Genomic DNA, 72,089 nt, shown 5'->3' on the forward strand with positions numbered 1-72,089 from the left:
AGGATGCTGCTGGGCAACAAAAATTGAAAGCTCTGATTTTGGTCTCACCTAGTGACAACAAGCATTTTTGGAAGGGACTCACACAGCAGTGAGTTTTGCACTTAAATAATATCAACAGTCCTCAGTAGGGGCTTGAGAGGCAAATCTAATAAGTGCTTCTGGATTTGGCTAAGAATGAAAAGAGCGTTTTCTTTCCACCAGTTGCTGGCTAGTAAAAGCAAAGGGGTGGAATACATCCAACTTGCAAAACTTGAATACAGTTACTGCTATCTGCAAATGGGTGCCCCTCCCCGCTCATGTGAGCTACACAGGCAAAAGAGAATGACACATGTGCTGTTTCCTTTTCCAGTTGTAAAGGGGTCAGGAGCCAGGCAAGGAGAGCCTGAACAAGAGCCGCATTTTCCTGGGCTCTTCCAGCTGTTCTGTTCAATCCCGCCGTCGGTTCTGAGCAGGGAAGAGAGACTGTCAACACAAATAAGGCATTTTTCAAAGGCGTAAATTATGAGTTACCAAAACAATACGACATCTCAACCACGTGAGTACCCTTATCCCCCCTCCTTACAGTAAGAGTGGATTTACCAGTCTGCCGCTTAAGGAAAAGATTCTCAAATGCATTTCATATGAAAGGGGGAAAAAAATAAGAAAAAGAAAATGAATGCCAGAGACTTATTTGGAAAGAAAAAAAGAAAAAAAAAGTTGTGATGAAACTGTTTTCTAATTCTTTGTGTGTGTGTGCGTGCATGTGTGTGAAGAACTGAAACGGGCTCTGCAAACTCTGCCTTGTGATTAGGACAGAGCAAAGTCAATAACGTTTCCATCTAAACCCTGGCTTAGGAAGGTTTCATTTAAATAATTTTCCCTCCCCACCCCGCCTTCAGGAATGAAAATAGAGAGCGTTTCAAAAGCTTACTGACGCTTTTCTAAGATATTAATGGTGCTGCCCAACTTCTGTTTAGAGTCTCAAGCTGTCTGTGTGTAATATGAGACGCAAGCCACAAACTGACAGTCTATATTTAAAGTCACAATGCATTTCTGCTCCTGGAAATTTAGAAATGTGGGTTTAAGGACAAGCAAATTAGTTTCTCAGCAAGGGAGGGTACAGGAAGGCAAGTCCTCTTCTGGCGTAACTCTGCATATTTTAGTAAACTTGGAAAGAAATAGTTTGGCCTGAACAGTCAAGTGAGCACGGACGCTTAACTGCAGCGTGGTAGCATTCCTTTGGGGATAGTATAAAAAAGAAAGTGGAAGGGAAGGAGATGGATTCTGGTCTGATAAACAGAAAAGTCAATAGAAAAAACTCTAAGTTTTTGGTGCTGCAATAACAGGATGTGACTCTGTATCTTTTTCACGGTTTTGGTATAATCTTTCCTGTTTTAATTCAAGGCAGTACTTTTGTAATATTTTTAATAAACAAACTGCCAATATCAGAATTTTTCATCATACCACGGTATCAGCAATGAAAGCAGAAAGTACAGACAGGATTGCTGGGAGGTGCCAAGATTTGTTGTGAGAATATTTGGTCTGTATGGAGGTTAACAGCAACGATGCTTCCCAAGCTTTGAATGGGGCGGGCTGATCCAGCAGAAATGGCACAGTGAGCAACATCTCTGGAATCCCAGCTAGAAATTTCTATCTACCCATTAGTCCTTTTTGCAAGTTTCAACCAACCCGAAAGATGACATGCTAGCTTTATCTTATATTTTATTCTATTTTATTCAGCAGTTTAGGAGATTATAGCTTGTTAGCTATAGATTCTGTTTTAGATTGTTTTCTATTATTGACAGAAAAGTAATAAGATTAATTTAGGATTCTAAGAATTTGGGTTTGCAAAAGCTTGAGTAAACTACTGACACTTGGTGCTCTCAAAATGTGTGCAAGAAGGTGGTAGTGACTCACTGAGGTGCATTTTGCTCATTGTGTAATATCAACAAGGGTCCAGACCCAACCTTGCATCTCTAGTAACAGGCTTGGCCAGGTGGCAAGTCCAGGACCAGTTCTACAGTCCTGAATCCATATGTATCACTCCTCTGACAGATTCAGCTTGTCAGAGAACCACACAGAAGGCCATAAGGTGGATCTGGATGAGGTGTTAGTTCCTCTTTGGGGGGGTTCTATGCTTATAATGAAAAAAGGCTGATGCGTCAGGTTCTCTGATATTTTTCCAAAATCTAGGCAGGAATTCTCAGCTTGAACCGCTTTAAGAACATACAATTGCAACTAAAAAATAAGTGGTTTGCAGTGTAGCTAGAATAAGAATTCTGACTGAAATAAAGTGACTATCTATTCTTCATTTGTCCTCATAATTTCCCTTACTGATTCAGACAGGATGCTCCTGTGTTTTATTTCAGTCTGTGTCTCTTTGTTGCTGTTATTGTTTTTTTCTGTTTTGTTTTGTTTGTTCATTTGTTTTAATGATATGGATCAAATGCAGAGCTAAAGAACAAAATTAATTTACAAGGAAGTCAGTACCGTATTCCTGTATAATGCAAATCTGGTGCATTATTTTTATAATGGTTGAGGTTTTGGGGGGTCAGGTTTGGGGAAAAGGGTCTTATTTATTAAGTTAAATTCCAGTAATTTTTTGCAAGCTACAAGATATCAAAAATTGGTATACTGACAGACACTGCAGAGCATGGGCAACAGATGTTTGCCAAGAAGGGAGAATGTTCGGGAAAACAAATCTTCTTCATAAATATAGTGAAAATCTTCGAAATGGGTGTGAAAATGCATAAAGCATCAGCAACACCCTTTGACTATGCTGAACATATTAATTATTTCCTGTGTACTTGCAGGTGAGACCGCAGAGCAGCTGCCTACTGATGTAAACTGAACAGGGTTAAGTTACCTAATTGCTCATGTTCTTTGCTTATCTCCTTGTATACACTTGCAGCTGATAAGGGATTTTTATTCATTCTATAAATACAGTATTATCCTGGCAATCCAGGTGGGAGCAGACTGCTGTTTCAGATTTAAAATGTTCACCTCTGCAAAGACAGCAAACGTATTCTGCCTCGCTGTGGGGGTGCTGTACCACCTAATGTCAGGCAGTTCCCATGCCTGGCTCTGATATCCCATCCTGCTCTGTATACTCGGTAGAGAGGCTGGTGAGCCAGCAGTTCAGTCTGCTGATGTTAGACAGTGTGTAGTGTATTTATTCCATCATTCATGGTTAATGAACATTTGCGTGTGGCTGGAATAAAATGGAATACCTAAGGAAAGAAGTCTGCTAACAAAACCAAAAATGGAGTTGGGGTTTCAATTTCATTGGCTGGGATTCAATACAATATTGTGTTGTGAATATATCTTCAGTTTCTTTTTTCCTCTTTTTATTATTATTATTGTTATTATCATTATTAAAGGGACTTAGTTTCACTGCAGGGATGTGAACTTCCTGATTTTTAAATACATCTTTTTTTTTTTTTTCTGTTAATATATTTGCTTCTTCCTACCTCTGCTCAGATGCACAGGCAATAGCTACCTGACGTATTACAAAATAGGAGGAATTCCACAAGTTTGGGAATCTTAACTCAGACTGAAGCTTTTGCCCTCTTCCTATTTGACTGCAGTGACCCAGTCTCAAGGCAATGGGGCAGCTCAAATGAGGTGAGGAACTCATGCAAGTAAACGTCACCAGGTCGAAGGTTCAGTCTGAGGAGGCAGTGAGCTATGCAAAGCTATCTTTGGGGGTCAAAGGTGTTCATCCCCTCAGAGGAGGTGATCTGTACCTTTGAGGATTTAATCTGTTCCAGGCATGCTGGGAATGTTTTATCTGGGGCCTCCTATACTCCATATACCAGCTTTCAGAGGAATTAGGGATTATGAGGAGCAGATCATGGAGGTTGCTGCTCAGGGGGAGCAAACCCTGCATTGCCCTGTCCCGGGTGCAGGAGGTCTTGGTCCCACCATGTGCAGATTCTCCACTTGCCACAATGACAGCTAGAGCTTCTCCAAAAAGAGTCCAGTATGTGCGTGCTGTCCTCTCCAGAGAGGTTGAGAGTTTGGCAAAGGTGGCCCTCAACAAAGGTGAAGTAACTTAAAGCTGTGAATGGTGAGCCTGGTTCTGAGAGCAGTCTTGCCCCATAACTCATGATGCGGTACATCTAGGGGCTGTAAACTGGTCCTTTGATAATTCCCGGAGCAATACCAATACCTTCACACAGGGGCTGTGAAATGCCACAAATGATTCCTGTAGCCTTTTAACCATATTATTCACTGCCTTGAAAGTAGATTTGTTTTCATTGACCTTAATCAACAGAAGTGCTTGTCTGTGAGAGTAAATAATAAAAAAATAAATAAAAGGAGAGACTATTGATTATGAAAATGTTGGTCTTCACTGGTAAACTTGTGAGCATTTATAAATGAGGAAATCTGTAGATTATAATAACTTCTCATTTTTAGCACAGAAGGCTCAAAACATGTCCCACAAGCATTTATGTAAATTGAATACCTCTGCTTACATATTTGTCTCCCACCACTGTGCATATGAATTGGAAAATTTGGCTTTATACCCTAGGGCTTCTGCTTGACACTCTCACTGCCTGAGATGTGTGTGAAAGTTTGTAAATTGGAAGTCTCAGAATTCACCTGAAATTTCAGTAATTAACAGCAGAACTGCTGGCAAATTGCCAAGCTGGGGGCAGAGGACAGATGTCCATTGAAATAGGAACCGGCTTTTTTAAAATATGGATTTTTCAGCATTTCTGAGCACTGCTACTCCCTCCCACCCCCCTGCCCCCACCCCCACCCCCAAAAAAAAAGGAAAAAAAAAAAGAAAAAGAAAAGAGAGAGAGAGAGTGAAAGAAAAATAAAAAGAAAAAAGATTTACATAGTAGAAGGTGTTAAAGATTCGGTTATGCCAGCTTATGTGGTTAAGCCTATTAGTAACACAGAATTGCACAGTGTCTGCATCTCATTGCCGATACTGCTGCACCTTTCTTTCTAGGCTCTTGTGTAATATACCCCATATCTATCACTGTTCCAATGACTGAGTCCAATCAGCAAAGCCTTTTGTGAAACAGGCTTTTTGGACTGCATTCTCTAATGAAAGTCTGTTTGTGTGTCTGCTCTGCAGAGTGCCTGTCTCTATTGTTGGGAAGGGATTAGTATTCCTATAGCACAGAGAAATTCAAGAGGGATCTGATTGTTCTAGGTGCTGTACAAACACCCTTTCCTCAAAAGGCTGGCAGCCTACACGCAGCAGAAAGTTTATGGGTTGGAGAAAAATGACTGCTTTCCATTCCATGGGCAGCTTTTGGCTATGGAAAGTCACGTATAGCAGCCATGAGGTAGGAACAAGAATAGATTCCAGTAGATCCACTAGGGCAAGAGCTCTTTGATTCCTACTCTCTGTAATTCTATAATTTTTTAATACATGCAATGCATGCTTGGGAAAAAAAAAAAAAAAAAGACACCACCACTGTAGCTTGAAAGTAATTTATTAGCTGGCTTCCTTGTTTCTCACAGAAACATCAGAAAAACTTTTAAGCACAGTGTTTGCCACTATTAGAATCTTTGCTTTGTGGTGGTGTTTTTTTCTTCTGTGGTGTTTTGTTTTTTTTTCTTCACATCTGAGTTGTGATAAGAAATGCATTAAAAACTCAGAGAGAACTCAATGCTGTAGTGACAAGAATACTTGAACACCATAGCTGGGTAGGTATTTGGGCAGCACACAGACCATGTTTTACTTAATTCAGACTTAATTTTCTAAGTCAAATGAATTAGACAGTTACCACAGTTCATGAGAAATCCACCTGCTGCTAAGTATTCTAAAAAATACTTGGCAAATGGAGTGGCACTTGGAGAAATCAGGCTTGGTTTGCTAGCAGTTTATGGACACAAACAGAGAAAAGGACCGTCTGCTCTGGATAATTTATTTGTAACCCATAATTCAACTACATGAAGCAACAATCATGCAACATAATAATAGGCATGCAGCTCATAATTTGTAGCTGAAATAAAATCCATGTTCCTCAATTTCTCCAAAAGTTATCATGATCTAATTCACACCAGATTCCTCTCTCTCCAATGTTAGCATAGAAATCCAATGTGCTGTCTGTGCTCTGTTGCTCTCTTATTGCAGATGTACCTTGCACATGTAGTTTCACCAATGAGACATCTGGCTAAGTGATTTTCCTCTTAATTAATCTTCTCATCTGCAAAGGAGACCAGTTTCTCATATCTGCTTCTCTTCTGACATATGTTTCACCACAGGGTTCTTCCTGATGAAGCAGAAAACTTCACTGAAAATCTCAATGGGTTAAACTTGTTCTGCTGCATTTAAGTTTTAAAGTGATTTTTTTCCCTTCCCTTTCCCTCTCTTTTTCATCTTAGAAAGAAATTTCAGTTATTTCATGAGGGTCTACCTCTTTCTTCTTCAGATAAGCCCTGAAATGGAGTTAAGCTTTTTATCAGTAAGTTGCAGGGGGGCTTTTGAACACACCCTGTGACAGCTCCATGTTATTGTGAGTGATAAATGCCTATTTTACTGGGGACTGTGTGTTTAAAATGTCTAATTTGATGAGGTGGTCCACGTTACAAAAAGCATGTGACAAGGTTATAGCATAGCAGAACCAAATATTAAGTCTTTACATATGTGTAGTGTTTAGATTTGGAAAGAGACATTATTTTAGCAACAGCAAACCTGTGAAGTGGATTAGAATTCTTTATGTACACATAATATGCATTGTGCATGTATATTTATTATATAGTTTATATCTGTATGTATACTTACATACAGACACAGGTATGTATAGACACCTCTTTTCTGTATTTATACGCCTTTTCACTAGTCAGACTTCTGGTTATAGAGAGTTTTATTTCCCTGACTGCATCTCTGTTCACAGACCAACACCCATAAGCTCATCTTTCCTTTTTTATATGATAGATACCTTCAGAAGTAGCAGAAAAATGACCAGATTTTTGAAGGCTTAGCAGAGGCATAAACTCAACAACAAGAAAGAAAGCAAGAAAGAGATTTAGGCTATATATAAGAAGTTGGAAAATATTACAAAATATCCTTTTCATATGATATAGTAAAACATCAGTGAAGCATCCGTATTCAACCTTTCCTGCAGACACAAGATTCAGCTGTTTCTCTGCTGACTGTATATACAGCCACAACCAGTCAGCTCACAAAGGTACAGAAAATGGAATCACTCTGTATTTGGACTTAAAGCAGCACAGCATTTGCCTGAATCCATCTTGGATGCTATTGCAGGACCCATGTCTCCATAATCAAAGATTCAGGGGAAAGTGATGATAATGATTTAAGAAATGAGAAGGAAGATTCTTTGTGCTGGAAGAATTGCCTAGTTGCATCTCCAGGAAAATTTTCCAGGGGAAAAAAAAAAAAAAAAGGTTTTAGCATATTCAAGGTGAAATAAAACTAATTCTTTACAGAATTCCTCCTTTGGAAACAGAATCAAAAATCAATTCAATTGAATTCTGTAATTCTGTGGCAACCTCAAATTGTGAAAAATAAATTTATACTGGAATAGCTTTCACAGAATTGTTACTGCAGATTAACTTGATGCCTCTGCATAAGCAAGTTTCTCTCTATGCAAGAATAAGCTTATTTTCTGGAAAAAAAAAAATCGTGTTAACCTGTAAACAAGGTCCTTTTCATCTGTTGTTTGGATATTTCAAAAATTTCAGTCACTTAATAGGGGATGAAAAAGCAGCTGCTGATTACCAGCTTTAGCTAAACCAAATAATCCTTAGGTAATGCAAATAGTTCAGAAATCACTTAACCAGAGTGATTAAAAGGTTACATGTACATGAGCAGAGAGAAAAAAATATTTGTAGTGGATTGTGAAGTTAGCATAAAAATGTTGTCATCCAAGAATTCAGGAAACTTGTGCAACTTTTCCAAATTTCTGAAGTAACTAAAATGGTGCTCTGTATTTTTATATTTTATTTCTATCTTCTGAGATCTACATGAGTATATTGTTGAATTTGATTTTAAATGTTTTCTTCATACATATTAGGGCTAGAAATTTACCAGTTTATTATGAAATTGCATTTTCAGTAGATATTGTTATTTCTTGAGACTTTAAGGAAGCCCTTTAATAACCAGATCTCATGAGCTAGCACAGGTTGTTCTTCTAATTATATGATGGTTCATTCAAGTGTCATGAATGCAGTCCCTCTCCTGTCCAACACAGGCAGCAGAAAATTAAATTCTTGAAGTACCTTGATGTAAAGATGCTCTCAGAGAGCGGACTAGTTTCTGATTATTACCTTTCTCTTACACCTGCCCTCTCAGGTTGTCTAGTTCAGATATCCTCTGCACCTCCTAGTACTTCATGCCTATCCCTTTCTCAGCCCACTAGTAAGTGCTCATATCTCAGCAAAGGACAGTCATGGAGGTCTCAGTTGTTAAACACCATTTCCTCACTTCTGTCAAGGACATTCCACTGTCCTGGCAGTGGGAAGGAAGAATAGCACAGGCAAGGAAGACATAAATCTTTTCTTGTCAGTGGGCTGAGGCCTTGTTTCCTTTGGGAGTTGACCTGTCTTCCTTCTCCATCTCTCTTCTCCATTGCTTCTCATTGCTCTCTCTCTTCTCTTTGCTCTCATCTCCACAGCTTGCTATGAAACAACACCTCCCCCCTCCAGATCTTTCCTGTCATGACATAGGCATTTTCATTTACAACCTGGGGTATGTTTTTTACATCCTGGATCCCACGATTAGGAGAGTTTATTATTGTCTGTCTCCCCTGAATTTCCATAATTACGTCAGCGGACTTTGATTTTTTGAGTCTCTGATGCACACAAATCCATTTTTCCCCTTACTGAACTCATTTGGATCTATTTTTATTTTAAAGAAGCCTTTACAACCAGTTCCTAATGTCAATTAAGCCGTTGGTGGAAACAGGGGGATATACACAGGATTAGTCTGCATCTCTACAGAAAACCCTGGATGAGGCATTGAGCAGAGCAGACCAGGAAACAAAACTGCCGTTCACAGCCATGCTTCCATTCCAGCTTCCCCTTTGCTTTGGAAAAAGGAGAACCCATGGTTTTCTTGTTCTTTTTCAAAACCTTTTCAAAAGTTTCAAAAACTTTTTTGAAACTCATTATGCTCTGCATACCTGGCCACTTTTGCTCTTACTCATCCCATTCCTTTGCCAGTCATGGAAACAAGTGGCTTCTCTAAAGAGTAGCAAAATGGCTTATGCTAACACCTGCATGGCCAAGAAGAATAGCAGAAGGTCAACGAGAAAAAGGGTGCTTTGTTGACTCTTCCTGTGCAGGCTGTGACCACCTAATCGAAAGGGACAAATTCTCATGAAACCTTCTTGATTGCCTTTGATGCCTTTTTCCAGCTCCCAGTGAGAGGTGGCTTCTCCTCCATGCTTAGAGCTCAAGCAGTGGTTAGCGTCCGGGCCCTGGATTATTCCTAAAAAAAAGGAAAAATCACCTTCTATAACACATTTCCTAGAGCTGGATGGATCTAATGCCTTCAGACACCACTCCCATACCATTCACTTGCCCATCTAGGAGAATTTGAAGTAAGCTTAAGCCCAAGTCATTTCCAAAAGGCAGTCATACATGGTGATTTCATGTAGTGAGAGATGGGAAAGACAGATTTGTAAAGCCCTCAGAAAGAAGCTGGTTTGCTCATAGCCTGGGCTAGCCAAGTCTTTCCTTGTTTCCAGCTCTCCAATCAACGTCTCCTTCCTAGTCATGTTAACAGCAAGTTTTTACCATCTTTCCCTTCACATCCTTCCTACTCCTTGATAAAAACAATCTTCTCTCCTGCATAGCTCCCCTGCATAATCTCTTTTTATTTTGCTTTGTTTAGTCTGTAAATTCCTCAGAACTGAAATCACCTCTTCTTCCATTTCCTTTCTAAACAAAAATCACCATAAAATTGTTTGCCACTTTTGTGCTCACAATGAGGAGAGCTGAACACATCTGTCTTCCTAAGTTACCTCATCATGTATCTCCTTCTGGACAGAAATGCCAGGAGACCTCCTGAAACATAAAGATAAAACACAAAAAAACAACCTTAGGTATGACATCAACTTGCAAAGCATATCGAGTTGGAAGAACTCTAGGATTTTCTCCTTGAAAATAATTTTCCGCTAAATATATTCATTTATATTCTCTGAGATAGTCTCTAGACTGTGGAGATCAAAGCAAACTGGAAATCCTGCAGAGTTTTTAAGTGCGTTCAAGGTGGAGTGTTTCAAAGCCTTGTGCCTGAACATTCAAACACCGTGGTAGAAATGAAGTAGCAGGTGGTAACACATGTAAACATGATTGTTCTAATCTTCGTACTTTTCAACTTGTCAAAGCCTAAGTTTGCGACACATTATGTGACAAAGAGCAAAAATAAGGGATGATGCATGCACACACACACACATAGGGGAGCATAAAATCCAAGGACACCAGCCAGCTTTGGATTTTCTGTTTCAGCCACATTTGTGATCTTGTAAGTTATTTACAGCAATAAGGATATGGATCTACCAAACTTATGCAGAACCTTGCAAATCTTTGCACAGAGGGAGTGTTGCTTGGGAGACTGGAATACAACACTGTAGTTGTCTACTACCTTACTTTTTTTGAAAGTAAGTTTTGCCAAGTTAAAAAGTATTAAATGCCATCCATTACAGGCTAGTGGCAATTTGTAAATGTCTGTGTATTGTGAACAGAGATAACCAGTCTCTAATGTTCCTCACTTAGCAACTGAATCATTGTAGAAATATTTCGGGTGGTTTCAGAGAGTCAAAGTGAGGTAAAATGAGACTATTTTTCTTTTTATTACCCATAAAGAAATGTAAAAATAATAACAAGAGATGTCCACCAGATCTGTCCTCTCTCTTACCATAACTTGTGGTTTATGTTCTCTGATCAGTTCATGCTGCAAACACACAGCTTCATCACCTGAAGTCCTGGCATGTAAACAAATATTTGACAATTTCTGCTTCCTTCGGGTTTGTACAGATGTTCTCAGGAAACACCTTACTCACTGTAAGTCAGCATTGCTTTGCTGAAGTCAATGGCATTGAGATAATGGTGCCCTGGAATTTGAGATTGCTCATATTGATTTCGTTGGAGCTTGGATGAGAATTTACTGATTTAAGATCTTCACTTTTTAGTAGTACTATGCTTCAAATGTCTTAATTTAGTTCCGAGCAGCCTCATCTACAATCACCACAGATTTCAATGAAGGCAAAATGATTTATCAGTGGTAACTAGAGCTCTGTGTGAAGACAAGGAGTAGCAAATAGAGATAAACCTATTTTGTATGCTCCAAAAGAAGAATACTTCCTGCTGATTCAAGTTTCTTGCACATTAAGAAAATATGTATATGGCCCCTGAGTTCATTCTCCATGGGGATTAATGATCCAAAAGGGACTCCTTGTACCACAGAGGAGTAAATCACCCCTCCCACTTTTGGCTGGCAGGATGTGACCGGGGAGATAAATGCTTTTGCATTTCTCTGACCTTTGCTATTGCTTCTTGGTAAAAGATTTCCCTTTCTGGAATTCACTAAAATTTGTTAATCTAAGACAAAACTCTTCCTCCTCTCACATTCTGTGTGAGATGCTTAATTTCTTCATCCTGGGGACATAAATTTGAGCTGGAAATAGAGCATGAGCCAAGCCCTTCTCTTGGATTACCTCTGCTGATTGCTTTCACTTGGGATGAATGAAACCTTTCATTTCAATTGTATCTGACTCTTGTCAGAAGGTTCATGACTGACTAGAGCAACAATGGGGTGGCAGAGATGGATGAAACTGTTTTAAAAGTGTCATTCCTAAATAAGTTAAGATCAGCTTTAAACACTTGGGGAGAAAGCAAGAGGAGGTAGAACTGCATGACAGTTTTAAGATGAGATGCAGCCTATAACAGCCAGCTCTTCCCCCCTTCATGACTTGTACTTCCTTCAAGGAAAAGGTCATGGCTTCTCTCCCAGCTGCTGCGAGCCTTCCCCAGGCAGGAAGCATATCCTGTGTCCTGTTTTCTCCAGGGGCCAGCAGCGGAGCAGAGGGGACCATGGCTTCCACTGTTCTGTTCTTAAGTGACCTAAGTACCCAAGCACTGGGTAGATCTCCCTCCCTTTCCAATGCTGAGCAGCTCACCCCAGGACTTTTCATAGTCCAGCAGCTTCTGGAGGTGACCAGAAGGGGAAAAACAAGCTATTCCCTTTGGATGCCTGGCTGACTATTTTTGTCAGATATGAAATTGCAGCAGTCACTGGGGGGGGGGGGGGGGGGGGGGCGGGGAATAAATGTCTTGTGATTAAAAATTGCATCTGTGATTTCTTCCTGAGGAGAGGGGTGTATTTTCCTCACTGGATGAGAAACTGGAACATCTAGTACTGTGTGGCATATTAAGGTAGCAGCTTGCTATCTGTGGGCAAAAGCATCCATATCCCTAAAAGGATTTGTACTTCTTCTCCCCCATACTGGACATAATCCTGGGTGGGGGGAGATGTAGCAAGAAATGCAAAATAAAGTCCCTTGGTAGGTGCAAAGTCATGGCAAAACAGATGTGGCTGAGGGCCATATAATTTCTCCAGACTCCCAGGACACACATCTCTGTCTTTCCCATTCTTTCTGGGATATTTCCAGACCATCTTCTAGTTAGTGGGATTTGGTAACAATTCTTCCCATCCTTTGTTTCCCTGACATTGCACACTGAAACCATGTTGTGGCCACACCAGACCTGCCTATGTGTTTCCCTTGGCCTTCACCAGCTTGTGTGTCAGGTCACACCAGCAATAAGAAAAAGAGACTTCCTTTCCTGGGGATACTGACACCTCTTCCCATCTGGTACGGTATCCAGAAAAAAAAAATAGTGATTACTGAGATTGTTTTGATCCTGATGGCACTGAGCTTTCTCCCTAACCAGGACTTAAATGCTTGTTGAGCTCTGCCTATGGAAGTGCTGTAACAGCATAGCACTGATGGTCTTGTTTCACTATTAGAGCCAGCATCAGACAGCTAATGGAGAGTAAAAAGACAGGACAACCATCTGGGGGGCTGAAGAATAGGAAATTCTTGAGACAGAGTTAATATTGCACTGTTCAAAGCGGAGTCCTGTGTTATAAAAGCCTTTACATTTACCAGAGTTTCTCACTTGAATTACTTTAACCACCTGCTAAGCATTTGGCAGGATTGGGCCTTACCTCCCCCTCTTCCCTCTTCTTGAATGAGCTGTTTTACCTTGTAATTGAAGGAATTCAACCTTGGGAACTCAGCATTGCTGAAGGCACAGCTTGTGTCAGGGAGCAAGGCATCCCTCCACCTGGCTCCCCCAGGTCACCACAGTGCCTCCAGGAGCCACGTAGAAATGCATGTGGCCCTGACTTTATCCTCTCATCCCTCATAACAGCCAGCTGTGTAGCAGGAGCCAGCCCCAGAAATGCAAAAGGATATTGCCTGAAGCTATCCATGCAACTCAGCACAGCACAAGGGTTGCCATCATGCTTAGCCTCTGTTTGCAAGCATAAGAGGATGAGGGCAGGGAGTCTTTGCCACTTCTTCTTCCCTCATCATTCAGTAGAGCTCCTTCCTATCTGCCATGTGAAAATGTTCAGTGGAAAGCTTTAAGGAGCTAAAGCCAGACTGCTGTGTAAGTTCCTTATTTATACAGCATGTACAGCAGGGGTGGTACAAGGAAAGGCTACCAAGTATCCTGAGAGTAACTTAGTGGATTTAGAACATAGTCATTTAGGTCTTGGGTAGGAGGGAATTAAAATCAACAAGTCCTGTGATATTAGAGGCTGTTTTATCCACTTCTTTCAAATTTCTGTTCCATCTACGCAGAGGGAACCAAAAAATGCAAAAGGGATGTGGGCTCTTCTCTTCACTGATTCATAACAGATACACACTTGTGTCCAAGCCTTGCCCTGACATGGAGTACGGCGCAGCTCTCCCTGAAATAAACTGCAGCTCACACATATCTCAGGGTGGAACTTGGCTCTTAAACAAAGTTTAATGGGAGCCTGCTCTGGCTGAACTCTACTTATGACTTCATATTTTCCAGGGCTGTGCTGATGCTGTTTCTTTTTCTCTTTCTTTTTCTTTTTTTTTTTTTTCCCTCTTTATACTAATAGGTGTTTCAGTGGGATAACTTGACCTTCTGATACTATTCCAAAGCACACTTCTTTGCAGGCAAGGGTAAATAGTTTAGGGATGTTATGAAAGAGCTTTGATAAATTTTCAAGCTCTTTCATGATTGTTCGAGAAGGCAGATATTTTCAGCCTGTTAGAATCAACTGGTGAATAAATCTGGGAATTGATAAAACAGAGAGGATGGGCAGAGGCTGTATCCTTGGTTCAACCACGTTTCTAATATTCATAAAATTGATTTTTTAAAAGCTTTCACTACTGGCTCAACAGTGCAGTTGTAAAGTGTGAGAGATCTGCCACCAACTTCAAAGTGAGCAGACGCAGCTTAACAGAGAGTGCTTTTATGAATCCCACCTTGCATATGTACCACTTTGTATTTCACTTTGTGTGTTGGAACAATTCCCTGCTTTGCTACAAGTGTAAATGGGACAGTAATGACTGCTGCTGTGCAGCTGCAGAGTGAGGTTGCTGCTGATTAAGCTATGGCAAAGCAACATCCCTCCAGGAAGGCAGGGAGGGAGGGGCAGGGTCAGAGCTCTGCCTGAGGGTCCCTATTTTTACAGCTGAGAGGTCCCTTACTTCTTAGTACATTCCTATATATTCTTACACTGACAATACCATGCCCTCAACTTTTGCCAAGGCCTTCTACAGCCACTATATTTCAAAGGAATCACTTGGCTGTGAAAAAATTGAGTTTTCAGTTCTTTTAAGAGCAATCTAGCAAGGAATTATCTTGTTTTATCCAGCTCTTTTTTACCCTTGTGCTTCGCTTTTAGGGGAACCTGTTCATTCTGAGTGCAGATATATAATGTTCCTCACCTGCCTGAAAGAGCATTCCTGCCTTTTGCCCTTTCTGTCTGCACCTAGCACACCCCTCCTTGTTAACAGAGCAACCAATAGTCAGACCACATGGTGGTGACTTGGATCATTTTACCAATAAGTAAATAACCCCTGCCCCCTTATTTATTTATTTTTTTTTCCATTGGGACAGTTTTCTGTTGGATCAGCTTGAATGGAAAAGGGTTAGGAGCAAGAATGCCCTTTTCAGCTGGAATGTAAGCAGCCAGCTCAAATCACAACAATTCAGTCTCAGCTTTCCCGCATGTGTATTTCATACATTTAGGAAAGGAACAGCCCAAAGGCTTTGCAGTAAGCCAAAAACACGTTGATCAGAGAAGTGCCTTAGCAAGCATTTGTTGCTATTGAAAAGTACCAGACCATATTTCTTTGCTTAATGACACACATTAATCCTCCATTGAAATTGCCAGAATTATCCAAGCTTAATCTGGCTTTAGAAGTTTAAAATATAGTCCAAACTATATAAAAATGAAGCATTATGACCAAAAAAGGGGCTGGAAAAAAAAAATCTCAGTACCGTCCCTTTGGCTTTTCCTTTGTTGTTCAAACCACTAAAGACATTGCCTACATTCTTTGAATCATTTGAAAAAAAAAAAAAGTAATTTTTTTAAATTGGTGACCAAAATATGAATCTCATCCCATTACTTCCACCCACTGCCACTTCTGTTTTCAGTCCAGTTTCCTAATGAAATGAGTCTTATATGTTCCTGCTGTCTATCTGTCTGCTTAACCATCTGTTCATCCATCTGTCACTTCACATCAAGAACTTTTGGATCCACTAACCAGTTTCAACCAGATTTAAAAGAGAAGCAGAAGCCTCAGAGATGATTATGGTTCTCCAAGTTGTATGAAAGTCAACATTTGTCTACAGAGAGCCATTCAAGTGAGCAGTAACACAAAAATGGCTCCTTATTAGGAGAATAAACTAAAGAATGTTCTTCTCTATGTAGGAATATACTAGCAACACATTTTGGCAAGATCATAGAATGGCTCCGGTTGGAAGGGACCTTAAAGATCATATAACTCCAACCATCAGGATAAGGTTGCTTCTGAAAACATGACTGCACTTAGTAGGCCTAATGCAGACATGTAAGGCACTATTTAAGCACCTGTTGGAGAGATCTAGCACTGCTTATCAGTGCATGTCAAAGGCTCTGACTACCTTTTAGAAAGGCTAAGCCCTCAGCACAGGTTAGGAAAGGGATGGCTGAGCAATGCTAACAGTAATGGCTGGGATTTATTTTCCCTAATTATAGTCTCCAGAAACCTAGGCCTCTAATCTATGCTAGTCTTGTAAGTTGGCATCTTGGCTGATAGGAAGAGAAGTTCCCACTCCCTCTCCCAAAATTCATCACACTTCTGCAGGAGCTGAATGGATTTCCCTGCAAGAAGGGGTGTCCTCTCTGCAGCACCTGTGGATATAGTGTAGATTATGTAGGCTCTTTTCTAGTGGTCAAACATCTCATCAGGCTAGTTATTATCTCTCCACCTACATGGTACTGACTGTTCATTCTTCATTAGGAGAGAGGAACATTATTAATGAATTGCTAATGAATCTCAAAACAGTGTAAGTCCCTCACTGAAAAATATTCAGTATATGGTTTCAATGCAGGTTTGTTGTTTGTTTTTTGTTGTTGTTTTTTTAATGCTCAGCTCTGTTAATGTGTTCAATATGCTATTTGCCAAATAAAGCCAGACAACTGTCCAAAAACAATGGACAAGAGAGACTTTTTTATTTTTTTTCCCCCCAACAATTATTGCACAATCTGTCTAGAATTGCTCAGATGAATGACAGATGCTAAAGAATTTTTGCTAAAATTGCTCAACTCAATTCAGACAGCTTGGACTGACACATAAATGCTTTTCAGATAACAAAGCAGGCTTTGTCTTTTTTAATGCAGAAGATAAGCAAAAGAAATCTGCATGTTCGTTGCAGAATCCTTGGAAAATGAGAAGTGTTGTTGCCCTGAGCTATATTTGCCTTGCAAGTTTCTAAGGTGTCTTATTTTTTTTTTGTTTAATTTTTTCAATATTTAAAGCATTTCGAAGATTGTTTCCACTACAGATATCTCCGTTAATAATATTAATCTCATCAGTGTTCCAGGAAAGATCTCTGTGTCCCTAAAGAGCATATGCTAAACATCCCGACATTTCCACTTGCAATGCTTAGTAGACAAGCACCTTAGGCAAGCATTGGTGTGGGAGCTGGACGTAGCTGAATACAATTCATATGAAATAAGCAGGGGAACAGAGCACAGCCATCTCCTGTTTTCAAGAATTATCACCTGTAGAACTGCTTAGCTACAAAATATTGGTGGTGGGAATGAGACATAAAGTAAGAAACCTGACCATTTGGGGAAAATTATTATACTTTTCTAAGGATAGTAACTGGGCACTAAATCCTTTGAATTGTCAGGATAATATCTTTGTACATGACTGCAGGCTTTCACCAGCTTCCAGGTGATTTCTAGGTCACATCACCTGTAATTTAAGTACAAGGTCAAATCTTTTAATCTCAAAACTAGAAACAGACATTTAGCAGCTTTAATAAACTAATGGTCAAATTCCTTTCCTTTCATGTCCATGTGCATTAAAACAAGCTTTTTGCCAGCAGCAGAACCAGTGAGACACTCTTGCTTTTGGATTTATGTCCCCTAAATCCCACCACTGATATACACTGGCTCCCTTCCACAGTAGTTCTGCAGGGGAAGGGAAAGGACATTGCTGCAGCTCCTCTTTACCTACATGCATAACCACTGGAAAGCATGTGGTGACTAGACAAACAGTTGCTGCAAACCAAGCTTAAAGTTACTGAGTTTTTACTGCCTTTCCTTCACTGCTGGACTAATCTGGTCTCCCTTTTCTCTCTAACCTGCAGTTTCCAGGATAATTGAGGCAAAGTGCTTGTCTTTGCCTGCTCTTCCTTTAAAATCCATTTGAGCTGAATAGTGGAGTCAAAACTTCTAAAGGCTGTAAGGACAGATAGTCAGACATACAACGGGAACAGCTACATTTCACAGAGAAAATCAGCACAAAAAATGCTGCCAAATGTATTTGGTGGAAATATTTAAAATACAAAACAAACAGCTCAGTCTGTCTTAGTTAGAGGGACTAATTTTGACTAATGTTTGTTTTGAATCATAACACATCCAGAAAAAGGGTGTGTTTCAGATGTAAACTAAAACCTAATCCTACGGAGTCATTAAGGTTATAAAATCAAGCTCATCAACATTAAAAAATACATAGATCACCTTATCCTCTGATGACATCATCAAAAGTCCTCAGAGTCAAGATTGAGGCTGGTAGACCATGTAGGTACACATTAAAAGCACATCTTGGTAAATAATTAGAAGCACTTCAGAGGTTGAATTGTCTTACTACATCATATAATCATTTACACAAGTGAAGGAATTGTCAATACATCACTTCCTCCTAGAACTCTTAGCCTCTGACTTTCCACTGAAAAGTTCCAGCTGAAATTTTTATGCTTATGTTTCTAACATGTAAAGTTTAAGCCAGTGAGGTGTGCCTTTTCATGGGTTGTTTCTCAAGAATTAGAGGTTAAGTATCTGGTACAGGTTTTCAGATGGGTTTTCACCATATCCATCCTCAGCTGCTTTGATTACCTGTGATCATTTGCAAAATCTGCAATGGTTAATCAATTGCTTTGCTTTAATCAATTGTTAATTGTTAATCAATGGTTAATCAATTTGCATTGCTTTGATCTCAGTGCATGAGCAAATGACTGTTTTGTTCTCATTTTGAGTCAGCAAAAATGACTAGAGTTTGAAGTTGTTGACTTTGGAGGAAAGTCAGGCAGAAATTATTTGGCAGATTCTCTGGATATTTAGTGTTTCTTTCAAAAGCTTCCCTATTGGAAAAAAAAAAAAAAAAAAAAGTTGTATTCTGTTCCGATGTGGAGTGGGACGGTGGAAGAAGGAAGCATACATGCAGGAAGACTGCCTAATCATGAACTGTAGCTTCTGGTTTGATTCATATCTCATTTGTCACTGCTTCTTTAATGAAGCAATAACAGATCAATTTATCTTCCCCAGCAAAATGTACATTTGGAGTGTGAGCCAACTTTGTTATGGAGGAAAAATGTAAATTTAAATCTGCCCCTTCTAAAGGGGATACTGTCATTTAAATTCTCTTAGTGGATATACTGTGCTTAAATGACATCAGAATAAGTGGTTGATATTCAGGCACCCCAAGCAAATGAGAAAAAAATACTTCTAGTAAGCAAAAATAAAACTATATATGTATATATATATATATATATACACACACGCGTACATATATATATTTTGTTTAAACAGAAAGGAAATTTTCCTTTAAGTTCTCTTAGGGGGATAAATAGAAAAGTTTGATATAACTAAAAAAAGTCTGTGGTTCGTTTAGATAATGTAGCCCTTTCAACCATTTTCTTCTATTTCTTATATTTTAGTTGATTTTTTTCTTCAAAATATAGAGTATCTGTTCAGTTTTAAGAAAATACTTTTTTTTTCAACTAAATTTCCCAAATGTCATTAACACTTTCTCCTTTCTTCCTCTTATCATTAAGGGATATCATACCACTATTTTTTGACAAACTAACTTTTAGTGTATTTCTCCATCTCTGATTTTCTCCAAATATCAAATGCAATTCAGTTTAACAAAAGAAAGAGAAATGTGGGTGATGCCATTACTCCCTGAAACATTGGGAAAAAAATTGTTTTATTTATTTATTCTAGAAAGGTACAAAATAATTTGATGACACTGTATACCAAAATCAGATCTGAGCTACTAAAATTATGTGGCAATCCTAATCTAATTAAACTAATGTAATATGCCCTTTATGCTTACTGCATTATACAGTTTGAAAACTCTTGAACAGACCATGATTTTAATTGAAAGAGAATGGATTTTTTCTTCTCAGAATGAATGACAAAGTACTTACTATCCGGGATAGCAAGGAGATTGGGCCCAGTGCATTTTTATTTTGTAGATATTTTTAATCTGCATGATTTACTTTACACACGGAGCACAGTCCATTTACTTATGCAAAAGATCATGCGGCTGTTGTATCTTACCATTATTGTCATTATAATAATTTAGTATATAAATGGCAGCCAAATTATTCTGTCTCTTGTCCAGATTGACAGATGAGAATCTGTTCCTTAATTTTGAAAGAACAGCCTTGATGTGTTTCATTATCTAATGGGAGATGGTGATGGCTTTTTCAGCAGAACGTGTCAAATTGATGGGTTCAGGCTGATGACCCTTTTGGATAAGAGATGCCAGTTCTGCCTGGGCATTACACATTTAGTGCAAATATTAAAATATATAATGACTTTTTTTTTTTTTAAATCCAGAGAGGCCTCAGTGTTATGCATCTGATATCATAACACAGGCCAGAGAGCAACCTGAACAATTAACATATTTTTAACATTAAGTTTTCAGGAGTTTGTTCAACTCATTTTTACACATGCAGCTGTAGTGAACCAGTTCTAACTGTAGCTTGTAAATTAAATCAGTATGCTAAGGTTAATAGATTAATGATTTTCTCATGAATGCAATGTGTTGGCAAGGCACAAACATAAACCAAAGGGCAAGGAGGACACACCACAGTTGCATAAACAATGGAGAAGTTAGGACTTCATTAGTTCTTCAATGCTAAATGTGGGGTAAGAAAAGTCTTGCATCAGTGATGACAATAGAGACACATTAAGATCTGTTTTTACAGTTGAGAGGAGTGCTGACTGTACAAGAGCATACAACGAACAAAAAGAGCCCCTGAGAAGGGAGCAGTTAAAGGAAATAAAGTTTTATATTTATTTTATTTAAAAATAAAAACTGCAGAAATTATGTTAAAAGTTTTTAACAATAACATAAGCTTCCTAGTGGTCTCCATAGATTCAAAAGTTTACAACATTTTAATGAACCCAATCAGGCACCTTACTACCACCCACCTTCAGTGGAAGCAACTGGATCAGTGATGAATGTTTTTGAACCCCCCACTCAAAATCTTTACATGAAAAGGCAGTCAACCTTCAAAATTAAGATTTTTTAAAATAAAGCAAAAAGCATATGATATCTTGTATTATGTCAATTGATACAGGAAAAAAAAAAAAAAAAAGACAATTTACTAGACTCCTTGTAGGTATTGCTGAGTAAAGTGTCTTTCATTAGCCTCAAGTTACACTTAAAATTCACTTTCAAATGTATGATGTGTGAAAGATCAATCAATAAAGAGGGAAAATCCTTGTCTGAACTATGTTCGTATCTGGCTTGAATCACGAGCTGGATCTTAGACAGTTTGAACATACCCCTTGTTTACCAGAAGTCCATAGATGGATCATAATAATATTTAAGACAAAACAATTAAACAATTAATAGTTGAATTCTCAAGGCATATTTCAGCCTACAGGCTACTTACACATCTCTTGACCTGTAGTCAGTATCTGCAAAGCATATCCGTGGACACCAAACTCACGTTGGGTTGTTCCTCACTTGTAAAAGTCCTACCAGCAGGAGTTGGGGTTTTTTGTTTTTTTTTTTTTCATACAGAGGTTAGATGAGCCAATTAAAAAGGAAATCTTAAAGCATGTTTTCTAGTCTGCATACCTAAGAAGGAAAACACTGCACGATTCATCACTATGCATCATTTAAGTGGGTTGAATGAATTTAAAGTGTTTCTTATGCAACGAAGAGGCACATAGGAGAGCAAATGGGAAAAGCACTAAGAAAAGCACTTAGAGACCTACCTGAGTGTAATTTAGCAGCTAAGACTACGTCCAAGATTACAGCCACAAGCAGACAGCAATAGAGCATCATGATAAGGGTTGGCTTAGGTTTCTATGAATCAGAAGCACAAGCCTGTGGGCAGGAAAATCCGGAAAGGCAGGAGAAGTAGTGCTGCCTGACTGGTGTCAAGTGGCTTTGTAAATTGTAGTGCAAAAGCTGCTTATCACACATAGATATCTGTATACTTATTCTGCTTGACTCACCCACTCCAAAACTGCAGTATCTCTCACAGCTGCAAGGGATTCATGAAGATGAATCCCTGTAAGCTCACGCTTTTGTTTATGTATTCAGTGCTGTTTAGTAGTAAACACTTGTCCACCTTTAGTTTGGAGTTTTATCTTAGGAAATAAGAGAGACACTGAGAAGTTTGAGGTAAGGTATATGTCATCCCATCAGGTTGCCCTTCTGAATTGCACAGCAAAGATTTAGTACTTCATGCTAGTAGACTAGAGTTATCCTGTAGGATGATTCCCATGTTTTCCTTGTCAAATATTCCAAAAGGTGATCCCTTAGCAAATACAATTTTCTTTTCATGCCTTTTCCTTGTGCAAATCCATAATAAGCAAACAGGTAGGTATTTAAATTGCTAACTACAATGCTGACTGAAAAACCACTAAGGCTGCAAGCACTGGAAGCACTGGATTTTTTATTTTTTTTTTTCTGGAAGCTCCATTAGCAGGTGAAAACAATACCTGAAATATAAGGTGATATTAAATAAATATATAAAGTGTGTATATATATAATTATTATTATTTATAATATAATCATAAATATAATTATGTAGATTATATTATATATAATTATAATATCTTATTTATATATATACTTTATATATATATACTTTATATATATAAAGTAAATATAAAACATGATCTAAAATCTGTGCTTTCTATGCTGGGTGGGAGAGAATACCTACATATTTCAGGAACAAATACACCCCTTCCTCTCACCGTGTAAGCAAAATGTCCTGTTGAGTTTGTATCTCTTCACATGGTTTTACTTCTAAAGTAGCTTACTGATAAGTCTTGCATCTTTATGAATACCTGAAGGGAGGGGGCAAAGAAGATAGAACCAGGCTCTTTTCAGTTGTGCCCAGTGCCAGGACAAGAGGCAATGGGCACAAACTGGCACACAGGAGTTTCTGTCTGAACACCAGGAAGCACTTCTGTGCTGTGCAGGTGATGGAGCACTGGCACAGGCTGCCCAGAGAGGTGGTGGAGTCTCCTTCTTGAAGCCTTCTAGATGTGGTCCTGGCCAGCCAGCTCTGGGTGGCCCTGCTTGAGCAGGGGGTCTGACCAGATGGCCTCTAGAGATCCTTTTCAAATGTAATTATTCGGTGATTCTGTGATATATCTGGGTTGTCCTAATACCCTGTGTTTCCTTTAAAGTCTTGTTTCCTGATGTCACAAAATTATGCCAAAACTTCACTTTTCATCCACAGAGTGTATTTGGTCTTTAGAACTGTGGAAAAGAGCTAGAAAGTAAGACTTGAATGCATCTCAAGCATGAAAGAAAGGGAGAAAAAAATGTATTATTTTAAGGGGATGATCATAATTTTGAGCAGGGAGTGACTTATAGCTTTTAGTGACTCAGATTTGGAATTTAAAGAACAAAGGAAACTGTCACAACTGCCAGGAGAAATGTATAGCAAAATAAGGAGAGAGCTGAACCTCAAACATTCTCACTGTTGGACCTGCCTTCTTGAAACAAGTGCTCCTCATCCAAAGTGGAGTGGAAGCAGTTTAAAATAGAAAAACTATCAAAATTAACAAAATTCAAGTTTTATTGTAAAAAAAAAAAAAAAAAATCACACCTGGAGGAGAAGGTTTAACAGATTTACTGACAAATTTAGCAGGAAAAATCATCACTGGCTACGTTAACATGAAAGCTACTTGTACTGGCTTTTCACCTTTGAAGTGCTAAGCCAGAGATCTACTTGCAGTATTACAGAGTCAGAAACATTCCTGAGGCTTTCAGAGGCTGCTGCATTCTTGGCATGATTTGATTGATAAGAATGAGACTGGTAGCAATTGTCATTCTATTGCAAAATTCCTTATCTGTAAGTTTATGGACAGAACTGGAATTTGATGAATTTCAGGTCATGGCACAAAGGCATTTCTTTCGCTTCATTCTGGCTTTTAGAAACATACTTTCCAACGACAGACAATTTGATTTGTATGTTCTATTCTTGATTTAGCTAACCCATTCTGATGGCCAGGAGTTTTATGAAAAACAAGTTTTCCCAGGCTAGTTGCTTTTTGTGTCTCATGGTAACCAATGGCACTAAATAACAACACTGTCTAAACACATTCGGGACCAGATTGTAGCTATGGACAAGGGCCAGTATAACAGTGAGAGGAAGTTTTGCGAGGGCAGTTTAGCAATAGATAACGCAAAAGATGTCTTTGAAACAAAGGCAAATAACCAAAACAGGTACAACAGCAGTTACTGAAGTACAGACCTTTGAGTGCTCTGCATGCTAAGAAGAGCAGAATAAAGAAGATGTAAGAGGGCTCCAGCTAACAACATTTGCTTAGCTAAAAATTCTGTCAGTACATTCAATATCTTTTCTGCTTAGGGAATTGAAGATTCAGTCCTATGGCATTGCAGTTTATTTCCCACGCAGGCCAAGCGGAAGTTCAAAAAGAACATGCTGAGATTCTTGGCCAAGCATGTTCCTGTCCGGATGGTGGCTGTTGTCTCACCCTTACTCTGGGAAGATGGCATCATTTGATGAGCACATGCCTTGCATTTTCCTTAGTCGTGTTTAGTGAAGGGTGATAACATTTCAGTCTTGAATGACTCTGATACCTTCCCCCTACCTAGAAATATTATTATATTGCTATGTGTCACATTGCTATTTTTGGACAAAGTGAAATCTCAAGAACTGCAAGACAGGCACTGAGGGTCACTCTCTCCCCTCCGTCATCCTTGCTCCATAACTGCTCTGGGGAGCAGACCCTGGAAAATTCAGGCCGTTGGCGGTAGCTGCAGTGTCCTGACACTCCAGAGGATGCAGCAAAAGTCAACAAAAGCCAGCTGAGAGTGACAGTGAGGCCTTTCTGGCCTGGTAAAAAATGGACACACAAAGGAAAAGTAGGACTCTCATCCTTGCAGTAAAATGAGAACTGCGGTGAATGAAGCCTCATCACCGTGCTAGCTGTTTGCTGAATGGCAAGAACATTGTCAGCTTAACAGATCAGTGCCAACTACATGATAGCTCAGGATGGGGCCGTCACTCTTCTGAAAACTTAGAAAGTACAGTATTACAATGAAAACTTTTGCAAAGTGATGATATTGTAATCCATTATCAAAAAGCACTTTGGTGGCGAGTACCAGAGATAAGGCACCTGCTTGTTATCTACATCCGAGAGACACATGGAAAGAACAGAAAAGAACTGGCAGTTACTCACCTACCTTTTTATAATTAATGAATCATGATTTGATCTGGAATTAAAGTTTGGAACCAAGTTATGTGGTTAGGGAAGCACTTTAGAATTCACACCTTTAAATATTTGATTTCTGTAGAGGAGCTTGTTTTTTGGCATGCAGCATATATTTGGTACATTATGAAATACAGAGCAGTTTGACCTTGAAGCAATTAATCTCTTCTGAGGCACATGGGTTTTGAATGGATATAGACATAATTAGAGCTTTTAAATTACACAAGGCATGCTCAATCTTTCCATCTGGAAGAAAATGTGGGAAGGACATCTGTGGGAGAGGAAAGGCCTTTCTCCTTCCAGAAAAAAAACATGTCCCATGAAGAGAGGGATTCTTTGACTCTCACTCTCAGCTCTCCTCAATTTATTACAATCTGATATGAGACTAGTCATGAGTAAGGAGAAAGCTTCTGACACTATCTTACCCTTACATTGGCTATCACACATTTAGCCAAAGAGACAGACATCAGCCATTGATATCAGTACCACTGCTGAGTTTATTAGAAGGACTTGGAATTAACATTTTTACATTTTCGAGAGAACTTTTCTATCTGCTGCATTACCAATAGGAAGAAAGAGAAAGAGAGAGAGAGGGAGAGAGAGAGAGGGAGAGAGAGCTCTCACATAAAACTAGTTGCCTTGTTAGGACAACAAAAGCATTTAGAATTGCAGAAATGATACAATAATAAAAAAATTAAGAGTGTCCTGTCATAAAACTAGCATGAACAAACCCCAGGAATTTATCACCTTCTCAGACACCCACATAATTCAAGAGTAAATGAGATGATACCAATGACATGAGATAAAGAGCTGAAAATAAGATGAGATTTGTACCTTGATCATCTACAGAGAAGCTAGCAAAGAAACGCTCATCTATGTAAATTTACTTTCAATAAAGGTCTATATCAGATAATAAGGAGAGAAAAATCCTCACTGTTTTTTAGGATTTTTTTTCTTCTTCCCTCCAAAACACTCTGCCTATTCATTAGTTGTTTTGGATATTTTTAGTAAGTTCAATAATTAAATAATCAAAATGCAATTCAAATTCTAACTACTCTTTGAGCACCTTACAACCTCTTAGACCAACTTCTTACACGTTGAAGGGATATGTCAGATACTTCTCTTTTGCTTTCAAATTGCAAAACTATATATATTTTTTAAGGAATTATAATCCAGTAAAGAAAGTAATTTGATTTATCAACACAAAATTCAGACTTACTCTAAGCAAGGACTGTTTTTCATCACATGCATAACAGGATTTTCTTGATTCCAAATGTAGGTTTAAAATAAAATAAATGCTAAGATTAAAAAGAGAATATTCCAGATGAATAAATACTAATTAAAATCAATAGAGCTAAATTAATTTGCAAGATCCGGATCATAGCCTAAAAGCCATACACAGGAAAATAAATAGGTGTCAATATTTCTTTTCCCTAAAAACTACCTTTCTGAATGTAATCACAGTACCTGAACACTCTTAATTTAATCATTCACTGGAGGATGTTACAGGTAACTGCTCATAATAAGCAGTAGGTGTTTCCCTGAGGGCCAGGATAGTTTGCATAATGTGCTAGCTATTTTTTTTCTAGTGTTATAGTGAAAGAAAACTGTTACAGTACAGCCAGTTCTAATGAGATGTTTCATAAATGTCTTTTGCTAATGAGAGATCTTGTTTAAGTTCTGAGTTTCAGAGGTTAAAATAATACAGCACCACTAGAACAGTTGATGCTGTTACATGTAATCCAACTCCTTTTTTTTTTTTCTTTAATTAACTGTTGTATCTTCTGATCTATTTATAGATGGAGACATCGAGAACTCCTCAGCTGGAGCAGATGTGGCTGTTATTGGAGGTAAGTAGCAGATCATACTTAGCGGTACCATTAGAATTAAAACAGCAGGATGGTTGGTTTCTTGCATTTTGCAAACCCCCTACTTTGCTGACAAGACAACAGGAGCAGCACAATTAGAGTTAATTAGGCCAGTGGGAAATCTGCTCCCAGAGGGGCTATTGGCAAGATAACGAGATGAGATAATGAGCATAAACCATCAAGCAGTACCACCCCCATCCATTCTTCCTTTTAGACCAGAATCTAAATGTCCAGTAGCAAAGTCAACCTCTGATATTCCTCATCATTCCCTGGTCCAAGACTATCATATAATACAAAACTGGTGTGACATCTTTGATTTGAATCACACTAACTCACACCAACGGACCCTTTATTCTTACAGAACATACCACAGAGCATTTCCTGGTGTTCCATTAAAGCTCCCTCATGCATTTAAACTAAATACAATTGTCAGGATAAATGAACAAAGCTATGTTCACAGAGAGAACCCTGTCTTTTTACTTTTATTGTGTTTGTTCATTTCCATGCTAACGCACTAATTTCAGCCATTCACAAGGGGGTATACCAATCATTAGTGCAAATTGGAGAGGTTCTGTTATATTTCCCTCAGGTCCCATCTCCTGTAACTTTAATTTCAGCTTTCTATGAACAAGTAGCAGGTAAATTGATTTGTACTTAGTCCCCTAGGCTTATTAATATTGTGCTATATCTAAAGCCTATTAAAGCCTCTTGTGTCAAGGGATACCAGTGAGGTCCTAAAAACTGATGAAGCCCCCAGCGCAACTAAGATATTATTGTAAACCTAAAGTTCTCTGTATGAGCAATTTAATTTCTGCTAGCAATAACTTCACTTTCCAGAATCAGGCACCATAAAATCTGTGGGATAGCATTGCAAGCATATTTTTTAAGATAGAGTTATCATTTCTGTTCACATTGCCAATGTTCTGTTCAGTCCCCCATCTTCATGTCAATAGAGTATCCAAACTTGGTTACTTATGCTGATAAATCCAAAGCTTTGGAGATACCTGCTGCTGACACATATCTTGAACACGGGGGACAGAAGAGATGCACTCTCTACACACCCTTCATTGTCACTGCAAAATAGCAGGCTTTTCCAGGGAGTGATTCATCTGTCCAAACACAGACATTTGTTTCTAGGACACTAGACCCTCTGGTCTACTGACTGTAGAAGAAGCCCAAGAGGACTAACTCAGATGGAGCCTCCTGTACTGTAGATGCCTACAGTTAATCAGATGAAATCCTACCTATTGCATCCTCACAGCAGCTTCACACTCTCCACATACATTTTTGTTGTTTGTTTGTTTGTTTGTTTTTCTTTTTCCCTAGGATTATCCTATTCTGGTGCTTCTTATTGTGTATTTCTTTAATATTTGGTTTACTTCTTTAATCCCCTGGTCCTGGAGTCACATGAACATAGAATCAGCTCAGTATTGTGTACTTATATAGAATTACAGCTAAAGAGCTTAGAAGCACATCCAAGTGGTATCTAAAAAGTGTTTAAAAAAAAAAAAAAAAGAGAGAGAGAGAGAAAAGAAAAAAATGTAAAAAGCATAGAAGTTCAATAAATCAGCTTCATAATACTTTATTTATCTTTTGGATTCTTAAATGATCAATTTGATCTGAGAGGAAGGGTATAGACATTGTACTTTTTTAGCTATGGACTTATCAGTGGTGCCTCTTTTTCTGGACTTCCACCTTTCTTTATAGAAAAAGAAAAAAAAAAAAAAAAAATTAAGGACTCTGGGAAGAGAGGACATGAAGTGTTCTCCTAGTACACAATCATCCCTAGAGAATTACTTTCCTTCACTAGGAGTGCTTCCATTCACAGTTTAGTCCTACGCACATTTAGGTTGCCTATGGAAATTTTTGTCTAGTCAACACACGGCTAGTGATTAGTTTTAGTCTGGGAGACAGCAGAGAAGTTCTACCCATAACCTCTTCCTCCTCCCAGGTGTCACTTCCACATTCATTACAATACAGCTTTCTTAATTAGAGCACAGCATGAGATGGCAGCTCCCAAATATAAAGCAGTACTGCAGGCACATGGCTCCTGTTACTTGTTGAATGTCTCCTAAGAAATATTCAGTGGCCTTTACTCCTCCTGAAATTGAATACTCTCAGTGGGGCAGGATCAGGTTTCCTGCAAACTACCCAGGATATATGGTACCATAAAGATGAAAGAAACATATTGGTTTTGCTTTAGGTTGTCATATTTCTTCTCATTGTGGAATGAACTGTGTAGTTCCAGTGAATTCAAGCAAATCAAGCCACTGATTTTGAAAGAAAGCTAGCAAGAGTTTGATCTGCATTTCTGCAGTATGTATACCCCATCTTGCTTTTGACAGTGTCAGCTCATCAGTTTGTTTCATCTGTAATCCGTTCTGACCCTAGCCATTACAACATGTGAACATCTTGTGATACATAGACTTTTGCCTATAAAGTAACTGAATTTGTGATGCCTGGCTGCAATATGCTGCTTGTATTTTATTACTGACAATGCATTTAACTGGTGCCTTTCTTCTAGGTGTGATTGCTGCAGTGGTATTTGTCCTCATTTGCCTACTGGTTGTGATGGTCCGGTACATGTACAGGCATAAGGGCACCTACCACACCAATGAGGCAAAAGGAACTGAGTTTGCTGAAAGTGCTGATGCTGCTTTGAAAAATGACCCTGCTCTCCAGGAAGCTGTGGATGAGAGTAAAAAGGAATATTTCATCTGAGAGGCAAGGATTTCCATGGAGACTTCCCGAAGGGAATCAATCAGAAATACTACATCAACAAAAGTGCTAAGAGATGGATAATATGAGGATACAGGCAAGCATCCTAATTGAAAAGTATCTCTTTATTTTGTCACTGGGTTGTTTCTTTTTCTCTGCCTGTGAAGAGCTAAATGCCAGATACTTGCCTGTTGATTTTATTAGCAACACAGCTGGTCACAGTTGAAATCAATATCAGATAAGAAGAAACAAAATCTCAGTATGAGTGATATACCAAAACCAGATAACGATAGCAAATGTCAAGCCTTGACATTTGGTGAAAATAGCAGATGCCAATGGAAAACATCTTCTTGGAGTTAATGATGCATCCTATGCTGATATTATACAGAACTACCTGAAATTGAATTTTAAATGGTCACAGAAAAAAACATTAAACTAGATAAAGCTGAGGTAGCTGGAACAAATAAGCTTTGTTGCCCAGATATCTCCCCCCTCCTCTTAAAAGTGCAGTTTTATTGGCACAGGGGAGTTTGTTTGTTGGGAATTTAGATTGGGACTTTTCTTTTTTGAATTTTTAGAATTTTAAAAACATAAAAGTCAAAGAGACTTCAAAGAAACAAAACTGTTGAAAACCATGGAAAATGTAAGAATGAAGGATTTATTTCTAACTTGCTCTGCATGGCAGCTTGAGAACTGCAAAATGTTGGAATTTACACTGTAGAATATAAGTCAGTAGACTTGCAAATATAATTCCAATTAGTTGGTAGGTTCCCTGCATGCATGCATAGATAGATGGGTATTAAAAGGTAAAGCATCTTGGTTTGAGCAGGCCTTTTGAAACAGTGGAGCTCAGCTAGATTTTTTTCAAGTAAGATATTTTTGCCCAAGTATTTATTTATTTATTTTGCATTGGAAAATTCTCTCAGACACCCGCTTGCAAGATTTTGGATTTCTGCAAGAAGAGGAATTCAGTTCTGGTGCATATACTGATAAATCTTTTGTAAATGCAACCATGAGACCGTCACTAAAAAGAAGCTTGTTCATCTGAGTGCCGCTGGCTTGTATTGATGTCTCCATCTATATCGACTCGGTATATCCTTTGCATTGTCCTAGATAAGAGAGTTACATTGACCATCAATGCTTTAATATAAATAAATAAATAGATTAGTCACAGTGGTTCACATGAAAAAACCTTATTCCTTGCCTAAAAATCAATGGTGATGAGTTTCTTTAACCCAGTAAGCTAGCTTCCTAATTGAAGTGCACAATTAGCTCCGGAAATAGGATAATTGTTTTCTGCACCTGCTCATCCCCAGCTGCAATGGTGCCCTGGACTACTGAAAATAGAGTTGAAGAAATACAAGATAACAAATAAGGCACTGATGAGCTCTGCTCAACTCGATATGTTTTTTCCTGTGTTTCGATCTGTATATATATAATCGTGTGTGTGTGTGTGTATATATATATATATATACACACACACACACACACACACACACACACACATAAAGTCTTCTACTACTGCTTTCAAGACACACTCGTGGTCACTTCTTGGCACCAAAGCTTGAAAGCTCCTGGACTCCAGCATACATTACCAATGTTGGCCACAAAAACGTTATAGTGAAAAGACATCAGCACAAGAAAAGACTGTGATGACCCAAGTGGAGAACTGGGATATTTTCATCTTTTCAATCACAAATGCAGTCTTTTCTCAGTACCTGAAGTAGATGGACTTTGAATTATTCTTAAAATACCAATACCTTAGATCTTGAATCTTGAATCTCCATGTGTTTGCATTTTAACCAAAGAATATCAAAATCCTGCCAAATTTACTTAATGCTTAAGATATTTTTTCATAACATACTGTTGCATGGCCACATTCTATTCTGTGGCTAGTGCAGTACAACATGCATGCAATCCAGCACTAGCAGAGCTCAAATATGACCGTTTTCTTCTAGGATACGTTACTATTTTAATCTTTTTACGGCTTTTGAAAAAGGAATCTGTTTTTATTTTTCTGGGACAAGTGTTGGAGAAATTTACTTATCTTAGCTGTAAGACTGAGTTTGTAAAACTGAAGATTCCTGACCCTCCAGCTCAATAAGAATGTAAGTATTGCCTCTGAGGAGAGGGTAAATAGGGTGACTTGAGCTCTGCTGCATCTCTCACACAAGCCATGGGAACGCCAAAAATCTTTCTTCAAGTGCTATCAGGACCTATAAAAGACTACCAACCTTTTATCACCTTCTGTATGCTTTTGTCTACCCAGAACTGCCTGAGGTAGGTTTGGCTGTTTAAGAAAATTGACTTTAGAGCAAGGTGTGAGGGTCATGAGGAATAAATTCCAGCTTCCCTCCCCAATCATGAAATTCTGTTTTGTGTTTTTCTTTTTTTTGTTTGTTTGTTTGCAACTTGATCCTGCTGCTTCTAATTAGACAACTGTGACATACCTGTTTCAACATGGGAAAACCTGAATTAGTGTCTCTTTTGGTGGAAGGTTGAGTATTTTAATTATGAAGTGGATTGAGCCAGACTGTTAACTGCACACATTTGAACTACAGGAGTTTTCTGGTGATACAACATGAATTGAGCAGAGCTCAGCCAATTCTTACCAGTTCAGTCAACGCCAGACTTTTCTGTCATTGCTTTCCCTAACTGAATGCAACCACTGGTCTTTGACTATATCCCTTCTTAGTAGCTTAATTAAATCTCTTTATCCTACCTTCCCTATTCATCCATGCTAACAAACTGTACAGGAACAGCTTCCGTATCAGTAATGAACCACTTTGAATGTTTGCAGAGCAGTGACTCTGGCAAGAGCTACAGTTTCAGCTAGTTTATTTTTTTATAGTGTCCTTTTGGGTTCCAGGACTTTGTGTATTTAGAAATGACTCAAGCATGCTGAACAGAGAGAAGATATGTTTTTTTGGCAATTTTCTGTTTATTTGTATGTGTGGTTTTTTTTCAGGACAAACTTTTCTTTGTAATGAAGAAAGCCCATGACATCTGAATGACTGGCAGAACTCTAATGGCTTCATCCTGCTATTTTTTTTACACATACAATAACTCTACTGTCTTGAGTCATTCAATTTAATTGTAAAAAGAGTGCATTACTAACTTCCTATTGCTTTCAGAACTAATAATTAGCAAAACATCCTTCTGCAAGCAACATGCTGTGCTAAAGCAAATACTATGTACAACATCAAGATGTCTCGGTTGGCAGCCGTATCTTTTCATAAGCCTTTATCAATTGATTTTAACAATTTGCTTCCTGAATAGGAGAAGTAAGGAAACAGGCTCCTCTTTTGCTGAGGGTCCAGTTGTCCTGCGACTCTCTGGTGCCACATTTCCCCAACCATGCCTCCAACTCCCACATGCAGTCACCCAGGCTCCCAGCAAGATCCCCCTTGATTTCCCCATGGCATCCCTACGACTGGCCATTTACTTGCTTATTCATTTATTTTTATCACTGAGGATGCTATGTCTGCCTCTGATGGCTAAGAGCCAATTTTCACAAAAGTTTTAACTTTAGACTTCCCACCCAGTGTCAAGTTTGATCAAACCTGCCCAACCTGGTCTGAGATTGATTTACAAAGTTTACATTTGACACATTTTTCACAGAAAAGGGGTCTAAAACTACTACTGCAAACTCTGGTTAGTTAGTTAAATTGAATGCTCTAAACCTTCAGCGTTCACTAAACAAGGGATCAGGATGATGATTCCTGAAGCAGGAATTTTGTCCTGATTCCTTAATTCTTCGTGAAAACTTCTGGAATCCCACCGAGCACTGAAAGCTACAGCCCATGTTTAGAAACACAAATCATTTTTCAATAATGTCCAAGAAAACCATGCATGAAAAAGAACAGTATTTTTTGGAAGAGACAGAATAAATATGATCTTACAGGAATACACATTTTCTAAAGATATATGGAAATGACAAAAGTTAAACATAATATTTCTGGTGACATTGGTGAGTTTTAAGAGTGGATCCATGGAGTTTCCAAATTCTCTCACTGAAAAAAATAAATAAAATATTGCTGGCAAAGAGAAATGAATCTCTTTTTAAACTGTCTCTTGTCAACGTTACATAAACGTTAAAAAAAAAAATGAACTTGGCTTCCCATATTCTATATTCTCCTGTCCTGCCTTAACATCTGGAACTGAATTTCTTGTAATTTTGTATAATACTTGAATACTCCCCTGCACAAAAACAACTGCTTATTAGTGTCAGCACCTGTAGCTCAGCAGAGTAAGTCTATCCAAAAGCAGTTAGTCCCAACCAGGTATCTGGCTACCATTTATTGGACCTGGTACACATTTTTTTCTTAGGCATGGCCACTGTCATTCCAGGTTTCCCTGGGGCCAAAGTGCCATTGCACATTAATGCAGTCTTGCAGAGGATTTAAACATTTTTCTTCTTTTCAGAACAAAAGGACCAAATCACTTTGTGAGTCTATTAAAAATAATACCATAGGATTTCCCCAGAAACATCAACATGGATTTTTCTTTTAAATCAAATCTAGAAATCATTGGAAGAACACCACAACGGGAAAATAAAAACGACTGTTCTCATTCAGCAGGGAATGCAGAAAAAATGCTGTAACATTTATAGCAGAAGGATAAGTAGGATAGCATTGTAAGCCACAGCCTACGAGAATTCCTTACAGAGTACAGGAAATGCTGATACAAGATATAAATTAGTAAAAAGATACAGAGTGGGAGAAGATAACTAGATGCCACTAAAGATGGAGAGCAGTTTTGTTTTTTTATCAAACAAAATAGATAGTGCTCTTTGAAAAAATCAAAGTGCGTTTGTTGAAGGTAAATGCTGACAACAAATTTCTTTGAATTATATGAGGTGTTTGAATTCCTTGCATGTGCCAGTCCGATCAAAAAATGTTAGAAAATAAACACCAAAAGAGCACCCTTATTAAATATATTAAGAGCTGTTTATTGCATTTTCTAAAATCTCTCAGTTCTTCACATAAGAAGGCTTTGTGTGCTTTGAAAATGCAGAAGCTTCACAGCAGCAGTTCATAAAAGACAGAACACTAAAGAACCCCTGAACCAGCAAGGAACACATATTTAAGGTCTGGAAATTCAGGTAGTTAATAAAGGAAACTAATGATATCAAAGAGAAATTTAAATGGTGAGTAAAAATTCCAACCGTATTACAAAGAAATTAAATGTTTATGGTAGTAGAGGTCTTTCTCTAGTTCAAGATATTGTCAGTGACTGGAAATATGTAATCATTATTCTATGCGATGGTTCCCTGTATGGTTGGGATAAAATTCCACTGAATTCAACAGAACAAGAATTTCACTGACTATATTTATTCTTCTTGCAAGAAAACTGTATTCCCACCCATGTCAGAAAGAAACACTCTAAGTTAAGGTAGAAATCTTTAAAAGAGCTGATCTTTCAGTATAATCTCATTTTTTTACATCATTTTTCTGTTGTTTCAATCTGTACATATGGTTGAAAGAATCTTATATATTGTATTAAAGTCTATTTGAATTGCAGCATTGCTATGACAAGAAGAGCAGATACAGTATTCAAAGCTTACTGCTGATTGTATGTTAAAGCTGACTATAATGTTTGTATTTTTCAAAGCTATTAATACGCGGCTGGTGTAAATTACTTTGAACCGAAAAAAAGGCAAAAATATAAATAAATAAATAACTTTATAATTAAAGTTGTAATTTTCAGCATTTAAAAGACTGTTCTCATACTTTTGTTTGCTTTTAAAATATCATGAACTTTTAGAATCACCAATTATATCGTTTACCTAAGAACGTAGATCAAAAAGAATAAGTAGGCCAGAATTTTTCTTAATAGCGCAAGCAAACTCTAAAAGATATACTGCTAGTGTTTGCATTAAAAAAGCAACAGAAGCTTTTGATAGATACAGGAAGGAGTCAAACTTCAAATAAGGAATCAAACAATTACTTTCTCTGAAGGAATACTGCCCCATGGATGTCAATGTGGATCTGTATGCTGGTTTGTTATCTAAGGCATGGTGTTTGTAAAAATTCTAGGCAGGCTCATAAACATTTAATTAATATTTACTGATGGATGGCCTGCCTTCCTCCCAGCTGCTACTACCAAGTCCAAACACTTTTGTTTTGTTCTTCATGCTTTCCATACAACTTCTGTTTTAACTTAGTATGTCCCCAGTTAAAGAACTATGGCTACACCTAGTGTAATATTTATTTATTGTTATTTTGCTTTTGCCACCTTTTTTTGCAAAGATCATTGCTGATGGTAGGAAAAATAATATATATATATATTAATAAAAAAAACCAGTGGCTCTTAAGCAATATGCTATTGGGTCAAATGATGCCTCAAAATGGTTACATCTTGCAGGGTACCAGAAAGATAGTGGACCATATAAGTTTTAATATCTATAAACAAAGAAGATGAGGTAAGAACAGCTCTTCTTTTGGACCTTTCATGTGCCACAGGACTTTGATGTGTAAGACTGCTAGGAGGCCAGCAGTAGCTGAAAGGTTCATTAGCAGTGTTCTTGCTGGGATGGCAAGCAGGGGGTAGGAGTACTGAAGAACACCCACTGGATCCTCCATGATTAGCCAGCGCATATATTTTGACCTTGACTTCTTGACACATCTAACAGTGAGATTCAATGTTATTGGAGGTGCTTCAGCAACCCAAATCTGTGATGGCTTGTACTGTTAACAGCAGCAGCACATGGTATGTTTTCCCATGGAGACTGGCCATTGGCTGTTTGCCAAGAAATAATGAAAGTGTGTTGGGACAAAATTCTCCCTTTATGGTTGATCGGTATTTCACAAGCTTACCGCAGAAACAAAGAGCTGAGTAAAGAAAAAAATAACAAAAAAGGAAACCATGTGAAAATAAGTGTTCAGCAGTACATGCCATCACATAGTGGCATTCAACACACATGTATGATTTCCTTCAAATCTCTTCAATCATCTATGCTGAACCTAGAGTTGGTACTGAATATTCTGACTACAACAAGAAAGAAAAGGGTCCAGACCTTGCTGTAATCAACCTGTTTCCAGCAAAGATTTTAATTAACATTTCTATTTCAGCTTAAAAAAAAAAAAAAAAAAAAAAAAAAAGCATTTAACACCCAACTTTCTGCAGCTAGTCTTGCTAAGGCTGCACAAAGAGAGGTTTTGTAATTTTTGATGTTTGGCTAATGACCAGGAAGACTTGAGTGGTGACTCAGTCTACAGTATCTTGGAAAAAAAGTATCTAATCTCCCAGGAGGATTGCTAGCAGATTTACTTGAAAGCTCTTCTCTCTGTGACATATGGATATGCTGGTAAAATGCAACTCAACACCACATTCTCAGTTACTGAGAACAATCATCTTTATCCATTCTAACACCTAACGGAGTGATCAATAGTATTTTAATAAAGCCTGCTGTAAATCATATTTAATTCAAATAAGATTTTATATTGTATTTCAATTAAATTACACTTTCTGCCATTCTTTAGTGTCAATTTCTGCTTTCCCTTCCATTCATAAAATTTGTTTCATGAAAGTATGTGTGACTCTCAAGGCTCCCCATACCTTTTCTAATATTGCTGTAATGTTATGCATAAATAGAACCTTGTGCTCAAAACTTCTATAGTACTGAAATATCTCCATTACCTTCTGTTCAAAAGCAGCACAGCTTAGCTGCCAGAACAGAAGTGGAAGAATCAGAGAGATTATTACATCTCTCAGCTTTCTGGTGAAGGGATAAAGACCATCATTCCATGAAGGGAGCTCAGGACTCTCTCAGTCTTTCTTTTTGCATGACATGAGTGATGCTCCTGACACCAGGACATAAGAAAGCAGAATGAAAAATGAAAGGTATGGCACAGAATCAGGAACAAGATGATTCCCCTGAACAGCAAGGTGCTGAACACATGCCAAAAGTTAAGCCACAAGAATCAGTCATAGAGACTTCTGCCCAGCTCCCAGAGAATTATTTTTCTTAGTCTTCTCATTCAATATCTCTCCTCCCTTCTTCCCCCCAAAACCCATCCGGCAGCTGTGTTTGAGTTTAACCAGATCTCTCATCTCTGCAGCTCTACTGACTGCAATGAAAAATGAATTATAGGCCCAAGTAGCAGAGCAAATAGTTCAGGATCAGATTACTTTAAACCTTATCTGACCTACTGTTCTGTGTATTCACTGTCCCACTCAGAGGTATAAGTTACACGGGTTTTTAAAACCTGTCCCAATTTTTTCATTTTGCCCATCCCTCCAGTCTAGTTTTTGTCCTCTCATGCTGTAGGATCAGAAGGTTTCTGATTACATTCTGGCTGATCTGTTCAGACATCTAGTTCTGAGGAGAGTGAGGGGATTATTGATGCTTTATTCGTCTCTCAAAATCAAAAACTATAACTTAATAAAACAGTTTTGTCAAACCCACACAAATACTGGTGTTTCACTAAAGAAGGTAATGACATAGTCCTGAAACGAAGGTCACAGTCCCGAAATAAGTCAGCCTCCCTACCCAAAGCAGGGGGACACCAAAGGTGTAAAAGAAAACTTTACTAGAATATTGTTCAGGCATGGACCAAACAATAAGTTTTCTATAAAACAATTTCTTGGCCAAAGTAGAATTACTTTTGGAAAAAAAAAAAAATCACTCTTAACTCCTCATAATCGTCTCCTCTCTGTAATCAAGAGTGCATAAACATTCAGTCTGAGGAAAAAGTAGTTTTAACTAAACAAGTGAATATGAGGTCATTATTCTCTAGGACAACTTATCTTCCAACAGTTCTACTCTCTATGGTAAAACTTTCGCAAAGACAAACTAATATTTTTGTTTCATTTTCGCTCTGCTGTATCATTTGTGGAATGTGTTTGTGTCATTTTATCTAATAATCATTCTTCTTGTGCAGTGTCTTCTCAGGTCTTGCCCTCTCGCTTTACATGTAGTGGGTTAAGGCAGAGCTGAGAAAATATATATAATCATTTATTTCCCTTCCTTTCCTAGCTATGAGTACAGGCAGGAGTTCACATCTTCCAGGGCTCTGTTTCATTTTATTGGTATTATTATGGAAAGTTAAACTTCTGAGAAAATGCCATACAGTTTCTTAAAATTATGTATTTAATATATATATATCTGTAGTCACTACTGAGAGTAGCTGCAAGAGCATATCTTTTTTATCTGGTAACTATCTGGAGACATTTTCCAGTATTGGCTTTTCCACACGGTTGCTGTGAGTACAAGTTTAAGACTGTATTTCTTAAGTCCTTCTAAGCTTTCAAGCAATATTCTTCCAGAAAGCTTGAGAAAATTACAGCATCATCATTCAGAGCAAGGCTGCATAAGGATGGATTAGGATCATAGCACATTTTGTTGCTACTAGTAGCTTTCTGGGATTTTCATTTCATTTGAGTTGGCAGTCAAAGCTGACTTCAGATTTCCTTTCGGATTTCCTCTCTAAGGTCTGTTCTGTAGAATCATAGAGTCACAGAATGCTTTGGGTTGAAAGTGACCTTAAAGATCATCTAGTTCCACCCACCCTGCCATGGGCAGGGAGACCTTCCACTAGACCAGGCTGCTCAAAGCCCCATTTAACTTGAATAAGAAGTAGACCAGAAAACTCTTTAGATTGTGCAAATAAGCCAAAAGCTTCACCTATCTCAGGTATAGCTCAATTATTCCTAACAATAACATTTAGTGATTTAATGTCTTCCACAAAGGTGAAGACCTTCTACAGTTATACATGCTGGTACCTTAAAAGCCACTGGTCATAAAGAATGAATTTGACTGAGTTTGACCACTTGACTGAGAACTGACTTTGACCACTAGGGCTAAAAGCAGAAACTTCTTCAGGTTTAGCTAAGCAATTAAAAGCTTCTAGCTGAGACTGGTGCCCCTCAGATCCCTAGTGTGTCAGAAACACTTAATACATGGAAAGTGTATTGGTGCATGCATTGGGATAGCATATAAAAAATGCAAGTGTCTTCCTGCAAGCCTCTATTTACCGCAGCACGATATGTATTCAGCAAGCATGCCTTTTCAATAACCTATACCAAATATAAATTTTAGTACTCTCTGCCCCAACAAGAAGTTGGCATGATTGTCATCATTGGCATGATGACATTTTCTCCCATTGCAGCTAGCAACTAATTTCTGATGAGGCTTCCTTCAACTGTACAGTATCTTATAGAGAATGCAGAAGCACCACAAGCCTTCTGTGAGTTAAAGAGCAGAAAAACAATTACTTCCCCAGAAGAGCAGTAACATTTGCCCTTATAAGTCATTTGCTTAGCAAAGTCCCTTAAAGTAGAAATTATACATTTCCTAAGAAGTATAAGGAAAATAAAGAATATTTAAAATATTCCAGAGAATGTTCAATTTGCAGCATATTAACAATGAAATAGTTAAATATCGGATTATTTTTCTATGGTTTTCTGGAAAAAAAAAAAAAAAAAAGTAGCCAGTGCACCTATTAAAATTATTTCCTACCTGAAAAATACACTATTAGTTAAAAGCAAATTACATGCACTGTCAGTACTGCAAAGCTCAGGAAGTGAAACTCCATGCCAAGATGAAAAACTTTCTAAAGGCATTGGCTTGTAAACACCTAAAGCCACAAAATCTACTGACTTTAAAGCCAGATGGTTGTGATTTCTTATGCCCACCTAATTAAGGACACTGGAATGGGGGACAAAAACAACCAGCCATCCAAAGAAGTCTATGACATGAGTTATACATGGCCAGATTAGCATTTCCAGCCAAAAAGGAAAAAGTCTATGAGGTGCTGGGAAAGCAGGAGTGAGGGACTCCATTTGTCTTATGAGCAAGGCATTGGGTGTTTCCAGATTTGTAATGAGACTTCAGTGCACTTTTTCTTTCCTTTTCCTTTTAATGCTGTATATATTATAAGCAATATGTCTTAAATAAAACAATCCCTCCAGACATATCCGTCTGCTCCAGATGGGTACATGCAGCTGTTGGTGCACAGAGTATTACACACCCACTCATATGTCATATCAGTGTAAGTTTATGTAGAAGGAGACTATCTGCTCCTTTGAGGGGACCTGGTCAAGCACCTTTTCCAATGCAGCAAGGGATAATAAGAAAGGGAGACAGTAATAGGAATTACTTTTGTACTAATTGATAAGAAAATAAATGGAATGTGGAAATGTTGATTCACGGAAAGGTTGTCTGTGTGAGGATTTCTGGACTGAGATGATAAGAAGTAAAGAAGGTGGAACAATAAGCAAAATGCTGAGACACAGACCTGACAAAGCAAAAATGGAGACAATGACAAGAAGCAAACCTCCCACTCACACTGGTTAATGGGCTATCAAACTACAGGAGCTGCTTCCAGGATGATCAATCTGGATTTCACATCTGATAAGATTGTGGACCAAGGGGCCCCAGAATGAGAGGGTACAGAAAGCTGAAGAGCTCTGCAAACCCATGGAGGCATGTACAGGGGAAGGGGGAACAAAAGGAATGGAGAAGGGATAGGTAGAAAAGTGTATAAAAGGTCTAGATGCCTGTAAAACAGGGTGGGCCAGTATTTGTCTGGGTACACCTGATCACCACACTCTGTCCTGTCACCTCATATTTCCTCATTAAATCTTTTCTTAACTATCTATCTCTGCATTTTAGCGCTATCTTTCCTATGTGTATGCATGCTGAAAGGACTATGTGCCAGCTACTGGCAAGAGCTGTGTGTGTGCATGAGTGGAATTCATGCCAGCTACTGGAGTCAGGCCGAGGATGTAGGCCTGCAGGCTGTGGTGCCAGCTACTGGAGCAAGTGAGGGTCTTAAGGTCAGCAGCTGGAGGGTCCATAACTCTCTGGATCTGAAAGAGTCCTACAAACTTTGTGTTCAGAAAACCTGCTACTGGGGACCTGCACTGAGTGAACGGGTGCCAAATAATGAAGTCAAGCCAGGGCTGTAGGCCCTGTGGACTGTGGTGCCAGTTACTGGAGCGGGTAAAGATCCTAGCATCAGAAGTTGGAGGGTCCTTTCCGGACTTAGGGAGGGGTCTACAGACTTTGAGCCCAGAGTGGTAGCTACTGGGGACCTGTGTGAGTGAACTGGGTCCCAGCTCCTTAAGTCAGGCCAGGGGTGTAGGGCCACAGACTGTGGTGCGAGCTACTGGAGCAAGTAGGGTCCTAACGCCAGCTACTGGAGCACGTGGTGGGGTCTTCTACTCCCCCCATGGGAAGGGGACTACTCCTCTACTCGACATGAGTCAGGAGCAGTGTGTGTTCACAAGCCAGCTACTGGGAGGGGACTGGCATGAGTGATGCAGGTGTGAGCTCTGTGATGGCAGCTGGAGCAGAGCCATGGGGCCTGGTGTGGAGAGCAGAGCCTGTGTGTCTGGTGCTGGCTGCTGCAGCAGGGGAGTGGCTGTATCTTCCCCAGACTGCTGTGTGTGGGTCGTGTGTGTGTATTCGCAAGCAAAATTCAAGCTGGACCATCTGGCAAGTAGCAGAATCTCGGGTCTGGACTGGGGCAGCAGGTATACGGGGGTGTCTATGTTGGTACTCTCAGTAGGATTTGCAAATGTGGTGTGCCTGAGGGATGAGTGTGTGTATTTGCAGCAAATTTCAAGCTGGACTAGTCAGAAAGTAGGCAACCCATGAATGAGGTAAAATCAGGTTAGGGGCCCAGGATCCAGGCAAGGCTGCTAGGTGTACAGACGGGCTGTGCTGGTGCTGAAAGGATCCGTGGATGTGTATGTGTGTGCTTGTGAACCTAGAGAGTACTGTGAACCTTCACTAGTGAACTTTTTTCTCTATCAGCTGGGAAGGAGGAAGGAGACTCGGATGTCTGTGACCATGTTTTATGGGAGTCTGGTGTTTAAGTGCCGTTGAAGGCAGTCCTTGCCTTGGACGGCCTGTGTGACCATTCATGTCAGTGTCCTCTCTGTGTCTGCGTGTCTCTGTGATATGTGCTTATCTTTGCTATCAGTTGCATTTGCAAGGGGAAAGTAGCAGCTACATCCCCCAACCTGGGCAGAGACCCCAGATCTCCTGGCATGGGGCTGGGCCCCAGGAGCTGAACAGAAGGGGACCTGGGCCAGAGCAGCTGGAGGAGGCCACTGCACTCATCACCTTGCTTAATTGTCAGTAGCTGTTGTGGCTGCTAAACTAGCCTAATCCAAACACTATTTCTACAGGCAAAACCTGAAAAAAAAAATCATAAAACAAAACAACAACAACAAAGACAAAAAAAAAGGGTGGCATGAATAAAAAGATCTCCATATCTTGGGAGAGAGCCAGTCTCTGCCTGTATGTTACTGTCTGTATTTTCTAGGTTCTTACAGATGGTGAGGGAAACAGCAATACATCTCACATGTTTACTCTGAGCAACATGTCCTGGCTGCACAACACCTCACTAAAGCAAACTTACGAACCACAGAATTTCACATTATAGCTAGCAGGGCAAGATACCAGTACAAATCTATTTCTTAAGGTTTTTTGCTAAGCCCACATAGAGAGTGTTAAACTTTTCACCGATGTACCCATTAACCCCAGTGGGAACAAGATCAGGGAATGATTTGTATCCCGAGGTGCACGTCACGATTTTGGGTGTATCATTTGATAGGGACACAAGCAAATGCCTCATCTGGCTTCAGAGAAGAGGAGAAGTATCTAGACTTGCTCTGGCCACCCCAGACTTGCACAGCTTTCTGTGGCTGTGGCTTTTTTTTCAGACCAGCTGTTCTATCCCACAGTTACCACAAGCAGCTCTGCTGTTTCACATCTCTCAGAGCCATGTGCAACCTCAATAATCTCTGTATCATCTGCAGCAATCTTGCAAAAGCCATCCACTACAGACAAAATGCTTTCCAGAGGGTCTTATCACCTCTGGCTGAACCAGGGAAAATGGACTTTGCAATAACTTTGACAATGGCTGAAGGGCTACGGATGCTGAGTTTAACTTGCACCAGCAGCACAATCAGATGCTGAAGACCAGAACACCCTGTGTGCTAGAAATGCTGTTTTGGTGGGTGAAAACAAAAACACATGGACCTGTTCATGTTCTGTCATGGAAGGCAGATGAGCTCTCCCTTGGTACCCTGAGAACTGTCAACAGTGAGCCCATCTATCCTAGCACCTGTGCAATATAAATACATCTACATACCTGTGGTTCAAAAGCAGCCTGGCCACAAAGTCTAGCAGATTGGTCACAGACTGGCTGAATTAACCCAGTACCTATTTAAGGTTTTTCAAACCCACTTACAACATAGTCTGAGAGAAATCTCTTCTGACAGCTGAGTCTGACAGGAGCAGGAATTCATGGTGGTCACTCACTGTGAAGATCAAGCTGTGGATTTCACAAATATTTTATCACTGTATAGCACAAAAAACCTCTCCTTGAAATTCTCTGTACCTGTGAACTGATAGGCAAAGCCTGAGCAGGGTCTCCTTGCAAAAGGCTGTTTTCTTGTTGTTTGGACCCAGGGCTTCAGCTCAGCCCACAAGCAGCTGGTGTAAATTAACACAGATCTCTTGACTGCAGTCTCGCTACTTTGACTTAAAAGAAAACTGAGTAATGTAAATTTGCCAAGGATCTGATACACAAATGCATTGAAATTTGAGATCTGGATAAAGAATAGTTCTGAAAAAGCTTAAATCTGTGACTTAAGACTGGGTATGTTTTTGTTAAATTTCCAACAGCAATTTGTGTTGGAATAGGTAAATTGGAGAATTACAATGACCTCAAACACAACAAACATCATCTCTGAAAACAGAGGGATCTGATCCTTTCTAAATGATACTGGCAGAGTCTTAATTTTGCAGAACTGATGGCTTCCTGTTTTATCTCCTCAGCACAGTTAATCTGACAATGTGCTACTGTAATTATGAGCCAAGGCAAACTTGCATACATCCTAGGAAGAATATATTTTTTAACAGAAAAAATGAATAAATTTACTATTGTACATTAATGACTTCATTAAACAAATTTCTCAGGATTTTGGGAAGGGGGCTGAAATGATAGGCAAGAATTATCTTCTTCAAACATCTGGGAGCAAAGCACAGCTGGCTCTCTATTGGAGCTTGGCACTCAGCTTGCTATGAGACATACTTGAGTACATAAGAGAGGCTCTTATAAAACTGAATCATTTGGGCAATTAACACTCAAAGCAATTTTCACACAAGCCCTTGATATATGAAATTTGAGTTTTACATGTGACAGGCAAGCTTCTGTATGCAGGCAGCTCCAGCGTTGCTGTAGCACTTCAAGGTTTATGAAGGAGAAAATGCTTTCAAAGATGGAAGGTGCATTAAACAAGTGTTCTGCTCATTTGAAAGGGAAGATTTATTGACAATGTTTTACTGTTACGGGCCTGTCCAAAGTTAGTTAACTCACAGGAATATTCATATTGAGAGCAAAAATTTGGAAGTTCTACAAGCATTATAATGTCTTAAAGGACTAAAGAAAGACCTTTTAACTAATTATCACCTTTTGCACAAGCTGGATAGTCTGTCTTAAAAAAGCACAGCTTTGTTTACATTTTCTGCAGCCAGCAGCAGTTTTATGTAATAACCAAGACCAGAACAGAAGAGAGAAAAAATATGGATATCATAAGTGTAATTACTTTTAATTCAAACTCCTGAAAAGTCATTGATTTTATATACATATAATATATTATACGTTATAAAATATATATATTATATACAATATATATGTTATACATATATATGGTATGTATATATATTTATATATATATATATATATCTAAAGCCAACAAAATTAAAGTTGCTTATTAATGTTAAAAGGCTACATAAAATATGGTTCACTGACTTAGAATTCCCAGAGATCTGGGAATAGACTGTTCGATCTACAATGTTTAGAATAGGTATCTTGTTTATATAGCAGCCAGAAATTGTGGCAGGCAAGTAAAGGGAGTAAAATGTGGAGTTAGTCACAGACAAGAAGATTAGGAACAGCAAATAGAATTTGTTCTACCATCATCCATAACGCAAGCACTTTGCAGAGTAATGACATCACCCTTAAATCTAAAGCATAACATAAGAGGAAGAATGACTTTCTTCTCCCATCCATCAGTCTGTGAATTGCGAGTGAAGGTTCAATGTTCACAAAAGTAGTTTTATTTATATTTGAATATTAAGATTATTTTTCCCATTTTTAATTAAATGCAGGAATGAGTAAAATAGAAAACAGGAAGATACTCTAAATTTTGCTACTCCTTTGCTTCTGCAAGGGAGTGTTTTCAGATGCTCTTTGAAAAGGAATATTGTGATTTAAAGCAATACAAGGAAGGTTATTTAGAAGACAAAGTTACATATAAGTAAGTATACACTGTCCACCTCTCTGCTTTTATACAATCGGTTGCTTTTGATAAAGCTACTCAATTTTCACGGAGCTAACTGAGAACAGAATCAGCCTGAAGACCCCTGGATTGATTAGAGTTTTTAAAGTCAGAGTTGAACCTATCTACAGAAGCAGCTTTCCTATCAGTAAATGCTTCATAGTAAGAAATAGAGATACAAGGTTAGATCCTTTAGACCTAATAGGAAATTGAACAGAGGTGCCTTGAAGAGGTAGACCTATGCATTTGAGGTATCTCAGAAAGCCTGTATTTACTGCCTAGTAAGGTCAATAACAAAGACTTTATTTATGCATTGCAACTAAGCCTGACAATAGCACTTCACCATTAAGTGCCTCAAACTCATTTCATCCTGAACTCATATTCTACCAAAGCTATTTTAGATTTCAGTGACCAGGAGCTTTTTATCAATGACTCTAAATTCCCACCATACCTTGCTTCTTGACACAGACACGTGGCTTCGGGACTGGTGCAACCAGCAGAATTTCGCGTTTTTCGATCACAGGAAGGTCTACGCAACACCGGGCCTGCTGGCACCAGACGGGAGGCGCCTCTCTCAGAGAAGGGTGAGGATTTTTGCTCAGGAGTTGGCAGGGCTGATAGATAGGGCTTTAAACTAGAGTCGAAGGGGGAAGGGGATAAAACCAGGCATGCCAGTGATGAGCTGAGGTATGGTGCAGTAGAATCAGAGGGACTGTGTGCTACTGAGGCCCTTCGGTCAGCTACACAAGGTATTGCGTGTAGGGAGGCGCATTTGAAGTGTTTCTACACAAACGCACACAGTATGAGGAATAAAATGGATGAGCTTGAAGTCTTGGCCCAGTCCCGCAGCTACGACATCATCAGCATAAGCGAAACCTGGTGGGATGAGTCCTGTGGCTGGTGTGTTGCAATAGATGGTTACAGGCTCTTCAAGAGGGACAGCAGGGTAGGCGAGGTGGCAGGGTGGCAATGTATGTGAAGCATGGGCTGGACTGTGTGGAACTTCAAGTTGGCGATGGCAAAGTTGAGAGCCTCTGGGTAAGGATTAAGGGACAAACAAATAAAGGGGATGTCATTGTGGGAGTCTATTACAGACCACCTGGCCAGGACGACAACGCCGATGAATTAATCTTTGCAGAACTAAGAGATGCCTCAAGATCAACTCCCCTTGTCCTAATGGGGGATTTCAACTTGCCAGACGTCAAGTGGGATCACCACACGGCTGACACAAGCAAGTCCAGGAGGTTCATAAAGCACCTAGATGATAACTTCTTGGTGCAGGTGCTAAGAAAGCCAACTAGGAAAGGTGCCCTCCTAGATCTGTTGCTGGAGAACAGAGAGGGTCTTGTGGGAGACGTGGCAATTGGCGGCCGTCTCGGTCATAGTGACCATGAAGTGGTTGAGTTTAGAATTTATGGTGACAGAAGGAAAACTGTCACCAAAACTTCAGCCCTGGATATGGGGAAAGCAGACTTCAGGCTGCTCAGGGAACTAGTCAGCAAGGTCCCCTGGGAAACTCCTTTTGAAGACATTGGAGTCTACCAGTGCTGGTCAATCTTTAAGCACTGCCTCCTAAAAGCACAAGATCAGGCGATTCCAAAATATCGGAAGTCAGGCAAGCGGGGCAGAAGGCCGGCCTGGCTGACCAGGGATCTTCTACTGGAGCTTAGGCGAAAAAAGAAAGTGTACGGCTGCTGGAAGGAGGGTCAGGCAACGAGGAAGGAATACAGGGATGCTGTTCGTGTTTGTAGGGAAAAAATTTGTGTGGCCAAAGCCCAACTAGAGTTGAAGCTGGCCATGTCTGTGGGAGACAATAAAAAAGGGTTTTTTAGATATGTGAACAGAAAAAGGAGAACCAAAGAAAACATAGGTCTGCTACTAGATGGGGAAGGTCTCCTCACAGACAATGACATAGGCAAAGCAGAGACATTTAACGCCTTCTTCGCCTCTGTCTTCAACACTGATGATGGGCTTCGGGACCCAGGGTACCCTGAGCTGGAGGGCCATGACGGTGGGAATGACAAACTCCCAACCGACCCTGAACGTGTGCAGGATTTGCTGCTCCACCTGGATCCATACAAGTCCATTGGTCCAGATGGAATTCATCCCAGGGTGCTTAAAGAGCTGGCTGACATCATCGCAGGACCTCTCTCAATTATTTTTCAACGATCTTGGGAATCTGGAGAGGTCCCATTGGACTGGAAGCTGGCAAATGTTGTGCCAATTTTCAAGAAGGGTAAGAAAGAAGACCCTAGCAATTATAGGCCTGTCAGTCTCATGTCAGTGGCTGGTAAAATTATGGAGAGGATGATCCTTGAAGTTATTGAAGCGCACCTGGGGGACAATGCAGTCATTGGTCCCAGCCAACATGGGTTCATGAGGGGTAGGTCCTGCCTAACAAATTTGATTTCTTTTTATGATAAGATCACCCATCTAGTTGATCAAGGGAAACCAGCTGATGTGATCTTTTTGGACTTCAGCAAAGCTTTTGACACAGTTTCCCATAGTATCCTACTGGACAAAATGTCCAGCATACAGCTAAACAAAAACATCACGCGATGGGTGAGCAATTGGCTGACGGGCAGGGCTCAAAGGGTTGTGGTAAATGGGGACACATCTGGCTGGCGGATGGTCACTAGTGGGGTCCCTCAAGGTTCCATTTTAGGGCCAGTCCTCTTCAATGTTTTTATAAATGATTTGGATGTAGGACTAGAAGGTGTTTTGAGCAAAGTTGCCGATGACACCAAACTTGGAGGAGTTGTGGACTCGGATGAGGGTGGAAGGGCCTTGCAGACAGATCTGGACAGATTGGAGAGCTGGGCGATCACCAACCGCATGAAGTTTAACAAAAGCAAGTGCCGGGTCCTGCACCTGGGACGGGGCAACCCTGGCTATACGTACAGACTGGGCGACGAGACGCTGGAGAGCAGCCCCGCAGAGAGGGATCTGGGGGTTGTGGTTGACGACAAGTTGAATCTGAGCCAGCAGTGTGCCCTGGCAGCCAGGAGGGCCAACCGTATCCTGGGATGCATCAAGCACGGCATTGCTAGTCGGTCGAGGGAGGTGATTGTTCCGCTCTACTCTGCGCTGGTGCGGCCTCACCTCGAGTACTGTGTGCAGTTCTGGGCACCACAGTACAAAAAGGACATTAAACTGTTGAAGAGTGTCCAGAGGAGGGTGATGAAGATAGTGAAGGGCCTAGAGAGGAAGACATATGAGGAGCGGCTGAGGTCACTTGACCTGTTCAGCCTAGAGAAGAGGAGGCTGAGCGGGGACCTCATCACAGTCTACAACTTCCTCGCAAGGGGGAGTGGAGAGGCAGGTGACCTATCCTCCATTATCACCAGTGATAGGACCCGCAGGAATGGTGTTAAGCTGAGGCAGGGGAAATTTAGGCTGGACATCAGGAAGAGGTTCTTCACCGAGAGGGTGGTCGCACACTGAAACAGGCTCCCCAAGGAAGTAGTCACTGCACCAAGCCTGTCTGAATTTAAGAAGAGATTGGACTGTGCACTTAGTCACATGGTCTAAACTTTTGGGCAGACCTGTGCAGTGCCAGGAGTTGGACTTGATGATCCTTATGGGTCCCTTCCAACTCAGGATATTCTATGATTCTATGACTCAATCTCTGCATCCCTGTGCTTTATTCCCAAAAGTGTTGCTATTATCTGGGAAGCATAAGACCTACCAGTCACCTAGGGTTTTCAATCTAACGTAGCAACTCAGTGTAGTTAACTTTCTGTGCTGGCTTCCACTAAGAAGCTAATCCTCTCGTATTTGGTAAATAGCCACAGTTGGGGAGAAGCTTTTATATTTTATTTTTTGAGTCAATCATCCAATTTGGCTAGAGGGGTGCAAAATAGTGTTTTTCTCTTGGGTTTCAGAATGCGTTTGTAGCCAAAGATGAAGTATGGAGAAAAGTTTGAAGGAGGAAAAACTGCAGTGAGAAAATGCAATGACCTTTAGTGAAGGGCTCCTAAAAATAGCTCTTCCCAGAGAACATGGTAATCTGAATTAAGGTATTAGGTCTGTACGATGCTATATGGCTACACTATGTAAGGTTAATTTTCTGGACAAGCAGGATACTTGGGGGAGGGGAAGGAGGGCACTTTCTTCCCCCCCCCCCCCCCCCCCCCATGTCCTGCACACCTCAGCTGGTGTGGTGAGGGCTTTTCAGTCCAATCTCAGTGTTGCACCATGCTCACTGAGACATGAGCTACACTCAGCACACACACACTCTGACCTGTTGTAGGGATGAGCACAGCACCTTGCTACCCCACTCTCCTGTTGCCACCCTGCTATCAACATCTTATCTGTGTCCAGCCCCTACTTTTGCTTATGGTGCATTTTTTCTAGAATATTCTCCAAACGTTTATGATTTAGGGATTCATATATCAGAGAGAGGTCACTGCAGCTCTCAGGTTATAAGGCTTTTTCTCCAATTAACATATATTCACATAATCCTTGTGTCTCAGACATGACAAAGGAAGGAGCTACCACAGCTTAATAGCGCATTTAATAAAGCAGTATTTCCTTTTCTTTGTTCTGAACATGACCCTGATGGTTTATCAGCACGGCCTGCTAGCCTCTGCATTGGGATAGATGATGAACAGTTATTCCCGTTTACGTTCTCCGTGGGCCTAATGCCACTTGGACGTCCATTCCACCAAGTGGATATTTGAGAGAGCTACAGTGACACAACCTGGCATGTATAAGGGAAGCTAGCTAAATTAGCTGGAAAGTGACACTTTTTAGATATTTTTCTTATTGTTCTCAACTTCTCTTAAATGACTCTTTTAAAGTTTGACAACTGTGCTCTGCATAATACAGTCAGCAAGACACTGACTTTGTGGCAGCAGCTTTATTCAAGAAGATAACTCTTTGCAGTCTAGGACTTCTATGCCCAAGATGGCATTTTAATCTTCATGTTTTTTATAGACCACTAGGGGGTGTTCAGGACAGGCTTAATGCATAACCTTGATATTAAAAAAATAGGTATTTGGCTTCCACTTTGTGAAGAGCTATTCTCCTCTTCAGATAATGAATTGTTGTGTCAGAGCTCATTGGAATGAACTAGGATAATTTGCCAGGCAAAGTCCTGATGGATACCTAACAGACTTGAGCCCAAAGTTTGTCTTATCTCAAATGGACTTACTTATGGAATCCAGATAAATTGGTGGCAGGAATCTCTGTTAACACAAAGCAGCTGCAAGCTGGAGACAGGACAAATTCTAGTCATGGAGGTGGCATATTTCACACGAGCTGACAGCATGGGAACATTGACAGAATGTTTCACCTACGTGTTACTCTACAGTTTCTTTTTTAAATCATAATGCTATTCTTTACCAAGGTTAAATAGGACTTTCCTCATCCTTTTGTGAAATATTAAATGGATCTGCATTTGAATCAGGACACTACAAGCCTGAGCTATGGAGTTCCTAATCCACCTTCCTGTGGGGTATCCTATAGGTGAGATGGGTGTAAATATGGAATTGTTCTTCATCAGAGAGGGTAACAAGGTAAGTAAAGGTCAATGAGGGCAATTGCAGTTTTGGCTTTGAAAGTTTGGTATATCCAAACAAAGACCATCTTAGACAAAGGAAATTCAGTATTACTGATCTAAAGATTACAAGTGAGGAACTGAACCCTAGTAACCAGTGAGTAATATTTATAGTTCATAATAAAAGAACGACTCAACATACTTTGAAAGGGTGATATAATGAGTGAACAAACTCATTCTTTGGATGAGGCAAGCACTGCAGAGAAGGATAACAATGATTTTAGTTCCCTGCCTGGCAATACTCACCTGATGCTAGCACATTTCTTGCATGCTGGAATAGCATGTCCAGTTCTGGTGTTGACATTTTAAAGAGGATGTTGAAAAACTACAGGGTGTTCAGGGAGGAGACACAAACATAGCTCAAGGGATAGAGAAAAATATTTACAGGGAGAGAATTTGATCTTATCTCAAAAAAAGACTTGAGATAGCCATGATTAGTACATTAGTAACCTTCCTGGGGAGAAAATAGCATATACAAAATGGTCCTTTAATCTTGCAGAGAAAAATGTAACTGACAATTTATGGAAATTAAATTTGAGCAAATTCATATTAAACATTTTTTAATGAGTGTGATTAACCATTGAAATACACTGAAACAGAGCATAACAGGTTTTTCTTCTCTGTGTCTGTACTAATATTAAAAAAAGACAAGGCTCTCATTAGCAAAGCTACAATCTTTTCTACCGAGATATGGGTGAAAAAGATCACACTCACGCTTCTGTGGCTTCAGGTCAAGACAGGCTATGTTTTCTGAAGTAACACATAAGCCAAAGCACAGGACAAGTTATTGGACTCCATCCAGGAGTAACAATGTGAGACTGAATGACTAAGAACTTGGACTTTTCCATCCAAGAGTCACATTTTAGCTTGCAGATCTACAAATCTACACAACTTAACTTGTTTGCAAAATACCTTGAATACCCATACTTGCCCAAAGCAAGCTTGCTTGCAAAAATCATTTACCTGCATAGAGGGCAAGTACTGCAAGAGGTAATAAAACCAGGATTACAACTGTACCTCATGCATGAATGAAGCTGGTAGATATTGCCTCCTGGAAATAACAGTTCAGGAGACCTATCAGCTACTCAGGTACTGTTTAACCTGCAGGCATTGTTGTTTGTGTTACTTTACACAAAAATGCGTTAAGTGTTATTGCTCACTCCAGCAGATATAGCACTGCTAATTATCCCATCATGTAGTCACTTTGCCGTGATATAAATAGCCCAGTTAGTGTCATTTTACATTATCCAGCAGAGAACCTCCAAAGTCTGGTTAGGGCATGGAAGTTGCTTAAAAAAAGAAGCAGGTCACTTTAAAGACAGATTCTGTATATTTTTCCTTACATGCTTCAGATGCTGCTGTTTGCTTGAATCAAGTCAGTAGAGAAGGAAAGTGGGAATGATGACTAGGGTGATGAAAGAGGTGAATTAGTAAAGTCCTATTGCAAAGAATTCACCAAAATCAGAGACATAAAGGATGATGCAGCTAGTGTTTGCCTCAATCTCTCCTAGATAGTATACTTCACAATTCTTCCCTCCAAATTAACTCCACTGCTTGCATCATTTCTTCCTCCCTGCAAATGGTCATTTTTCCTTTTTTTGCCAACAAAGTGGCTTCTTCTAAAATCCCGCCTTAAGGACTTCTGATGCTCACCCTTGAGGTCCACCTCACCGCTGAAAAATGTTGTAGTACTTGGGCTGGACTGCTTACTCGAGCAAGACATTCAAGACAATAGGAGAATGAATATGGGAGATTGCACCTCATAAATGGGAATACTGAATTTCAAACTGAGGCTTACAAGCCATAAATAGAGAAAATCAGGAGGGAACTTTGGCACACAGGCTGGTTTGGACCATTTTCGAGCATGCGTATCTGTGGAATACCTAGAAAATATGGACAAATGTCCCAAATCCTCAAAATGCCTAGACAAGATTTCCAGGCAGTATGTACAGTATGTACATCAAAATGATTTAAAAAAAAAAAAAAAAGAAAAGAAAGAAAGAAAAGAAAAAAAGCATTATTATTATTGTAAACATATGTAACAAAAGATTAGAAAAACTGAGAAGTGTGGACCTTTCTGCTGGAGAGGAAATTGAAAACCAAGCTGAGCAAAGGAAAATTTAGACAGAAAAGTTGCTGATAGTGAGGTACTGCACTAAGTAGTAGAAGCACTAAAAGGGGACAATATGTACCTCATTCCACCGCTGAAGAATGAAGAGAATAATCCTGGTTAGATGTTTGGAAAAGGAAGTGACACAGGGGTCTAAAAATTGTTTAATCTTTCTCCAATTTCTGTAATCAATATTGGTACTGTAGTCTTTACATCTACAGAATATTTTTATTGTGCCATTTCTCTGATATGCAAGCAAGATCCATTTACTAGAAACCGTATGGTTCCTTATCATACCCAGCTTGGCTCCAGGAGCAGCATTTAGTTTCCCTGTGGCTGAAAGATGGAAGTTCGTCTAGTGGTAGATAGTCACACATCAACATAGGTAGCACGTTACCACAACAGGAGAGCTGTGATCTTCCAGCGATGCTTTGTGCTGAGAGACTGGTTTGTTCTGATTGCTTTCAGGTAGCTAGCTTTCCTTTAACATACCTAAAGAATTAATGTTTTCCCAGTGTTTCTTTTCCAGTGGAGTACCTTATTGGTTGCAACAGGGACAGCATCTGATTGGCAGCAGGAGACAAGATGGTTGAATTTAGAGTGTCTCATAAGGGGGTTGGTTCCTCTCCCTCAGGATGCGGTGCACACTCTGGAAATCTGAGACCTTCTGTACAGCTGCAACCACAGCAACAGAATTAAGAAACAGAACGTTAAAAGGGAGTCTTGGCAAGAATGTGGGGAATCACTAATCAAGTGAAGGGAATCAGGTTGAGCACCTCTTCCAATGTCTTCATGGAAAGCCCACTGAAGTATTCCCTTCCCTCCAGATTGGATTTATTCACATAGCATAGTCATCTAAAAAGTGTTAAGCCAGAAGAATATGGTCTGGGACACTGAGGAAATTATTATGTTCAAGCAAAGAACTGTGCAGCCTCAGTGGACAGAGGAATAAAATTTCTACAGCCTTGGACATAATGTGCTTCTCCCCCAGATTTGCACTAGACTCACACAAATGTTGTGTCATAAATTCTTTAAGGTGGGGAAGTGATTTGCAAGCTCCAAAGCAACCTTAGGATATTATTTTCTGAGCAAACACCTCTAAAATGAATGTTGTAAATCTCATCCATTCCTTGAGATGACACTCAGCCAGCTGCATGTCTCAAGGCAGAAGCAAAGTTTTAAACAACTTGCATACAGTTGTCCAGGGAATTTTTCATGCACATCTTAGGCTCTATTTGCTATGCAAATTGAATAGCAGTGTGCCCCAAATAAGTTACTTGTCTGTCTGCCTATTTGCAAATCAAATAATTTAAGTTTATATGCAGCATAAGAGTGGGCCCCCACAGCAAAGTACGTAGATTTACAGTGTGTAAGTCAACAAGACCTATTGCTGCCTCACAACTCCATTGCCCAGTGAAATGACCTTTCCCACATACCTCTATCAAAAGTTTGCTTTCTTCTGCCAGTCCTTCTAACACCACCACTACCAAGTACACCACCCCCTCAATAGGCCAGTTCCAGCACCTATTTAACCAGTGGGAAGCCTCTCATTAGTTTCAGCCGTCTTTGGAGTAGGCAGGAAAGGAGTAGGCATGTTGCGTTATTTGCTCTTTAGAGACTTTCCTTTCTGCCAAATTACTCAAGGTACAATTGTGAAAAATTTGGAAATGGCTTGATGGACATGAACATGTGTCCTGCAAAGTCTGGACAGCCAGAGCTGAAGCCTAGGAACTTAGAATGTAGCCAGTAGTGTTTGGTTTTACTGACATTTCAAAATTTTTCTAAAAATTAATTAACAGCACTTATCAGGGGACTCAGCATAACTAATTGTTATAGACCAGACAGGGTATTTAATGCCCTTTACCTCCACTCTTGCTTTTCACCTCTAACAACAATGCTGTGATGATCATCTTTGTAAGCTTTTCAGTGTTCTAAAGACAGTTGGAAATTCTATCAACTCAATATTTTTTGCTTTCAAAAGAAATTTTGCTTTCTTTGGAAACAAAATGTTTGGCATGAATTGGTCCCTCTGGATGAATCACGGAAAGGAAAGGAAAGGAAAGGAAAGGAAAGGAAAGGAAAGGAAGGAAAGGAAAGGAAAGGAAAGGAAAGGAAAGGAAAGGAAAGGAAAGGAAAGGAAAGGAAAGGAAAGGAAAAGGAAAGGAAAGGAAAGGAAAGGAAAGGAAAGGAAAGGAAAGGAAAGGAAAGGAAAGGAAAGGAAAGGAAAGGAAAGGAAAGGAAAGGAAAGATGTTGAAACAGTCTATTTTGATGTGCTGTGAAAAAATGAAGTATTTTTCATTCCATCAACATTTTATTTGCAGGCTATTTTTTAGGAAAATAAATACAACTGAACTCACTACTAATGGTTTGAAATGACATTTTTTGCTCACCAATTCATTATCATAATTGTTGCTATTAGTGCTTTTCCAGATTTTGCTCCTCTCTCTTGGTTTGTGCACTGAAAATATGACAAGATTATCCTTTTCTCCCCACCCCCTCCCATTTTGCTGGAGTTAGGAGAACTGTATTTTCACCCTTCATGTTAGCAGCTCATCACTGACACCTTCTGTTATTTTCTTTGTGTCCATGCAGGCTGCTGCATATTTAGTCCTTTAGCCAAGCAGCTTTCTTACATATCTTAGATCAACGTTGCTTAGAGGAATAGTGCAATCGATCCCTGCCCTTTTCCTGAATGAAATGCTCACTGCTGAACCAGTAACTCTGTGCTAAATGTGCACCATGCCTCAGACACACAGCAGTCCAAGCATTTTGCAACCCCAAATTTAGTGTTTGCTGGGCTATGAATGCAGCCCAATTGGCAATACATGGCAAACATTCAGTCATGTTTCCTTTGTTAGGTGTAACACTATTAGTAACCTATATACTGGGACTCCCTATAGGTAAGTGAAGAAGTAAGGATTTCCATACCTCCCACGGGTAGCCATGCAGGGACTTTTGTTCAATTTGAATGCAAACAGAAGGGCATGGACTCAGGGGTTATTTTTGCAGGCATCCCTCCCTACCCAGAATAAATAAGTTTTTGTTCATCTCTGTGTGGGTTTGTGAATATTTGAGTGAAATATTACTCTTAGTATTGTGAATACAAACAGTCTGAATGACTGAAGGATGATAGAAAAATCATAAGCCTTGTATACCACCATAACCTGATTTTAGACTTGTAGAACTTGAAGACAGGTAGAAGTCTTCAAGGGAGTTCAATACAATTCCCTGATACCCGGTCACAAAGTTTGGTCAAGGACAGCAATATTCCTACCATTTCTTGTGCATAACGCACTGGTGATCATGGGATGCTTGGTACAATACATGTGAACTTCTGTAGTACACACCTGCAAACAGCTGGATTTTGGGAAGACCCAGGAGGTCTTATCTCTCTCCCTGAAAACTTTTACTCCTTCTTTTCAATAGGATTTGGAAAGAAGAATAAAAGAAGTGAGCTTTCAGCCACCCCCAGCCTAAATCAGCATCTTTCCTATTGCTGCTGGGAGCTCATGTTGTGACAGGTCATTGCAAGATCTGTAAACGCAAACATGAAAGCAATTGAACCACTTGAGGGAAAGGCAAAGAGGATAAAGCTGGAAGTAGCAGCATGATATGACATGGTGGGAGGGGAACTCTGGAAAGAAACCCTGAGATTTGCTCTTCCCTGCCTGGAAGATTTTGAGCTGTTCTTGCCTCCCTTTAGCAGGCTTGCTGTTTCTGTAATTGGGTTGTTATCATTCGAAGGCTAATTATCCTTCCCAGAAAGACACAGAGATGCTGGGAGAGGGTGAAGTTTCAACAAAGTGAAACCTAGCAGAGGTACATGACATGGCCTCTCCGCATCCTGTCCAAAACCACATATATCTGAGGAGAGTTTCCTATTCTATCAGAGAAGAGAGATGCCACTAGCCTATCTTAACGTAGCCTGTCCTGGGGATAAATGTTTCCTAACTCTTGGTGCTCACTAAGAAAGTAGCTCTCTTTGCTCACAGCTTCTAAACACTGACTAGGTGAATCCAGAACAACCATGCATAGAGCTAGTCATACTTTTTGGCTTTCAGACACTAAGATTTAGCAAAAGTCAAAGCATTCCCAGCTTAGGAAAATGGAGACTTTAAGTTTTATTTCATTTCTTAATTTTAATTCTTTCATCTGGGATGGTTCATAGCTAATACAGGGATAATATTCAATTCAGAAATATTGTAGAAATTAAATAGTACGTTTCCTTATATATAAAATTGAATTTTTGGTTTAAACACATGCATACACACAAAAATAAATAAATGAATAAATAAATAAATAAATAGAATCCCAAATGCCAATTTTGTTGGTTTCCATTAAAAAAAAAAAAAAAAAAAAAAAAAGGTTTCCATTAAAATGTGGTGCTTGTGGAATATATTAATTATGGTGTGTCATGCCCCATTTCTCATCTAATGCAGGGTGTCTAAGCATGATTTCATCTCCAGCACTACACTACAGTAGCACCCAATGTCACACATGATGCACATCTCTATAGGCAAAGGAGTTGCTGCTGCTGGATTTTGCAGACTATTTCATGTTTTATTATTTGCTCTGCATTAGAATTGGGTAAATCCAGCTGAATCTGAAAAAAAAGTTTAGCAATCCAGTACTATTAGCCACCTATAACTACAATATATGGGCACAACTCAGTATTGGGGAGTCTGAATATTGTGCTGCTCGTTCTTTGGACTACTCCCTCAGCTGCAACGAATAAGGCCTGTAAGTCTGGAAGGCAAACTCTGCCAAACACAGGGAGACTATACCCTTAGCTCTTTGATCTACAATATTCATTAGTATCCCGCATGTTCCCAAGAAATTGTTGCTTTGATTTTCCTCTGTTTTTGTTTAAGTGTGTTTGAGTTCATGGGATGTTTTGATTGTCTCTTCAATGTTTTTACACACAAACTCTCTGCTATAAAGCTGCCATCTGTGTCTGAAATATACACCAAACATGCAGGGGTTTTTCTCCCTGGAGAACTCCTATTCTCTATGAAACACTGAATAAAATTCATATGGGTCTTTCAAAGCCAAATAATAAAAAGAAGGAAAAAAAAAATAAAAAAAAAAAAGAAAAAGAAAAAGAAAATAGCTTTTCTAGGATTGAGAGAATCAGAGTTAACCATCTTTACCAGTATTATGTCATCCAAGCAATGTTCTCACTACAACAGTAAAAATAATTTTGCAGTTAGACTGTGCAATTCATCCTCAGATTATACCACAAATATTGGGAAGCTTGTGCTACATGTGAGGTTTACAGCCTCCAGACCTAAAAAGGCATAGAGGAAGATTTGGCTTGTACAAAAAAGAAGCATTAGTGAAGAAATCTCATGGGCACTACTCAGTGAATAATTATGAACATTTTTGGTGGCTGTAATTAATGTTTTTTTCATTGTTACTGGTCCAACCCTAATATCTGATTCCATTGCTTTAGAGTAGAGCAGATTTTTTCAGTTGGAAGGGACCTTCAAAGATCATCTTGTCCAGCTGCAGTGTCACAAATCTAGTCAGTCCTCTGACAACACCTGAGGACTATCTTGCAGATAGTCATCATCACCAGATGAGGCTCACCACAAGTTTGGGCAGCAAAGATTTTGATCATAGACACTGGTAGGCCCAGCAGGTGACTAATGGAGTATGGGTCATACTGAGTATTCCAGTGTCTTTAGCAGGTCACCTAGACCTAGACCTAGCAGATAACCCTGTCAAACCACTGGCAAGACTTTGTCTTAACTTGAACAGGCAGTGTCACAAAAGCAATGTGGGCAAATGACATTTATGCTGATTCAGATTTCTGCTTTGATTTACAGCCTGTGCCACTCTTATGTTGAAATCCTCTTTCCATCATTGATTTATATGATAATAATGCTCAGAAGGCCATTCAGGAGCCAGCTGCCATACCAATGAACATCAAAATGACACTTCATTATGGGCAGGACTGGCTGCCATCTTCTGTAAACTCCATTACAAAAAATAAAAATTGGCTCCACTGCAGATTTCTTTCCACCCCTTACCAGAGAGTCCAGATAGTCAGGCCTAACTCTGGTCACAGGCAGTAATAGCACTCTAAAGTTGCTCTCTGCACCCAGAAGCTTCCATAGGCTTGTATTAGAGAGTAATAAGCTGCAGTGCTGTGAAGTGACTTGCTTCTCTCTTCTTATGATGGTTGAAATGAAAGGTTAGGTCCTGCTGAAGAGCAAAATTGTAGGTGCACAATGCTGTCTTCAACAGCTACCCTGGAAGGATTTTCTGATGTACTTGTAGGCACCTGCTGCAAAGTGCTGCATCAAGCAACTCTTTCGCTACTGAAAGCAGCAATATGCTGTATCGGACCTACAGATCTCAGGCATTATGCTGTGTGTGTGCTTGGTCAAAGTCCCTGTCACTTGTGTTAATTAAGAATACAGCTGCCGTTGTCACGACATGACAGGTACTCACAGTTATCTGAGACCCTTGCAAAATGAGAACAAATGTTCAGGCTTTGGAAGGCATGCCATCATTATTTAGCTTGCAACACAAAGTAAGTAGATACAGCAGGAAGAGCTGCAGAAGACTTAGTTCTCCATAATAGGCTTTGACAGAATGAAATCTAGGTAAGGATCTGCCCAAAGGGAGCAGATAAAGGATTTCTCAGAAAGAATCCCTGAAAGATACCATTGAAACACAGTATTTGTTGACTTCATCTGCCACTGGTCTGATTAATCACATTGAACCTTGTCTGACCTGGAGCAGAAAGAAGATTTTTCTTCCTCTGAGCTGTGTAAGGATACTGAGGCAGAATTAGAGAAAGAAGCTGGGAGTCTTCAGATTTTATGCCCTCCTCTTCTAGAGGTAGATAGCCCACCCATTTACCATAATTGAAACAGAGAAGTCCTTTCACTTTAAATGATCTTACAGCTTTGGTGTAAAAGTTGTTTATTTTTATGGCCTGGCACATTGGAGGCAATAGAAAAAAGATTGTTACCCTTACTGAAAACGGCATCTGTCACTGGGATCAAATACTGCATGCCATCCTCGTGATAAAATGGGACACAGCTGAAGATTCAAAGCTTGCTGATATCAAGAAGAATTTTTCCACTGACTTCCTCAGGGACTGGCTAAGGCCTTTGTTCAGCTACCTTATGAATGTTCAGTATTAAATGTTTCTTTTTTATAGGGTTATTAGTGTGTGGGTCCAATGTACACAGGACACTGGAAAGCATTTTTACTGCCAGCCCTCTGTTTGAACCAATGGGCAGTTTGGCACATTATGGTCCATTATTTTTGACTGAGGCTCTAAACTACCCCATAAAAATGTTGTCCTTGTTGTTGTTAGTTTGCTATCCTGAGTGTTGCCATAAACACAGTTTCTTGCCATCCAGGAGAGGTAATTTCTGACGACCCAATGAACCTGTTGTTCCTCCCAGGCTGCGGTAGGGTGCCTGAGATGGGATCAAAGTGATTTAAACACCAGACTGAATCAGGAATGGGAGCTGTACGGTCCTTTCAGAGGAGCAGCTCCCCCTTGGCTACTTACCCACTGTGTGGCAGCAACAAAAATGTGGAGGAATGACCCAGACAGAGCCCAGCTCATACATTTTGCCTGGGGACTATGCTTTACATAAAGCTTGTTAAAGGTTTTAATGTGCTTTATAGAACAGTGAGAAGGAGATTCACTTTAAGCTGGCGAGCACAGCATTGACCCTGTTTTGCCAATGTTGCTCTAGGGAAAGCTGTAGGGAGAGAGGACAACCTGCACTTCCCAACACGTTCCCTGCTGCTTTCCAGTGGCTCTATTGCCTTGCATCTTGCAACTTTATTGATCTATGACAGGCAAAGAAATGAGGAAAACTTAAGAGAATTACACTAAGCAGACCTACAGCTATACATTGTTTTGTCTCAGATTTTTTTCCTAGCCAATGTTTTTTAAAGTTAGAATGGGTCTAAAAAAAGTATTTCAATAATAATTAATGGCAAAAGAAGAGGAATGGAAATGAGGATACTAAATGTGAAGATAACAGCCCTGGAGTTTGGAAGAGCATAATCGCTTTTGTTGTGTGATAACACCCTATCTTAGAGTCTGCTATTGGCACCATTGTAGACACGATCCCATCTCTGGCTTCTCTCTCTGAGTCATTTATGATAGCAAGGTTCAGGGGGGTTTAGTGACAAAATAGAAAAAATATGAAGAGTACCTCAGTCAAGAGAATATCAACAACATAACTAAGCAGTGAAGCCCTGTATATCTTTTTCTTCCTTTGAAATCAGAGAGGATTTCACAAGTGCCTAGTCTGCATGGTTTTGCAAAGCTTACCTCTACAGAGTTATGGTTAATAAATAATTGTGCTTTTTTATATCTTGATTTGAGAATGGCAGGTGTTTATATGCTTTAAAAGATTTTAGCAGGCCTCTTCTTAAATAAATAACGGGGCAGAAACCTTATATCTTGAGCTCTGGCTCCCAAAATAGATTTTTCAAAAGGTAAATTTGTGTGCAGCTGGATGGCAGCCAGGGTGTCCTGCCTGCCTCGCTGCAAGAGAGCTGCACTGGGCAGCAGGACAGTCAGGCACCCTGAATTATCATTTGCTTTTAAAAATGGATCAAAAATTATTGAGTGAATTTAGCTATTGTTTAAAAAGGTTGATTGGTCTGAATCAGATACTAAAATCTGATTTCCATCAAGATCTGCATTTAAAGTACTTGAATCTCATGTCCACAATGTAATCATGATATTTTTATTGCCAACTGCTGAAAAATTAATTATCCTTAAAAGTTCTACATTGTCACTAATAAGACTTCATCTAGCTCTTAGCTAGGAGTAGGAAGCTGTGGGGGAAGCCCATGTTTCTGCTAGGCTGTGGCACCTGGGCAAAGCCACTTCTCTAAAACATAGGCAAAGCTGAATATTGTCACCCCAGAAGATGAGTAGGGCCAGACCATTCTCACTGCAGTAAAAGAAAGGGGATGAGGGGACAAAGCAGGGACCAGAGCATGAGAGATGTCATGGAGGTGGTGAATTATCCATCAGTGTATCTCTAGATGCTCATTCTTCCTCAGAGATGGCAGCAGCAGCCAGCCTGGAACTCCAAAGCTTAGACATGGGCTTCCTCTAAGGGCTGGTGCTATAGCTCCTGGGTGTACAGCAACCAGCAGTAAATAGATTTAACCCAACAACATTCCTGCAGAAACGGTCAAGAGCTGTAAAAGTTTCAGGAGTATTGAACCCTACAGTGGGGTAAGTGAACAGACTAGGTAATTAGATGATTGCAAATACATCATGTCCTACCAGTTCTGCTGTGCTTGGAGGAGCAAGTGATCATGTTGTCATGGCTTGAATTCAGTAAATGTTCCTAGACTCTCACTGTGCTTTTAAAGAGAGGGCATTTTGAAGATACTGTACATCCTTTCTTCTGCATCACCAGACAGCTATGTTTCATGTTGGCTTTTCTTGCAGAGTTACCTGTACTTGCCACTGTGAGGAGGTGAAAGAAGCAGATACCTTTTGCAATTGATTTAAAACACACCAGGAAATAAAAGGAAAACAGTTAAGGCTAAAATATCTGAAAATCAAAAACCAAACTCACACTCATTCTTAATGATTCCTTCTATCATCCCTTTTAATTCAAAGACAGCTCCTTTGGTTGAAAAGACTGTCATCATCAACAAATACTTTTCTTGAAAAAAATAAATAAATAAAAGAGAGAGAAAAGACCTGTTAAGTGCTGCATGCTAGCAAGTTTAAGTGGCCATGATTAAACATGCTTTTACAGAAATATAAGTACCCAGGAGGGAGAGAAAGGGAAAAAGAAAAAAAAAAAAAAAAAAAAGAAGATGAGACTTTACACATTTAAACACAGTAAGCTGTATCATTCAGCTTCTGTGTTGCAATAGTTTAGTCTGGGACACTTTCTGGGTCTCTTCCCACTAGTACCCAGTGCTCACCAACTTGGGATACTGTTTTGGGTTACTTTTAACCAAAAACAAGGATGAATTAATCCCTAAATGGAAACCTATCAATTGTCAAAATTAATTGATAATTGGTATTGTAGAGAGAAAATACGGAGTGTTGACTTCATCCTAGTGTACTATATTGTCTATAGTTGCCTTTGTCCAGTACAGCAACTGTGATGTACAACAACAAAATCCTTACCAGGACGGTTCAAGACAAAGCACTTTACCTCATATTCACAATGAACTAAAAGTACACATGTGGCTGGTTACTGTTCAGCTGACTAGTTGTAACATGGTAAGTCCTGGTTATTCAGTTGTGTCTCATTGCTCTTAAGTAGGAGTTTAAACTTTCACCACAGCCCATGAGCTGGGAGACAGGACTACAGCCTTGGCAGATCTCAGTAGACCTCAGCTCCTCGCCAGTTGGCCTTTCTGGGCTAGATGTATCTCGAATAGATACTCTCCAATAAATCCAAAATCTTCCTCATCTTTCTAATGAAAACAAATTAAATCAAAAGAAAATCTCTGACAAAAATTTCTTGACAAATAAAGCTTTCTGGTCCCCCAGAAAGGGGTTTCTTTCCTGTAGCCTTTGGACAACTGACAGACCTGAGTTGAGTTCTGATGTCTCATACGGTTAATCTACAAATTGTGTGAGGCTATGAATCATGGTCCAAGTGAAGCCAAACTAGAATAATTCACTGACTTCTTTTAAGACTTCTAAAATCGTTGAAAGACAATATTTCATCACTTTAGAGACATGCCCAAAGATTTTGATCCAGATAGCACACAGAGGCAATTCTTATCCCTAACCAAAAGATCTCAGTAAGTTTGAACTGAGTGTGGAGATCTAATTGTCTGTACTCACAACAAGTATGCAGCTACCACTGAGGTGCAACGCAGTAATCATTGCTCAGCATGTCCATATTAAAAACAAAAACAAACCAACAATAAAAACCACCAACAATAGCAAACAACCTTTAAAAATTACCAAGCTATAATTGCTGTAGGAGCTTCTTCCAACAGATCCCTAAAATTTTCTTCATAATAAATATGCTTGTATCTACCAGGAAACATGTCACTTTTTGTATCTTCTTCACTGCTTCTTTTAGTGTCTACAGTGTGGGGGATTATGAACTTCTGAAAATTATAAGCATATGCTCATGTTCCCTTTCAAATCTTGCCATGAGTGATTTGTTCAAGGGAATGTGGGGAGGAGAACTAATTCAGCTCTAAGTCTCCATGGCTTCTGCTTGGTGCCATAATCTACTTACCATCCTACTTGATGGGGAACGACACACACAGCAGAGTTAATAGATACTCACAGAAGGACAATACAATGTGCCAGTCACCAGTATCTGATTCTTTGACTACAGACTTTTTCCAGCTCTGTCCGCTCATGAAACTCCTCAAAGCTCCATCTGGAAATGACTGGTGACTACAACTGTGCCACTGTGAATCTGGGAAGCTCCCGCAGACAAATTAAAGCAGGAGGAGACTGATGGTCCCTTGATTGTGCACACACTGACCCCAACACCTGCCTCTAGCCTCTTCCCTTGCTGAGTTGCAACATTAGCTAATGTGTTCTTGATTGCTGCTACTCTTAAGCAAATGAACTAATGGGAAGTTGTTAAATGCAGAGCAAACAATTAATTAAATACTTTATTTTTGTGCTGTTTAGAAAAGGAAAACTAAGCCAAAATGTGACTTTCTTCCCAAATCATTTCCAGTTCTCACACGTTTTCTTTTTATCAGCATGGCACCTGCTCTGCTAATGACCTGCCTTTTCATAACATAGACTTAATGGCACAATAAACACCACTGCCTGACAAATTGATTCAGTTAGTTTCTCAGTCTCATCTCGACTGTTTACAAAATGTTTTGTTCACATTTAGGACTCTGTTTTATGGACTTGATACATGCTAGAAGATACCTCTCCTGTTCATGTCTGTGAGGTCAAAACCTTCCACCAGAAGTGACAGGAATTGTTAAGTCTTAGTATTCACTCAATTTTAGCTTTTATAGCCTTTAAACTATGAAGATCCTTAATGAGTTTTGTGGGGTTTTTTTCTGATGTTAAAAATTTAATCCCAAGAACTGTCACCAGAAGCATATAAACCCACTAGAAAGAATCACGATCCTGTGTGGAAGAAGCTGGACTTATAGAAAAAAACATTCCCACAGCTCTGAACAAATTCAGTTTTAGACCTCCAGCTGATGTGGATGGTAGTGTTTTGGGGGAGTTGTACACATCTATGCTGCAAAGGAACCATTCAGAAAGTAGGAAACTCAGGAGTAAGAAGATGAAGGGACTAAATAATAGAGGCTGACCAGGTTTTGAAACCAGAGTTCCTTACACCATTAACATCCTTTCTCAAGGGTGTGCTCTGTAAATCCCTTTTCATCTACCTTAATTTTCAGGGGGCATTAAACTCAGTTGGAATTTTGCTTCTGGGCTAAAACTTACATCAATGCTTTTAGTCAGAAAGCAATTTTGTTTTGCATACTTTGAGGAAAAAAAAAGGACTGCTGAGTGATCTCAAGCTTGCAAAGTTTGAAACAAACAAAAATAAACCAAAACCAAAACCAAAAAAAAAAAGAAAGAAAGAAAAAAAAAAATGAACTTAGTTTTCCTGAAGATGCTCTTTAGTATTTACATAATGGATTTGTATTTTTAAAAAGAAAATTTTGCAGACCATTGAACCACAACACAGTAACTGAGTTTGCTACTGAATCATTCAAAACAAGAGTTATTTAGCTTTTAGAAGCAAAACATATTGTTGCATAAGACTCTGAAAGGGCTATTACAGTTTTTGTGCCTCATTAAAATAAAACCATCAAATAATACCTCCATACATAGGTTGGGAAACCATAACCTGTAATGAATCTGTGAATATTTATTATAGCACAACAGCAACAAATAAGAAGTAGCTTCGACCTTATGGTATATAATGCAGCTGGGTGGATAATCTGAATATTACAAAATTGAGAATTTACCAAACGTAAATAACAGAAAGCATTTACACAAATAATACAGCTAAAAAGACAAGCAGACACAAACCTCCCCACTGTGTTGGACCAAAGGGGCCTCTGCCCCAGCCTTCTGCCACTATCAGCAGCAAGAGGGGAGGGTCAGCAGCATCTCATGACATTCACCATCCTCTGCTACTTCAATCAGGTCTTGTGAGAGGATACTTCTTGCCGATCCCCCTCTCCTGACCTTCCTGAGGTCATCTTTCAGCCCATGTCCGAAAGATATCAGTGGTTCTGGCATAGCACTCAAACAGGCTGATCCTGTTCTGGTTCACGTATCCAAACTGTGTCATGTCTATGCTTATGTTGGGGATATAGACACAGCCCATATTTATAGGTGGCATTAATTTCCTGCCCTTGTCTTATTACTTTCCTCATAATTTCCAACAGACATTTTGGATTTTCTGGTTTTAACTGACAATTCTTTACTATGATTTGGTTGATATTTTTGACCCCTGCCAAGCACAGGGGTAGCGTTTTCTGGGAAATCTGCAAAGATTAATTTAGAACGTATAGTGTGTAGGTAGCTAGAGCTATTTTTCCCCTGTGCATTACTTCACACCTAGCAATGCTGAATTCCATTTACCATTTTATTACTTAGCCTCTCTGTTTCATCCATATGCAACAATTTATCTGCACCATCAGCTTCAGGACTGTCAAATCTAAATAAGTTTGAGTAAATGCAAACTCTGTCACTTCACTACTCCATGCTTTTCCCATATCATTCATGAATATTTTGAACAGCTCCAGTTCCATGGTAACTTCCATTCTATTGGATTGTGTTAAGCAACCGATTTTAGCAGGGGTCATTGAAAAGTGATAACTTTTTAGTAGCTTGTTATTAGTTCATAAGGTTTTCTATCTTCTCACAAAGACTTGCCCAAAAGTTTGTTTTACACAGATTTATATTTTACCAAAGTAACTTTTTTACCTTCCCAGAACCTCCTGAAAATCCAAGTGTATTTTATCAGCCTAAGGAATCCTTTTCAACATGTGCTTTGACTGCTGTGGTGAGCTGTGAAATGCATAACTTTGTGTTCTGCTGACACTTCAGTTCTAGAACATTTTCTTTCCAGATTCATTCCCTGTATGGGAATCTCCTGATTTCCCTCAGACTAAGTACCAAGTTAAATAGTTAATTTAGCTTTTCTGTTAGTGGCTTCACTGGGTACTTAGGAACATTGTACAGTTTAAAGGTCACTAATAACTCCCCAAATGAGTAAAACTGAGAACTATATCCACATCTTATTGCTCCCAGAGGATGTAACACTGTCAATTGGTCTGCATATTTGTAACTTAACCAGGATGACTCTTCACTGAAGACAAAAGTTCAAGTCTGTAAAATGCTCTTGACCTTGAGGTCATGGTGACTGGGCTTTCATTTAGTCACATCAGGCTGTAAGTTTCTGCATCGTGTAAATGTTTTGGTACTTTGTTTCCTCTCCATCTTTATTCTATAGTTCATGTTAGAAGATCTGTTCTTTCTGAAGAAAAAATCAGAAGGCTTAACTTATGTCCCACAGCAACACTTAACCGTTTTCCTAGGTTTTGATTTTTTTGTTTGGTGATCTTTTGGTGATTGTTTTCTTGTTTCACAAGAACGTTGTAACATTAAAAAGTTCAGCATGCTCTGGCAACTCAAAGAGTATGTTCCTATGGTAGCAGGACAGCACTGTGCCCTGAGGCTGTGCAGGACTGAGCTCAGTTCAGAGGACCCTGAAGTCTGCTCTGATTTAACCAAGACAGCATCCACTTCTAGTTGCTATTATGTTGATGAAAAGTGTAACAGAGTCATTCAAGGCCTACCCTGCAACTCTGGTCACTCTGCTTCCTTCATAGCACAGCACTGCTGGTGGCACCAATCTTTTCTGTGCTGATCACTTCTGTGATGGGACAGATGTTTCCAGGCAGTTTGTGAGGGTGAGATACAGCAGGCACTGACATATTGCTGCTTAGTTCCCAAAAGATCTCATTTTTTTCTCTTTTTGTGCAAAAAGCATATGCCTTCTGAATGAGAAGACAATACACTTTCTAAATCTATCTAGGACAAACTGACATGATTTCTCTAATGTTGTATTCTAATTAATGCTGGATAAAAAGGGATCCACATTTATACAAGATACCATCTGCATTTCTAGGTTTCAAGTCATTAATTCATCTTCTGAAGTAAACCTTTGTAAACAAGCTGCTGCTCTTCATTGGAGAAAATAAACTTGAGGAACAGTATTTCAATTATACCCTCCCAAAGTTGAATTTCCTTAACACTGGTCTTTAAAACTCACCAGGATCTTCTAAAATTTATAAATCAAAATATTCCATCTTCTGTTTGAGAATAATTATGATTTAGAGGTGGGTTTTTGTTTTTGATTTTGTTTTGTTTTTAAGATGCATATTTCTTTTTAGTTCCCTTAAGGATATACAAATTGTCTTGATCTAAGTAATATAACCTTCTTGCTAACATTAATTAATCTCCTCCATTACAGAAACACATTTTCCCGCAGAGTATTTCTCCTTCCCTCTGGCAATGCAGGCAACAGAAAGAAAGAATAGAAAAGTCACCTCCTTCATACAATGTGTGTGAATGCACAATGCAGGGACACTCCCACGAGAGTCTCTAGAACTAGGAGCACACAGACACCAGAGATCTCCCCTTTTTTCCTCCAAATCAGGTTTTCTGTTGCCCACTGAGGATTCTTCAAGCCTAACTGTGATGTATAACATTGAAGTTAGGATCACTTTAGTTGGTAGCAGGGTTAAAATTGAAGGCATATAGCTACCCACATTTATCAGTAGAAGAGGTCAAATTCTTTATGATATGTGACCAATTTGAAAAGATTTACTTGTGCTTGATTTCTCTGTATTTTTCACTCTCAGTGGAAAGATGAGCAGATGAAACATGGCAGTGAGCAGACCACAAATTTTTGAAAAGCAATTACTATTTAAACATTTTGTGGTATGCTTCCTGTTTTTTGGTGCTGATATATATATATGGGACCTAGAAGATTTGACCAAATCAAAGGGAACCTTTATTTTCACTTTCACAAGTTATTTGTCATTAATCCTTGAGAGGTTTAGGGAAAAAAAAAAAAAAAAAGGGTATTTTTTGCAGGTAGCGTGTTACTGCACATCATCTAAATTACAGTAAATAACCATGTAAGTGTTAATATCTCACATCAAATGTGTGTAAAAGGTGGCTTCTTCCCATTCTTTTTCACTATGTGTCAGGGACAGCAGTACACAAGCTGTCTGGTGAGCTTGAGTAGAGGAAACCCAGCTAGCTCTGCTGCCAAAGAAATATCCATGGAGCTTTCGTCCCTGGCAGCATTGGCACAACAGCCTACAGCAATTTAATTGCATGCTAAGCTAGCAGAAAGCTGGCTTATCAAAACAAAAACAAAAAACGAAAAACAAAACAAAACAAAAAATCAACAACAAACAGAATTGTTAATTGTTAATTGTTTTAATTGGCTTAGTGTGCTGAAATGGCCCAACAGAAGTCCAGAGAAGAACTGGAATTAACAGGGAGAGCCTGGGATGTGGGGAAGGATGCAGTGATCAGTGGCTGAATTAGTGAGGTCTACCACATAACAGCAGCCAACAAGTTTATGTTACTTTTTAAGCCATGAGCCTTCTTCTGTCTTTGGATGTTGATCACAGTTTGGCTGTTGTGTGGGAACTCAGGATATGATCTTTCTACATTGATGCACCAGGTTTCTTGAACAGGTCACCCAAATTACCTGGCATTGTTCTCCTACCTCGACTAAATTTATGACACTAATGAACTACAAGTAGCACACTGAGATAATCAAACTGGAATGAAAGCAGAGCTCTCAAATTCAGCAAAACGTGTTCTGCAATCCTGTTTATCTCAGTAGTTCCCAAACCAGGATCCTTAGTGAGACAGACAAGCATATCTGTGTTATAGCAAGCTTTAACTAATTTTGCCAAAAATAAAATTAAAATAATATAATAATAATAATAATAATAATAATAATAATAATAATAATAATAATAATAATAAAGGGGGTCAAAATCAAACAAACTTGTCAAACTTTCCAAGTGCTTGCAATATTCTTCATAAGACTTTTCCAAATGACCCTCAGGGACAGGTTCCTTGTCTCCATGCTCATCCTCACAGCAGACTTTTGTCCAACTGTCTCACAATATTCTGTCCGTTCCACCATGACACTGTATCCTTACATGCCAGGCTACAGTCCTTCTCCCTCTGAGGAGGGGCAGCAAACGTGCTGAAAACTCAGAGCTGGATGTGGCAGATTCAGACTCTGGATGGTAAATAACCTTGAACAGGATTTATTACTGTCACAAACCTCTTTCATTAGAAATCCCTCTGGCAGACCCTGACACCAATCCCTGTCTCCTATTCTGAGGTAGAAGGGAGCATTTTGATTTCATCTGCAGAATTTTCATATTGATTGTTTGGATTTAAAACATGACAGAGAGGAAGACCCTTATCCCAAGGCTGCTGTTTATTTCAAGGGCCCTGACAACTTCTTCCATTTGCCATCTATTCCAGAATTTGTTTTACCTTATCTGAAGGCTTTCCTTAGTGTTCTCCTCCCCAATATAAAGAACATCTTTCCTATATTCAGTATCAGCTCTCAGAGTCGGTAGGAGTTGACTCTTGCCCTCCATATAGTCAGTGGTTTGCAACTGGACTCTTTTCTAAGAATTACTCAGTGGAAGCAACTGGTTAAAGGGGATTATGTAGTACTGCAGATCATGCAATGACCATGATATTTGAGTTCAAGACAACGAGCAACAGTCTTGCTCAAGGCTGGTCCACCTTTCCTCCCTCTACAGCAAAGGACCAGCATTAGCTGTAATTCTTATTGTGACTCCTCTCATATATTCAGTCTCGATTCTCCATCCATACCTGGCAAATACAACTGTTTTCCAGGCTTGGAAATGGACAGAGGAACTGTTTAAGAAATGTGAATATATAAAAATTTCATTTTTCTTTTTTTTTTTCATTTTTCAGGTGGCGAAATGGTTTAATGTTTTAACAACAAGACCTGGATGCTAACTAAATTTTACTAGAATGTTGCCTTAGCAACCATACAAAATATTTCAGTCATTTCTGAAATGAGCTCCTGTTCCATGGGAGGTGCCAGGAACCACAGTAATAATGGCAAAGCATGGCACCTCTGTATGCTGTTGTCTCGCCCTGTCTCCCCTTGCCTGCTATGAACATGCCTGAGATGGATACAACATGGACTAATAAATAAGATGGGACTCTTATTATTATTATGAGGCATTATGAGGAGACAGAAAATGTAAACCTTTTCTTGAACCCTTTTGTTTGCAATCTGAGGTCAATAATGCCCTGAACCTATCACTCTCTCTTTTTTCCCCTC

General features: G+C 39.4%; 2 long non-coding RNA genes across 2 annotated transcripts; one reads left to right on the top strand and one right to left on the bottom strand.

Annotated features, from left to right (window-relative positions):
• Positions 1–3,474: 3,474 nt before the first annotated feature.
• Positions 3,475–29,640, top strand: LOC121072022. The gene is made up of 3 exons (XR_005820943.1): positions 3,475–3,603; positions 26,974–27,024; positions 29,567–29,640. It is a non-coding gene; the product is annotated as an uncharacterized LOC121072022 (long non-coding RNA).
• Positions 7,953–21,942, bottom strand: LOC121072019. The gene is made up of 3 exons (XR_005820938.1): positions 21,364–21,942; positions 9,936–9,978; positions 7,953–9,400 (listed from the first exon to the last, which is right to left on the bottom strand). It is a non-coding gene; the product is annotated as an uncharacterized LOC121072019 (long non-coding RNA).
• Positions 29,641–72,089: the final 42,449 nt, after the last annotated feature.

Source organism: Cygnus olor, chromosome 6, assembly GCF_009769625.2.
Source record: "Cygnus olor isolate bCygOlo1 chromosome 6, bCygOlo1.pri.v2, whole genome shotgun sequence".
Taxonomy (NCBI): domain Eukaryota; kingdom Metazoa; phylum Chordata; class Aves; order Anseriformes; family Anatidae; genus Cygnus; species Cygnus olor.